The sequence below is a fragment of the Amblyomma maculatum genome, chromosome 10 (genome assembly GCF_055883805.1).
Source record: "Amblyomma maculatum isolate TAMU_Amacu chromosome 10, ASM5588380v1, whole genome shotgun sequence".
In the NCBI taxonomy this organism is placed as follows: Eukaryota; Metazoa; Arthropoda; class Arachnida; order Ixodida; family Ixodidae; genus Amblyomma; species Amblyomma maculatum.
The window spans coordinates 27,862,095-27,933,751 of record NC_139353.1 but is presented as its reverse complement, the minus strand read 5'-3'; the positions used below and the strand labels follow the sequence as shown (position 1 = coordinate 27,933,751).

Here is a 71,657-nt window from a genome sequence, read left to right as displayed (position 1 = left end):
ACACGTGGTGACCCCCGTCCGTTACACTGCTTATTCCAGTTCATTCTACCACGACAATCCGACAAATGCTTTAGCATACCCAACCTCCTTGTCTTATCACTTTTCTTTATCAACAAAAGTGCCGTTTTGCAGTGCGCTCTTCGAGCACAGCAGCTGCAACGACAGCGCCGTGCAATCTGCCCGGCTCTGTTTGCCATCCTTCCTCCACGGCTAGGAAGCCCTACCAGCAAGCTCAGACTGCCGTTCTTGCCATCTAGTTGTTGCCCTACAGTAGCGACACAAAGTTGATCCGCAAATTAAATTATTGCCTGAGAGTGACTGAAACGCGTCGGTTACAGATTTCAGTAGAGCGCAGGTAGAAAAAAAGGGAAAGGCAGGCCTATTCTCTATTCTCTTGTGCTCTATTCCCGTCTTTTTTTTTCTACCTGCGTGGTCACTGAAGTCAGGTTTAACCAACTAGCCCAACAAGAATCAGTCTTGGGCTACAGATTTTCGCACCATTTCTGAACTCTCGTCGAGTTGAACAGATTAACTCTCTCTCATTCGTCTCCCGATTCCTCCCGACCACTTGCGAAAACTCAGGAGTTCAATGCATAGTACCCGCGGAGATGTTCGCTTGAGGGACTCAAACGGGACTTAGGGTTGTCTTTTATAAAACGCATGCTGCCCCAACATAGCTAGAAGTCTTCTTAGCAAGGTTCGGGCTGTGCTCCGGCGCATTTGAGACGCCAGCGGGCAGCTGTCGATGACGTCTTCGCCGGCGGCGCCGACGGCTCGTTCGGGTGTTTCGGGAGAAAGTGAGGGTCGACCCAAGATTCGCTCTCGAACACTCTCGGATGAGGTTGCCCAGGCCTCGTTTTCTTGTTCTATTTATACCGTTTATACCCCCTTCAGCGCCGAGAGCGGGGGGAGGGGTACTCCCGGAAAGCTTGGGACGTTGCTTCCTTACGTAATCTTTAATTCATTGTATACTTCCTGCTTCCCGTTGTTGTTGTTGATGATGCTGATGATGGTGTGGCTTTTCCCTTTGAAGCGGGCGTTCTCAGTTCTTGCGTCCTAGCGTCCTGCGTTAATCCTGCGTCCTGTTTTGGCCCCCTCTGTCGGGCTGAGAAGAAAGCGCGTTTCTTTATTTTCTTCCACAACTCCCAGGTGGCATGTGCCACGTTACACTATGTACAGTAATAAAACTTTTTTTTTTTCCAGGGACCGTCCATAGTTGAACGTCGTTAGGGTGCGGTCTGTCTGCTTGGCACCAGATCGATCGAGTAGCGAATCGCATCTCCTCGGTTGCTTGTTTTTCGAGTCGACCCTGGTCTTCTTCCCTCTTCTCTGGGCCCTTTTGTAGCTGCCCGTGTTCGTTTTCGCACTCCTCTGGCCGGGGACATCAATACGCACCACCACCACGTGCAAGGACGGGCTTGGTGGACCAGGTTTATTAGAGACCTGAAGACCGGGTCACACACTAAGAAATGACGGTGGACCTCCTCAAAAACGAAGGATGAAGATGAAGCAGAACGTACACCCGTATGAAAGAGCGCTCACAATATTTACACCAAGCGCATCGGCTCATCATTTTTGTCATTATTTCATGTTGCTCATGGCGGCAACTCTAGCCGGCCGCAGAAAAATACGGCTTTTAACCACTGAAGCGTTTAGGAGAAAATAAACAAGAACTTGTGGAGTCAGTCTAGAAAAATTGGGAAGCAACCTTCTTGCGGCACGAATATATGCTGCACAGGATGCTTCGCACCTTTCAGAAAAACCGGCAAAACACATCTACTGGCCTCAGACCAATTTATTGCGTCTCCCACTGCGATCAGGACGTCTCTACATACAGAGCTGCACAGGGCAACGATTTCTCAATTGTGGTTATCCAATACAATCAGGAACAAGGGCTGCCCGCTAAAGCAGCTCGCTTTCAGCAAAGCACCCAGAATTCTAGGGACTGATATCACATGCAGCGATCTTACACTGCACTTCATAATCTCTTGAAACGTTCACCAACCACCGCACACTCCCTTAAGAGGACAAGAATCGTCTTGGCGAAACAGTGCACCAACTCGTTCTTCAACACTGCGGTTTACACAAACATACTGCATACCCTCATCTTGAACAATATAGGTACGGGGAAACAGTCAGCCTTAAACACATCCTATGGGACTACCTATAGGACTCTCATCGAAGCTGCCCTACTTGAATCCCGGGAGGAAGTGTTGTGCGACGTGAATCCGAATGTGCAATTAGGCGTTGTAAACCGCACTGAAGAAGTCACCCCCATTCGCCAGCTGATCGTCACTTCGCTCTTACACTTACAAGGCCCTGTAACTCTCTTTTAGACCATAAATTTTTCTCTCTCCTTCTCTCGCCCACGTGGGTCATTAGTACACGGCTGTTCTGTACATATCTTCCATCAGCTTTTTTAGGTCACTTGACATACCGACGGGCTAGGCTCTAAAATTGACAATGTTTATTTCATCTCTTACATAAATTCACCATTTATCCAGCCAGAATAAAGGCTGTAAATACTATACTAGAGCTAGTTATTCGCTGGTAAATCATCTTGGGGGCAAAAACATTTCGAACGGATACAGTTTGCGCGAAGTTCAGTACACGTTACTTGTTTCACCCGCCTCTACATACTTCTTTTCGTGATGGTGAATTTCGTTTTGCACAAAAAGGTGCCTCAAATTCCAGATTCCAATGCTGATAGTAGGACGACGTACCTCCACCAACCCAACTCCACATCACTCCTGCCTTTCAGGCCTACTTCCAGCTCGTTCGCGAAGTGCCTGTTGAGACCTTGCAAAAGGAGATACAATACTGAACAGCTCCTACTTTGAAGTAGAAAGAGGTCCAAATTTATTTTTTCTCCCTTTCTCTTGCATCCTGGAAATCAGGTCAGCTTTAAGAATACAGAAACGCGCATCTAGGTTTGGCTGATCAATTACATGCGCAGACCTCCGGTGACTTCCAGAACAGCGCCCGTGATGAATGAGCTGGCGCTAGGCAAACAGAGGAACTTGACGGCTTCGGCAATCTCCCGAGGCTCGGCAGACCTCTTGAGGGGCGTCATTGAAATGAGCCCCGCCTTCTGCTCACTGCTGGTATCTTGCGTCATTGGTGTCTCCGTGTAGCCCGGGAGCACGACGTTGCAGCGGATACTGTGGTCAGCAAACTCTTGCGCAGCCGTTTTGGTGAGGGCTACAACTCCGGCCTTCGAAGCACCGTACGCGCCGCAGGCGAACCAGCCGCCTTTGCCCGCTATGCTGGCTATGTTCACGATGGCGGCGCCCCCTTCGGGTAGTGTTTTCCCCGAACGCTTCATCTCGCGCCCGGCGGCTCGAGTCACAAGGAAGGCCCCCTGCAACAGAAAATTTGGTTTGGTTTGGTTTGTGGGGTTTAACGTCCCAAAGCAACTCAGGCTATGAGGGACGCCGTAGTGGAGGACTCCGGAAATTTCAACCACCTGGAGTTCGTTAACGTGCACTGACATCGCACAGCACACGGGCGCCTTGCTTTTCGCCTCCATGAAAAAGCGGCCGCCGAGGCTGGGATTCGATCCCGCGCCCTTGGCAACAGTAGTCGAGCGCCGTAATCACTGCTCCACCCCGGCGGGAGCAACAGAAAGTGGGCTAACGTGTGAGTATGCTGGGATCATTTAGCATAGTGGTCGTGTCGTTTCTTGCTCCATAAGTATCTTGTTCGCTCTCCTGCCGTTCTGTGGTGGGACATTTATTGGCGTGTCAGCAAATGACGCCTGCCAGACCTTTATAGCTTTAGGATCGGACTTTTCTGCAGCGGAAAGCTGTCAGTGCCTCAGTTAAGAAAAAATTCTGATTCCCTCATCAACTCTCACAGTATGCAGCAGGTCTAGACTCGCCATAGTTTAAATCACACTGTCGTTGCAGCCATGAGAAACATATATGTGCTTATCAGCATATTAATAGTTGCAGGTATACAGGGAACTCTTGTGAACGCTGATAGCGTGTAAAAGGCCACTTGGATAAGCGGGACGAGGGGGCAGGGGGGGGGGGGGGGGGGGGAATGTAAAAGGAACACAGGACAGAAGGGCTGCAAAACTGCATTTGCAGAGGTAGGACACTAGCAACACAGATGTGCACAACCACGTTAGTAAATGATAGGGTGGTGACACGATAAAGATAATAGAAATCTTTCGAATACAGAATTATGGCTGATTTTAGCATAACTCTTGAGAACTGCCAAACACTATGGTTACATACGGGCAGGAACGCCTCCTCAAGTATTTATCACCCTCCTAAAGTACGCTCTCTTTCTTGATGATTATCTGCAATCTATTACAGAAAACAAACTTTTTGTCAAATACTGAGTGGTGAGAATAATATAGATTTTTATCTCATTTTACGCGCAAACGCGAGTTGTAATACAAGTTGCAAAACAGCGGATTTGCTAATGCTATCAATAAACCCATATGTTCTCGGGAAGCGACGACAATTGATGTCTTAATTAGCAACTCTTCGCTTGACTGTCAGGAGGCATTAATGCGCGGAAAAGTAATCACTTGCCCATATTCCTGTTTATACATGGCGTTAACCCTTCAAAATGACGCGTTTTTCCTGCGGCAAACAATCGCCTTATTTATAAATCGGGACACATTAGTCTTCTTTCGGACAGCACAAGCGGCAGTACACTGGAATGTTGGGGCCAGCAAAAACGATCAGGATAACACTTATAATGCATTCAGTACTACATTTACGTTTACAAGCATTGTTTTCCACTTGAGATTCTAAAATACTTTTAAGGCTCGTAAACCCTAAATAACACTGGAATGCTCCGTAGTGATAAAAAATGCACATATACAGTCGCTTTATCCAAACCAGATTCCGGAATGTCTGTGTGACTTCTAAGACGTATCATAATAGAGTCACCTCTTTTATTTGCCAAGCAAAGTAAGAGTGTATATAATAATTACTTTTTCCAGCCGTATTTAAATGGGATGATCTTGCGTGGAAAGCTTTAAATGAAATTTTGAATCGGGTTGACATGCTGTCAAAATGCTGGATGCCTTAGTGACAACCTCTGTCTTCGTGGAGAAAAAAGTTAGCTGGCAAATTTAACGAATGCTTCATGCATCTAGTATACATGTCGACCATGGCCCCAGCCACAACTTCCAGGTCCCTTACACTGCGTGTTTTGTTTCCTGTAAACCAAGTTAATATAGTATAAATCAACATTATTCAAACAGCTGCACATCTGCTTCGCATTTGATTAAGTGCACAAATCGGCTGTAATTTGCGTTTTCGTTTCGCGTACATAATATAAACTCAACAATAATTAAGAAAGCCGCAATGAAGGGTTGGATTTTCACTGAATTATACAGCACATATCCGCGCTTAACGCTTGCAGGAATCCGCCCGTGAAGCATTTGTCTTTTTCGTTTAAATCCGATGAAATACGTTTGGCGCTGGAAACAACTGAACAACTGGAAACAACTGCTGTCAGTCTTACCCTCAGATTGACACTTATGACTTCATCGAACAACTCATCCGTGGTGTCCTCGAGAAGAGACCAACCAAAAATCCCGGCGCAGTTCACAAGAATGCTGAGTGGTAGCGTGCACTTGTTCCTAATGCTGTCGAAAAGTCTCTCCACGGAAGAAGAGTCTCGGACATCTACATACTCGGCCAGGTGCTTTGCGTCCCCTGTACGACAAAAACGCATTGACACAGCCACTCTAAATAACGATCAGAAATAAATGTCGTGTGTGGAAATATAATATATGCAACAGAACAAATTTATACCGGGTATTTCAAAATTTTCAAAAACAAATTTAAAAAATATAGGACAGACTGACTCCTACTGATTGCCTCGCTCAACGCCTCAAGAACATCTGAGTACATTCTAAGTAGATCCAGCATTCTGCGACTAACTAGCGTCATCTATGCTGAAGTTATCACTGATGATTTACGTGACTGCGTACATAATACACCGTTCCCGTGTAACACTAGCTCTGAGCATTTCACTGACCTGGTAGCGATTCGGCCACTTTGCGCGCATCCTCCACATGCCTGTTGGCGACGACCACGGTGGCTCCATCGGCAGCTAGAGCGTGACACACGGCTTCGCCGATGCCGCTCGAGCCTCCGGTCACAAGAGCCAGTCGACCACTCAGAGCCATATATCTGCCTACTTCTAGGTCCCTTCACTCTTTGCCCGGAATACGGAGTGTCTACCGCTGAGTCTTCAGAGGGAAATTATGCAGGAGAGTGCGGTGTGCACGAACCTGTCTACCCAAGTTGTCAAGAAGGTGAAATTTGCGCACAAGCCCACATGTGCCGAAATAGTAAGAGGGGGAATGACCTCTTCGTGATCAAGGCTATCAGCCGGATGGGCGAGGATATGCTAGAGTGTTTTCCCTGTTATCTGCAAACTGAAATGGACTGAAATAGAAAAGCGAGGAGTTGGTGCATAGATAAAAAATGCCGTGTACACATGTCAGGCGAGCATGCAAGAGCCGTCCAGGAAATAAGCTCTTCGAAATCATCGATCATCTCTATGTAATGCGTAACTGTACAGGGAAGCTTGAGATCGCATAGTACATCTCCAGTTGGCGTTACTGATAAGTGCTTAACAGTGTTACTAGGGTCAGTACTGCCCCTGGGGTGGCCGTCGCATCATTCGTGATCCAGATTCTTCTAGCCCTGTAGCATTGTGCCACGCATTGTTATTCAGCTATCTGCATGCGGCATGGTAGACGTTATTAAATATAGCCATATGAGACACCCAGTTTGTGAATATGCTTAGATGTTCATATCTTAGCCTTTACGGCCCTGGTGGTGTCAATTGACACCGCAACACAAATGTTACACTAGCGCGTCAGCAACAGTAGAAAAGCTGCTGATAATTATTACAATAATTCCTTCAGGATTCCTTTTTCTATTTGTGCTACTCTTGTCGCATTTATACGAAGCTGTCTGGTACGACGAGGATGCAGATGCAACAGGGTGAGCCATTGTTAATGAAGCTGCAGTATAGCAAAGTAGTAAATTTATATCTCATTAACAATTATTTATTTTGCACCACTATTTTTAAATATTTCTGAGCTTGTATCCAGATTTTAAATATTATTGAATGTGTATAGGTCTTGCTAGAACATATTTTGGACATGTGCGCTTTTGGCATCATCAAGGCTCAACGGTTGTCAGTGGGGGTCATTGAGTGACGCTAAGGATTATTTCTGGAGGGCGCTTCTTTGGTTTTTCTGCAGATATATCAATATTAATAAGGCTGTTTGAGTGCTGACATCAATTATAAGTTGCGGCAATCAGGCAATATAGCATGCTTGCTTTTGAAAAAATATTTAAAATTTTCTATTACAGACCACAAATTCTTGAATCTAGCCATTCTTGAATATTGGGGAACAGCAAGAGGAAAAATTAAAAGTTAGAAGAAATTCACCTTTGAACTTAAGCTTTCACTGAACAGTTTTTTCACTCTCTTCTTCCCGTGGACACCGCCAGGGAGCGTGAGGAAGCTAGTGTGGTACGTGGACCACAGATAGTGCATCACCTACGGGCAGAACGTGTGCCTGCCCTCTATGCTGGGAACAATACACGGTTTTGTTTTGTTCGGAGACTTACTTGCAATGTAGTATTGCTATTTTTCTTAATAACGCGAATACAATATGCTCGTAAATGCGTTTTCTTTTCCCAACAGGTAGCGGCACTGCCATGAGCTATGGATGAAACGGGATTTTTTGTAGGCTGTGTAAAACTGAATTTCTTAAAATAGCAAACTACAGAATACAAAAGTAAACAAATTTCTTTATGACAGCTCCACATTCCAAAATTCAACACATTTTCATTCTCTTCTTTGATGTTACAGCGGTTCGGGTTAGACGGAAACGCCTATCAAATTTCGCATTTTGCACCCATGGAGCCCCGATGTCCTATTTTGACACTATGTCTCTAAACCTATAATACTTGCACTGCGAGCTATACACTTTTACTGCGTATTTATTGGACCGTTTAGATAAATATAACACACAGAAAAAACATTTCAAAATAACAAATCATGGGCCGAAAGGGTTAAAAAGCAGAGAAACAATATGATTAAATCTTCTTTGTGAGAAAAAAAAAAAAAAAACTAATGAAGAGGCAAACACAGGAATGTTTTGTGAGATAGACGAACACGGATATTAATATGGTGACAATTAGTAAAATCAGGACTAAGTGAATACTATACAGTCAAGAATTCGAACTTTACTTGAGAATTAAAATGTTTACAATGACATGAGTAGAAGGCGGAAAAACAGTTAAAGGGCGAACCAGCCAGAATTCATGCAAACGTTTAAGACAAACTGAATTGTCACTTGCAAGAAAATGACCGGGAAGAAACCATCAGCTGTCTGATGCGTTTTCGATATACGCAGGGAGGGTCAGTAATATGAAGTCACGAATTCAGCGCAAAAATAAAGAGAAATGAACGAAGAAGGACACATAAGACAGGCAATCGCCTTATGTGTCTTTCTTCGTCCATCGCTCTTTATTTTTGCGCTAAATTCTTCACTTAACGGATCACCAACTAGCCCGGCAGCATGCTCTCCTCATCTCATGGTCATAATAATAATAATAATAATAATAATAATAATAATAATAATAATAATAATAATAATAATAATAATAATAATAATAATAATAATAATAATAATAATAATAATAATAATAATAATAATAATAATAATAATAATAATAATAATAATCAGACTGACTATATCCACTGCAGGGCGAATATCTCTACCATATTCTTCCAATTAACCAGGTCGTGTGCTAGCTGCATCTATTTGACCCCTGCGAACTTCTTAACCTCATCCGCCCACCTAACTTTCTGCCACCCCCTCTATACGCTTTCCTTCCCTTGGAATCCAGTTTGCTACCCTAAGCCACCATCGGCTATCCTGTCTTCGCGCTACATCTCCTGCCCATGCCCATTTCTTCTTCTTGATTTCCACTAGAATGTCAGCAACTCGAGGTATTTCTCTGACCTAGTCTGCACACTTCTTTTCTCTAAACGTTTCATCTACCATTTTTCGTTCCTCCACGTTTCAGCCCCATAGGTGAGTCAATAACATGGTCAATAACATCTGAAGAGGTGAATGTCACAAGGCCCACACGAGCACACAGGAAAAAAAAAAAAAAAACACGGAAGAGGTGCCTCCTGAGATGGGTTAGGGCTTGCGTGAGCTGCTGTCACGTGGGAAGCAATCTCTCTATTGAGCTCGAACCCTTTTCCGTGTCACATTGCCCTGTTCGCACCCCAGTGTATTTTGTCTTACGCGTATAGAAGCACTGACCCGCATTCTTTTGTGATCATATCGCTGCGCTGTCGCAAGCCTCGACCCCATGGTTTGCGTCACAACGGCTTCCAAAGTTGTATCATTGCAAAGTACTATTCGTTGACCCGCAAAATAAACCAGTGTTCTTACGCAGACTGTAGATGTGTCCTTTATCCAGCGAGATCATGGTTCGTGGATCCGTTCTCTGGAAGGCGGCGACTTGAAATCACGGGTTAAAATATTTAATAACGGCAACACACACTTCCATAACGCCACTGTTTACGCATACGATGGCATTCAGAAACCTCATGCTCCAGTATGAACTACCAGTGTTCCAGATCAGAGCCAGTTTGTGGAGACATACAGGGTCTGTCATCAAAGTGATAAGACTAGTCGTGTCTTTGCCCCCATATGAGCGCAATTAGAAAACAGTTTTTGGTGGTTGGTGCGGAATCCTTCAGCTTCACAATGCAGCTTCACAATGCCAACTGCCCTCGTCACATGTGACGAGGGCAGTTGGCTTCGATCAGACAAAGCAAGTGTGCACAGCCTTGAGCGTGTACCGGCGTGTTTCGCAGCTATGTCTAGGAAAGTGGCTAGGAAATACCCCAGAAACGGTCCGAACGCCCGCCGACGGCGCCTATGGACGCCGATAATGACTTAGACAATTCGACGACAGAATAAATGTTAGATTTATGATGGTTTCAATCTGAGCGTGCATATTCCAGCTTAGGGGTAACAAACGTCAGAAACGTTATCGCTTCAACACAGGCAGGAGCGAGGCTCAAGATTCTGTGGAGGGAACCAGTCAGGACATCCGCGACTACATTAATTTTTGGTAACCCCAAATGCAGATTTTAGTGTCCTCATGACAGATTTCAGGTGCCCTGAAGGAACTTAAATTTATTTTAGACGAAGAAGGTAGACGAACTTAAATTTATTTTCAACGAATCTGCATAAAAGACACGCAGATAATAGCGTCATAGTGTGATAGCGTGTCATAAGCAGCTTGCTGGGTTTGCTGACTCTTAGAAGGAACAACGGCAAAGGAAATGCACCTGTCCTGCCCAGATCTCGTAACTTCTGGACTGCAGCCTCATGTCCCACACAGACCCTGTTTAGCACGTCCACAGCGTGCTCGGTGAGATGTGATCGACGGGAACAGTACTGAAAGGCTCCGCGAGGGTGTTGAAAGAGAAATAAAATTTATTCTTCTCGTGGTTCTCTTGAACCACAGTCGCCGATTAATTAATCCCCGAGAATACGCAGATGCACGCGTCTGTCTGTGGTGCCATTCACAAGTAAAGTCCTCCAGTCACTTCCAGCACAGCCCCCGTGACAAAAGAACTAGCGCTGGGCAAGCATAGGAATTTGATCGTTTCGGCGACCTCCCGCGGCTCAGCGCACCTCTTGAGCGGCGTTATAGAGACCAGCATAGCCCTGTACTCCTCGCTCGCAATACGCGCCATCGGTGTATCGGTGTAGCCCGGCAGTACAACGTTACAGCGGATGCCGTATTCTGCCAATTCCAGCGCCGCTGTCTTGGTGAGGGCCACAACTCCGGCCTTGGAAGCAGCATACGCGCCACAGTTTCCGCAGCAGCCCTTGGCCGTGATGCTGCTAATGTTCACGATGGCTGCGCCTCCTTCCGGCAGAGAGTCCTTGGAACGTATCATCTCGCGACTGGCGGCCCGCGTCACAAGGAAAGTGCCCTGCAGAGAGAAATTGGTCGACGTTTAGCTTTATGCCTGCTTGAATTATTTACCTGAACATGAAGATCGCACCACATCTCATTCTCAATGTTCATCCCAGCTGTTTCACCCGCATTAGAAGCATGCTGTGGCAGGGCAATTGCAAGACTTGAAAGCTTCAAGGTTAGGCAATATTTTTGCTCCGAACTGTACGCACTTCAAGAGCCTCACCCACACTGAATTATTATAGCTACCAGCACTTTAATAGCAGAGCACCTTAGTAACCCCGGCAAGAGTAATGTTAAGCCAATGTGGGTTATACGTGTGGGCTTCCTTTTTTGTAGTATCTGCTACATGGAGCGTAGGGTAACAATTACCCGGAGCGGCCGCGTATCAGGCTAACCATTCGCCTTAGAACAGATATTGACCTTGTTGTCATGAGTGTGCTCAGAACGTCCCAGGTTCTTGCGAATAGCGATCGTTATAAGGTCACAATACTTATGGCTACTTTACAACATTACACCTCAAACTGTTCATGTTACGGATGAGCCATACTCCATAATGCACACAGAAAGCAACACTCTTGGACAATATTGTGTAAATCTGATTTAAACTCAGGAGCCAAAATGGAACACCACCCCGAAAACGTCGGCCTATATGAAAATTGAGCCTCTCTGGTGATAGTGTCAAACGTCAACTGTTCCTTCATTAATCGCTACCTTGTAGTTTGAGCGGAAGTGGTTATGCCTTGTAACTTGATTGAAGATAAAGCGCACGGGAAGACACACACAAGAGAAGAAGACACAGAGGACACGTGTCTTCTTCTCTTGTGTGTGTCTTCCCGTGCGCGTTATCTTCAGTCGAGTTACAATGCACCATCTAGCCCAACTTCAAGTTTAGTGGTTACACCTGTTCCATAAATATGGTACCTGTTTCACCTTCTATACGTTTGATGCGTAGAGGTCCAGAATAATGACTCTCGAGAATGTTGTCCCAGACGGCACTGTATAATACAACATAGCGAACTTTATCATGTGGAGAAAGAATGGTTCTTCGACAATGTTGTATGGGTACATATCATGAGTTACGAAGCGAGTTATCATTTTGGTCATCTGTTGGGCTTTCTGGGCCGATGCCTTTATTTTCGGCTTGAAGCTATCAGCTATGGATAGTTGTTGACCACTCGCCTTGCTTTTACCCTTGACTTCGGATGACCTTTCACGTGCGTGCCGTTTCTCTTAGCATGTCCTTGTGCAATTCCAGATGTCTCTTTAAATGCGCTAATAGAGTTGTTGTACCTGTCGGGGCCTTTAGGTTAAGAAGTCGGATTGCTGACCGCATACACGCCCCTCATTATGCTCTGGAGTGGTCCAATGAGGCTTCGACTCATCTCGACAACGCGCGCTTCAAATCATTCATTGAAAATATTGCTAATTGAAAATATAACTTGATGTAAGCTAATTGAAAATATAACTTGATGTAAGCCCGCCCCTCATGTAATGCCTCTCGCGGGCCTTTAAGGTACTAATAAAAGAATAAAAGAAAGACTGTTCAAATGCCATCGCGGCAGAGACAGAGTCACCCACTAAACGCAATCGACCGCACCGGCGAGATTAGTTTTGTACGCCTTTGTTCTCGGCTTTCCTGGCTTGCTTTGGATTGGATTGGAAGAAGTACTATGAATCCGGAACCTAAACGTTCGAATACGCCTTTTCCCTGCTGCGTGTGGATATTAGTTCGCGCCGAATATTTCAAACTTTCCAAATAACAAAATTCGAATCGAATAGAGCATTTTTAGTTAAACTATTCGAAAATATCGAAAATCCGCAGAAACCTACCCTTAAGCCTCAGTAAGCCTTTCGAGTGGGTAAAGCCAGCCCCATCAACCAGTTATTGTTGTCGTGTGCGAGCAGCAAGCTTCATGTATCTAGCGTCAAAAACACCTAATTACAAATTATTGCCGATCAAACTGCTTCCAGTCTTACTTTCAGGTTGACCCTCATGATATCGTCGAACAGCTCATCCGTAGTTTCGGTGAGAAGCGATGGACAAAAAAGCGCTGCGCTGTTGACAACGATGCTAAGTGGAAGCGTGGACTTTGTCCTGATGTTGTCGAAGAGTTTCTCCACGGAAGAAGAGTCCCCGACGTCCACGTGCTCCGCCAGGTGCCTGCCACAGCCTGCAGCGCAGAATGCAAGACACCATCAATGTCACGAGGGTGTGCAGCCATTGAAAACAAAGACAAGGAAAAAGTAAACGTATGGCATCTTGTGGGTGCGGGGCTCTGCTATCTGGGGATTACATCTTGTGTTAACCTAACCAAATATTTGTTGTCATAGAGAGAGGCAGCCTTTGCCATAAAAGGAGACAAGTCTGGTAGAGGGATAGAATTAATATTTATTAATTAACCTCAAGCCGATGATTTGGGGTCTATATCGCGATATAGGCACTAATTGGCTTGAGGCGACGACCCTGAACCAGGGCGAATCAATAAATCTTACTATCGCGCTACTGGATAGGAACAATGAGCTGTGTCCAGAGTAACAAACCAGCAGAAGGAGCGGCCCAGATCACCCAAGAATAGAGTATCTGGGATTGTAGGAACTTGAGTTGTAGGTAAGATGTGTGAATGATAACACTTCAAGGGATCATGCACTCTCACATTCATGTCATGCGCACGACATGAGTAAGCGCCAAGGTAGAAGTGCGTTGTATGACATTTATATACCCATGTAATGAAACGGACAATGATAGTTTTGTCTAGATACTAGATTGGATGATGTCAAAGACCATCTTAGTCATTGTATTACAAATGTTCGTTTGATCGATTGATGTTGCTGCCCTTATAGTGGGAAATGAAGCGGCAAACTCTTCACTTTGGCTTGCAGCACTTACCAGCAATGAGTTTGCAATTACAGCTTGCAAAAATTAATCCTCAACTAAAGCCGAAAAGAAGCTACCATTGGGGCTTACCTTCTACCGTTCTGACATTCTATAGGCCTCAGCCATAGTTACCAGCGAGAAATCAGAGCCCAAAAACTTGGTATCCCGGCACTGTTTAATGGGCGGCGACGCAGCACTAGTATGGAAGCGCTATTGCCTGATCGGGGTTGCAGATTTTAGAAAAGCAAGAAGCCCATGTGACTGCACGTAACTTTAGCACTGGCTTTGTGCATATATTCAATGCCGCCAACTTTTTGCTAACAGGTATACCATATTCATTTAAGTACGTGCATGTATCTGTAGGCACACAGTTCGCTAACAATTGATCATGTTTTTGGCCATCAAAGCTACGTGAGCCTGATTGTATGACTCAGGGCTTGTTTTTCTTGTGCTGTTATTGAGATAACCTCCTGACATGTTATATTCATGCATGTATCCGGCAACGCATATTCAAGCTAGGTTCAATGTTCTCGTTTTAGCTAGCATGCACCTTCTCAATGTTATCTGGGTGCTTCATACGAAATAGCCGCTCACCAGTAAGTCATGTTACTCAGAATGCCGACGACTTACTGACCTGGTAGCGATTCGACGACTTTACGGGCAGCTTCTATGTTCCTGTTTGCGACGACCACGGTAGCGCCTTCAGCGGCTAAGGCATGACACACCGCTTCGCCGATTCCACTCGAACCTCCAGTCACAAGAGCCAGTCGCCCGCTCAGAGCCATGGCTGCAGAAGCCTAGGTCCACTCACTGTCTCTCTGCCTGCCTGCGGGCCGTTCGCAGCGTTTACAGCCAAGTGTTTCGAATAATTTTATAGAGGTATGTAGCGCCCTCCAGTTTCTGCGCCCAGGGGATTGTGTGAGATAATCCGCAGTCTACGTATGTCGACGTAGCCAGGTTGCACTCCTCAAGAACAGCCATTCCAACAAGGCAAAATGATCCTGAGCATGTTTTTGTTTCCGTTCGTGCGTACGTGTCAGCGTTTCTGCATAACTGAGCACAAGTAAGAAGGCTAGAAGATATTGTTATGACGACATTTCTGACCCCCTGAGTCAGCATCTGATAACGGGCTAAGAGATAAGCCATGCTCGGGTCTTCAGCATTCGTGAGCTCAGTGCAACTACCGACACAGTAAATGCTCGGTTTTGTTTTGGATGCACATATGCACGGGGAAATTTGGTATCGCTACTCTTAGCAGCAAACCCAAAATACAAAAAAAACACCTCGTGACCAACTTGAAACGTGAAAACGTTTACATGTATGCCTCTGTGTAAAGTGCAATATTTTAATGAGCTTCAAGCTTAAAGCAATATAGGAAGCTAGTATCGGCAGGCTTTAAGATACTTGAGGGAAAAAATTGATGTTGAAGGAGCTGTACTGCTCAGTTAAAACCCCGAATTGAAATTAAAACTTTTTCAACAGCGGCAACAGTCGCACAACTTTACTGGTGATGTAAGCTTCTAATTTATAACAGAAATTAGTAGAAGAGTTACTTCCTTCGGCTATCTTCCATGGAAACCTTGAGAGTTTTATTAACAATAATTGTCTAATGTTTGCTCCATTGGGGCAAGAAAAACGCAGTACCATTAAGACAAAAAGAAGAGTTACGGCCGCTTTGAAATTTAACGCGTGACCTTAGCTGACCCTACCTGACCTTACATTAACTGGACGCTCAGCAGATTTGACGGTATTGATTTCGATAGTGAATAGGAATTTACTAAGAAGCAAAACCATGACAACTATTTATTCGCGAAGTTTTTTTATTATCGTAGAAGAACTGCAACTCGCACCTCTTGCTCGGCACCTAAGAAACTGAGCCCGAAGAAATATTTTATTTCCTTTTCGACACCGACCCAGATGACGGTACTGAATCGCGCGCAACATGCTCTTCTATGAAAGCAACCAAAACATATGATATAGAGAAGGAATAACATTGATCGCGCTAGCTGATGCGCGTTCCAGTACCATAGCGCCGAGACTGTCCTTGCCCAAGTGACGTCCTGTTCGGATGGGAGACCCGAACAACCCCATTTCTAAATTCAGCACGTCCACAATCATTGCGTTGAAAATAATTGTATCGCAAAGTACATGCTACCTTTATAAATATAACTATGTGCACATGCATTTTCTGTGGCAAAAAGTGAAGGAGAAACCTTTTTCCTTTCAAGACCCTATGGTCCTTCATCGTACTTCGAGGGCTTCACTATGTGGCTGAAGAAAAACCGAAAACTTTCGACGAAGAGTCTGGGAAACTGTGGCTAGTTTCGGTTTCATCTACTTCAGCGCAGTTGGCGACTGAACGAAATTGATGTTTATAAACGATTGACTGCGTGTGCACGCATGCGCCGCGAAAAGATGCGGTGGTGGCCAAGTTGTCTCAGGCTCTAGGGAGGCACTTCTTTTTCGCCAGTGGTGGTTCGAATTGCGCATGAAGACGAAGTCGTTTACGACGCTTCGATAGGCTGTCGCCACGCAGCTATGAAATAAATTGGTGCTAGCATCTTAAATATGGTACAATAGGCATCTATGTAAGCTTCTTACCCTTAAATGTTCTAGTGCACGTTGTAATTTCCTTGTATTATAATTTCAACACTGACATTCTGTATTGTTTTTCGAGCTGTATAGAATTGATTGTATAGACCTCTCCTTCTTGGGAATGGTAAGCCTGCAGTATGGCTTAAACAATTATAACACCTGAACTTTGCTAAAGGCTCCATGAGGTCAGATTTTCGAAATTCCCCGTTTAGGTTATACCACTATTATATCGTCTCGGTTTGAGATAATAAATCAGCGTCAGGAGGCGCTTCGTGTTTTCGGCTTTGGTGCTTATATCCCTTGTCGGTGATATTCGTTGCGCCTGCTGTGCTTGCCCGGATTTTGTTTTCGTTGTGATCTTTGCTGTGGCAGGCAAGCACGTCGAGACTAGGCTCAACGCCCCGCCCTGCATGCGAATTATGCGTTTGACTGATATGCGAACCCGGGGGAAACTCACGAATTTAGAAGTTAAAGCTTCCGAATTCATTTCGGGACTATCATGAAGGGGGCAGCAGAAGCATTGGCGATTCTTTCCAGCTAAGGGAAACACCAAAGTGGCCGATGTAATGTTCCAGCGGCATTCTAGTTTGCCGAAAATGTAATTTCACTGACTGTGCGCCGAGCTAGACAACGACTGAAGTCTAAAAACACTGTGGCGGTCTTACTCGCTCAGAAGTGAAGAGCAAGCCATTCGCATTCTCGGGTTCTCTAGGATAGATAGATTGCCGGGAAGCGTTGAAACAGGCAGTTGCATTGGGCGCCACCAGTCCACTGTGATCCGTTGTGTACGTGACGGCACGCCAAGGTTATATGATGAGGTTGTAAACAAGCGCTGGTTCGCTCAGTTCACGAACTGCCAGCCGAACGTGCTCTTATTAAGTTTCCTTAAGAACATCCCCCATAGAAACACAGCATTTGAAGGATGCGTCGGCGGCACATGCATTTATAATTGAAACACTTACACGGTGAATGAATTAACTTGATTACCTAAAACTCACAGCTTTAGGGAAGACCACGGAAAGAGAAGCGATCGTATTAATTAGCTGGCGTAACTGTTTTAACGGTGCGGAACAGATTTATTAATCAATTTATCGCAATGCCAAACTCTTGGCAAATAAAAACATACCCCATTTACCCCCGATTAAAATCTCTAGTGGCTGGCCTTAAAGCCGAAAACTCCTCAGCTAGGAAGGTGACTGAAGGCAAATAGACACTGCTATGTTTAACTCAGCATTGCTTGCTAGCTTTGTTACGGACATGCGGAGAGTGACAACCATTCTCCGCTTCTCTACCACCCTCCCTTTCAGCTCACGCGCGCAATCTGCCAGCTTACGTGGCTCCATCCTCCGCGTTATTTTTTTTTTTTTTGTGTGTGTGTGAAATAAATGTACATATATCAATTTTCTGCTTGGATTCTAAACCACATTAAGCGCACATCTTGCAGAAAATACAGAATGCTTATAAAATACGATTAAGTGCTTTAAAAATGCGCAAAACATTTCTTCCACAATTATCTAACACATGTAACGCACTCGTAGGACCGATAAGCAAATGAAATAATGCACCAAAGGTGTGATCGCATGAATTGTTTTCTGTCGACTGCCCACAAAGCCCGTGAAACGACGCTCGAGGTAACTGCAGATAAGCCATTGAATCTGGAAGCCGTGCCAAGGGTGAATTTTCTTTTTATGTGCCAGTAGTTTATCCATCCGGAAGCTTTTCCAAAGTGTGGGCAGATCCTGAGTTTCGCTAAACTTGGGCCATTCTGCAAAACACCCCTGAACTTCAGTTCGAGATTGTGGTGGTGGCAACAGTACGACACCTGCTCGAATATAAGGCTGCCTTATGCCACCTGTAAATTGTGAGACTGAATAAAGTCTAGATGTCTTGTTAAATCTTCAAATCTTCTCTGTCCGCCTCAAAGCTGTGATGCGCGAATACAGCGGTCTTTCTCCAATCTAACATCAGTATTAATCTAAGAGCACAAAGTCCCCTTCTTAAGAAAACCGGTGGTGTCACGAGATTCCCATTCATTGAGAAGACCGTGACATCAGCAGAAGCAATTTCTTTCAAAAGAAATCGGGGGTCAAGAACGGAATCTAACCGCTGTCCTTCGCCCCGCCGGGGTGGCGCAGTGGTAAGACGCCCGACTACTGTGCCGGAGTTCCCGGGATCGAATCCCGGCCTCGGCGGCTGCGTTTCGATGGAGGCGAAACGAAGAGGCGTCGTGTGCTGTGCGATGTCAGCGCACGTTAAAGATCCCCAGGTGGTCGAAATTACTCCGTAGCCCTCCACTACGGCTCCTCTTTCTCTCTGTCCACTTTCATTCCCACCTTCCTCCCTTCCCTTACGGCGCGGTTCGGGTGTCCACAGAGCAAGTGTGACAGTTACTGCGCCTTTCCCTTCCTGTGAACCAATTTAACCGCTGTCCTTTCCGACGCTAGACAGGCTCGTGACTTCTACATCCTTGAAAAACATTCGTTCAGAACTTTAGTTTAAAACCACATGTGACGACGACCCCATACCGACTAATAGACAAGAGAACATTAAAAAAGCACCTAGTTATTAGCGTGACCAATTCCTCACATCCTCTGAAATGAAATTTTATCGAGTTGTACTGTTAATAAAAAACTGAGGACCATTATATCACAGCCTTTATGTTTGCAAAATTCGATAGTTCGACATTTCTTACGTTTTTCGTCACTTGTTCGGCAGCAAAAGACGTATTTTTGCATAACAATTTCGATAAGAAGTTTAAAAAATATACAGCCGATTTGCGTAGTTAATCAAATGCAAATTAGGTGTGCAGCACAGCTTACCCCTTCTATACTTTTCTGTGCAATTTGCAGTTCGTTTTGGCTTTCCGTTCATTTAAAATGTTATAATAATGTTGGTTGCACACTCTGTGAATTGTTTATTTTTTGCATATTAGTGAAAATGAATGAACATAGTTATTTTTATTTTTTACATTACAGTGCAGATGAACGACCACAGTTATGTGATCTGGGCCGCGGCGTCCGCAGCTGTCCCGTGCCTCCGCATCTGTGGCCGCTCCTCCTTCTCACCTGGAACGAGGGAGCACGTGTAAAATTGTGGATTATAAATTGGTTCACAGAAAAGGAAACACAAGGGAGGGGGGGGGGGGGGGGCTAGCCTGCCATCAAATTTTTATCTGTTTGTAGGCCGTCTTGCACCCGTTACCGTTTTGGTGGAGGACGACGGCTGTTGCTGCGTGCGTCTTTCTCCCTCTTTCTTTTTCTTCTCTATTTTCTCTTCTGTCCGCCCGAGGCAGCGGATGTGGCTCAGCTACAGAGCCAGTATCAGGCCCGTGCATTTTCTTTTCCTTCTTCCTTTAGTCGCAACAACAACAAGGAGAGGCAGAATATCATTGACATTCCTCTGGGGTACCTGAACCGTGCCGTAAAGGAAAGGAGGAAGGTAGTAATGAAAGCAGGAAGAGCTAAATAACTGATGTACTGAACGATGGCTTGAGGACAGCATGCGAACGCCTCTCTGCGTATTCGCCGGGTGTCGGGTTTGATCAACTTTGCAGCCCTTCGCTGCAGCGTCTCTTTCTCTCTTTCCGCTTTCACTCCCATCTTCCTCCTTTCTCTTACTGTGCGGCTCGAGTGTGCACAGAAAAGTACGACAGATATTGCGCCTTTCATTTTCTATAAGCTAATTTAAAAGTTTACGTTCGTCTCACGAGGTTCAGTTAACGAGGAGGCAGAGCGGCCACAGATGCAGCCAGTGGATGAGCAGGGGGTCACAGTTGCGGACTCCACGGCCGTCGCTGAGAGATGTCAGCCTCACTTTCGTTGGGCGTCTGAAAGAGGCGTGCACCTCCATGTCCATCGCTCTTGTTCGTTCACCTTCTCGCTACTCTTGCCCCGACTGAAAAACTTTCATGACGTAAGAAATGGGCAGGGGATGGTTGAAGAAGACTTCGATCCTTGAACAAAATACGCAGGGTGAGCTCGAAGAAAATAGTAGGGGAAAGCCGGGCGGCCGTATTGTTGCAAAGTTGACGCCGCTTCCGTGGCGCGCGTGTTTCGCGTCTGGCGCATGCGTAGCCCGGTTTCAGTGTACGCTTGTACGAACAGGCGCACAAGGACACACGTCGCCAGCATTTTTTTTTTCACTTAAAGTTCACTCCGAGAGAGACAGACAGAAAGAAAGTGAGCGGCTTCGGACTGACATCGGCGAAATCTGTGAGTGCGGCTAGCAGTGGTACGCACTAAAAGAATTTTGGTTTCCGCCGCTCTGATTAAAACTCGGTTTTCGCCTACGACGTCTTAGGCGGGAAATGACGCAAGCCATGACGTGAGCTTGGACACCGTGATTGCTGGTTGCGTCAGCCGGAGTGATCTAGTGACCGCAGCCGTCGCTTAGACCTTTTACACTAACCATGGATCCCGTTACTGAGCTCGACAACGAAGTTGTTGCGGAGAACGCTGACGCATTTCAGCGACCCCAGCCCCACAAAGCATACGATGCTTTCGAAGGCTGAGACGGTTGGATAAGAGTACAAGCGCCGACAAGGAGGCAGTTTCGGTAACAAGAGCTATTCTATAGAACGGCAGCTGTTATATCGCCGATCCACCGTACAGTATGGCATAGCCGTTTCATGCATAGATTCGGCAATTGTTTAAGTCGTGCGAGCATGCCATCAAGAATAGCTTCTACGAGCCTGTGGGCAAATTGAGTGCAGCAAGCTTCCCTAGCTGACGACATGATCCTGCTCGCGTGTAATAAAGTCCTGAAATAAAGTAAAGGCCTCTAACAAACAACAAATAGAAAAAAAATATTGCAATTGTACCATATGTTCATCAAATGTCCAACCGCCTACAGCGAGTTGGATGTAGGTAAGCTGTAGAGCTTATGTTTTCAGCGCCTATCAAGCTAGGCAGCATTTGTGCTAGGGTAGGCCGTAAAACAAATAACAAGAGACTGCGGGCAGGCAGGGCAGGATGCCCGGTAAAGCATTCCTTCTTTTTCTATGCACAGATGGCGTTGTATACAGAGTGCCATTCACATGCGGCAAAAATTACATTGGCCAAGCGGGAAGATGTCTGAACGTAAGGCTACATGAACATGAAAACTCGTTAGACAAACCCCCGTCATCGAACCTGGCACTACACCACAAAGAATCTAATAGCCATAAGCCCCCTTTGGACCCTCCTTGCAAGCCCCTGTTCAATGAAGCTTCAGTTTCGTACAAGCACCGAGAAAACTTAACAAGATAATTAAAACAAGCGATGATCATCATTAGAGAGATTTAGCTTACCGTGATCCGCGATCCGCCACCGTGACCCTCTACCGCGCGTGGGCGGGCGCACAAGCTGATTGGTCGCGACGCGGCAGGTCTATGTGCCAACATCAAGCATGTGGCGCCATCTATCGGCGTCAAAGGGATCTGGGCATGCGCAGTGGAACGCGCGGTGGCGGATCACGCTAGCGGATCGCGGATCACGGTAAGCTAAATCTCTCTATTATGGATCCGGAGTGGTCAAGGAAAGCGACGTGTTTAATGTGAAAAAGCGCCTGATAGTGTGTTCATCCGCGTTATTTTTTACTGACACGAGGGACGGCTGAAATTCATCACGCCACAGCAGCGTGCGCAGTCCCTTCTGAAACTATAAAGACTGCCAGCGATATGTACACAACCGGCCACCTACAAATTTTAAATTGCGGCAGTGCTCCCGGCCGCAATATTTGTAACATTTCACTCTCAGAAATTAGTTAACACCTAACTAATCAATAAGGTTTCCCTTATTTCATATACACAATATCATTTACAACACTAAGGCCCAAAAGATATTCTTAAACAAAAAAAAAACTATATGAAATATTACTGCCACGCTCCCTCTCTGTTCAAGCTACCACCTACCAAAACACTCTTCCTCTTTCCACTGCCTAATGTATAGTCACCGGCCTGATAACCCCCTAAATAAACTTCTCTCGCTTTCTCTATCCCTCTTTATGAAAGAGCACTAAACAAGGGCTGAGGGGGATTCTCAGTCTGCAAGCCCAGCCAACGTTTCGATAAGCGGACTTGTCGAAAAGTTGGCTCGGCTTGTGAACTGCGGCTCCCCCTCAGCCCTTGTTCCGTGCTCTTTCACACTATGTGTGTGTATTCATCTTCTATCTCTTGTTCTACCCTGGATCCTCTCCCTGGGCTGAGGCAAACAACCTCTTTTCACTCTGATTATTCTCAAACTCAAAGGGTGGCGACAGACGAGCGTCAAACATGGAGACTTTGAACTTCTTTTTTTTTTACGATCATGAAACTACCAGCCGTATTGAGCAAGCTTTTTGAGAAGGAACCTAGGAGCACAAAAGGCAGAAAAAATGTGCATAGACAACGCTAGGCCATACATGCACCTCAGCACACAGTAGAGGCCATCTGAAGCATTTTGAGACATCATTCAACGATATAAACCCTGTTAATAAAAACTAAACTAGCGAGTATCGAGAATTGTTAACAAAAGAAACAACAAGGCGCAGGCAGATTGTGCGCGCATTGATTTGCTTTTTGCTAAAACGTTGACGTCGACGAATTAATGGTTCAGAAGTAGAGATCATCGTAATTAAAATTATTTTGTGCCAAAAGAAATATACAAAATGCTTTGACAAGGGTCTAGCAAGAAGCAGAGGTGGAACTGGAATAGCTGTGAAAAATATTGAATGTGTAGGCTACCCGAGCAGACGGAGGTCTACATACATAATTCCACGCCATTCGAGCTTGATATGCAGATAAAGCGGCACCTGGGTAGATGTCGGGGCTATCTGATTAGGCATCCTCAAGCAGACACACAACAATGAGCTTGTGGAGGGGAACATTGTCGCGAATTATGAGGGGACAAAATCGTTGAGAATCGATCGGTGTATCTCATGGGGGTAGAGACTGAGTGAGTAGGGGAATTTGTTCATGTTGCTGGAAGTCCCAATTGGCAGAAGGCGCCGGCCTTGTAGGATATTTCCCAAGGGAATGTGCTGCCAGAACACGTCGAAAACGTCACTCAATGACATTTCACCTGCATAACTATAATGCGTTCTCACTTAATCACGTAAAGATAATTAAATGTCCCTGCCGATTGTTTTGTCCTACCAGGCCATGATAAAGGCAGTGTGCCTTTCTCGTGGCCTCTCTCTCTCTCTCTCTCTCTCTCTCTCTCTCTCTCTCTCTCTCTCTCTCTCTCTCTCTCTCTCTCTCTCTCTCTCTCTCTCTCTCTCTCTCTCAATTGATTCCTGAACACTCGTTTGAAAACGAGTCGGTCTCGCATTCCTTCTTTCATGCGGCTGTATGTACAACATTCGCTTTCGTGTAATCGGGTTAGGTTTTCGCTCACTGTTACGGCTACATTGTGCTTGCATCGTCGATTCAGTGTTCAAAGCCCACACTAAGACAAAGCTGTGTTGAACCTAGAAGTTATCAAGTGAAAGCCATGCATGCTATCGCGATGAAGACGAATCGCAACATCGAAAGCGTATTTTGAACCTCTTGGTCGATTAGCTTAGCGAGGGCCAAAACATGCCGAGATTAACCACGAATCATCAGATCAGCTGTTCTTCGCATTACAACATCATGGTCGGGATTTCAAAGCCAGCAGTTATAAAAGCTTGGAGCCGCCGGGACGCCTCAACGTGCGGCAAAGAAGGCGATTTTCCTCCTCACCGCCTCCTTCTTGTCCTTACATCTAGGGACAGAGACAATACGCCGAGGAAAGTCCCCGTCACTGTAGCAATGCTGAGCATGCGCAGAGGATGGTGGGGTGAGATCAAATGAGAAAAATACTCCTCCGGCATTTAGCGCTATCGAAGTAAAAATTCAGTATATGACGAAAGAGAAAAGAAGCTGCGAGATTTCATAGGCTATAGAAAAACCGTAGGCAATTACAACCAGGAATCCAAGGAAAAAGCGTAATATTTCAAAAAAGCCGCAACATTTATGGCACTGCCTTTATCGCATTATCAAAATTAAAATTGTATCAATAAATTTCTTTAATCCAACACGAAGTAGAAAAGTTAAATATCGAATGTTTTTAACGCAGGTCGTATGCTGGACAGTGCACACCTTAATGACTAGTTTTGAAAAAATTTGCTTTCCGGAAAAAAAGGCCTTTCTAACGCTTTGCCGCAGGCTGTACAGTGCAACAAGGCAAAGATACAGTGTGCGCGCTGCGTACGTGCACAAATGCGCGCGAGAACACAGCGATCAAATCAGTGAATGCGTTCATAGGGGCAAGCCAAGCTCCCGTTTCAAGCGGTCGAGGGCAAACGTCCTGCTGTTTATTTTTTATTTATAGATGAGGCTTGCAGTCAGCACCAGCAGCGCCGCTAGGCGGAGGTTTCCGAACCTATTGCGCTGGTTATTGGATCAGGTCTCACGTTTGTATGCCTTTCAAGGCAAGTGTGCTTCCTAAAACCTACCGGGGACGCATTTGGACCCCAGACCTCGAACACAGCGCCGAATATTGTACACAGTGAGCTGGCGGGCGGTAAATGTCAAAGAAACCGCAAACCTATAATGATAATAACTTGTCTTGTGAACGATGAAATATATTTGATGTTAGTTAACACTTTGATTCTATCTCAGTAAACCAGATTTTTCTCTGCTTATTTACATCCGTTCGCAGCAGTGTCTATGCGTTCAAAAAATGCCCCTAAGGTCTAAGCCATCCCACGCTTTGCTCTGACGTTGTCTAGGCCAGATTTACACTGCTTCTGCTGTAGGGCGTGTACCCCGTCTGAGCGATAGCAGCCCTGCCAAGGCCTCCGTTGCTGCCTTTATACATTTGTACAAACGGAGACCCCGATCTTTATAGCCGTAAGAGAATAAAATAAAAAGTATAGCAGTGAACGAATGCCGCACACCCCATAACACGCGCTAGGCGTATGAAGCGAAGGCTGCACTACCACGCTACGAAATTCAGTTGAAAGGACTCATTACTTTACGTATCGCTCGCGTGGGGGTAAACCACGTACCCGCGGTACGTGACGGGCTCATCAACGAACTATTCTGGTTTCGCTTGTCGAGATTCCAAAGTAGGGTAGCGCATGCGAAAGTTGCCTAGCTGGTAGACGCTCACGGCAACCTAGTTTCTATAGTGTAGTTTTAACTATATCGTCCTCCTCCTGCAGAACGGCGCTGCGTGCGTTCAAAGCTATCGAAAGGGGAGAGACGGTTCGGCATCGATCTTTCCCATCTGTCGATAAAAGAAAATACTGCCGGTTTGTCGACTACGTCAGCCGCCGATCGAATGCCAATGTGAGAAGGACACACAGTAGTGCATCGAGACTGTTCTGCTAGCGTCGAATGTTTTCCTCAGTACAGAGTACGTTCATGAAAGGACAGATGATAAAGTGAAACGATCCATCGAAGAAGACGTCATGTCAGCGCTGACAAGCCTGCAAGAAGGCACGGACTAGAAAGATGTGCGCCGATTCTACAGTTCGTCTGGTGCTTCTCACAGCATCGCTGTTAGGTAAGTGGACTGTATAAATAATTTCCTTTGTTTTACTGGTAGAGTGGCGAGGGACTTCATATTTATGAACGGCAGAGGGGAGAAGGATTTCGGGCTTTTAGAGGAGGATGTTTGGAAGAGAAAGGCTAGAGGGCAACTGTGCCGCGAATGTAACGCTTGAGAGCGACACCTTTGTACTGTAAGCATCACGGAAATGAACCGGTGGCTGCTACGTGCACAATTTTTATTTATTTTGCATTTCGAGATTTCATGACAATTATTGAGTTCGTACTAAAACAACAAATTTGTCATGAACACTTCCTTTTGGGCGAGTTGGTTCATTTTTGGAAAACTTTGAAAGAGCGCAAACACACACGACCACTAAGGACAAGAGACGGCGCTTGTGTCTCGTCTCTTGTCCTTAGTGGTCCTGTGTGTTTGCGCTCTTTCAAAGTTTTTCAAAAACAAATTTGTCCTTAACACCTTTCCCTCAGTCTGGCGCTCAAGAGATTGCATGTTTTGAGGAAAATCAACTTGTAGAAAGTAAAAGTCGCAATGTTTCACTGAAATAAGGAAGTAACAATTTTGCCTGTGTAGTGAAACGTTTTATGTCAGAAGTGATACCGTCAAAGACACGTTGGAGGAAAACTGTTCTGTATAAGTGACCCTGCGTCCCTTCGGGTAAAATCTCTCAATTTACAATACACTTCATTGCGATTAAAAACCAAATTATTACTGTTTGATTAATGAGCCCCAAATAAAATTTCGATTTAAAAGGAATTTAATGACTACGTCGTCCTTAGTAAACATTCACTGTTGCATGTCGATCACGGCATGCATGCGAGGATGAAGAATTCCCAATCCTTGGATAACATATAAAGTTGAATCGCACTTTCAATATCAGAGCATATAAAATTGCAGGGCTCAGTGTCATTTCGCCTATAGGGAACCATCATCAGTGCAGGTAATTAGTGACAACTGATATCGACAACAGAAACCTGGTAATAGTTTCTGCGCCAAGCCTGCTTTTCCAGGAGATACCTTGCCATTCGCAATAATAGAACTCTCCCCTGTATTAACCAATTCCTCGATAGGCGGCAAAGGAGATCCTCATACCAAATGGTCGTCATTGCTGACTGTATGAAACGGTTTGATGTCGTTTACTATACCGCTATGCAAAAACACTACTCTACAGCGCTTGGACACTCCTTATCGCAAATGTCCCGTAAACTTGCAACTAAAGAAACTCAACCAAAGAAACTAAAGAAACAATTTACTTGGAAGCACCAGTGCTGTTGATCTTTAGCAGCCCGACTAATGTTGGCACAAATCGGCTTTAAAATCGACTGTAGGTACAGAAATGTGCAACAGCTAAGGCTTTTCATTTTCATGTCTAATGCATTATAACTAACACACTTTCACACGTTGCATATTATCTCTTTAGTTCTTCTGTGAAGTGCCTCGTAGTGTAAAATGAACCACAGCCAAATTTGGAAGACTATAGTCTTCCAAATTTCGCTTGCAAGTAGCAGTCCGGAAAGTTTCTTCCAATGCGCCATTTGTTTTGCGCTCAGAAGCATTTTGGAATTCAGCCTTAACTTGCCTAACAGGTTGTATAAATCTAGTTTGTGTGTCTTGCGGTTACTAGACTGGATGGGCGCCGTCCAAACCGTTCTTGAATACAGCCAAAACTGAGAAAAGAAATGGATTAATACAAACACGTGCTCGATGTAGGCTGAGTTGATGACCCGAGAGCATATTATTGTTACCCTGGACTGCATAGTCAGGGCTGCATCAAGGAATGTCACGGCGCAGCATTTACGATCACCTTTTTGATATTGCTTACAGGCACCTGTACAGCGCACCTGAGAGCCGGTTGCAAGGTTGAGACACTGCGCGCGTGCGGAGAGGATTATGTGCCGTACCTGAAGGTTCCGCGCGTACCAGAGTCGGAGAAGCAGCTGGGACGACAATGCACGTGAGTATCAAACAAAAGGTACAACAAAGAAAACTTCCTTAACCAAATGATAGAAAGTATCGATGCCCTCACGGTATGGGAGCTCCCACATCGTCGTAATCATCGTCATGACCATGGTCCTTGTAACTTCAACCGCAGATCAAACGTTGTTCTTTCACTGATGTGCAATTGGCCTGGGCCTGAGTTAGCTATGCCCATGTGATCTCGGTAAATGTGTGCGCCTAATCACAGCATCCTGCTCTAAAACAACCTCGGAAGCAGCTTAGTTGCTTTTAAATTCCAGGCGTCCACTTCATTTACCTATGCCTACTTACCGTAATTTTTTTCCTCCTTATTTTAATGTAGACACCATTAATTTATTCGTTTCTTTAAAACTGGCGCTGCCGCCTTCTATATAATAAAAATTATATCGGTCATTTTCCTTTAGGACAATAGCCGTCCTGTTCTGAACCTAATTGGACACTTTTTTGAACGCTCACTACCTAAACCTCACGGTGATTACTAGAAATATCTGCCTAATGGAGCTATCATGTTCCTTCCAACACGATGATTGCTTTTCGGGCTGATCCAACCATTTTCGAAGAACCTGTAACGTGACACTAGAGTGCTTCCGAGTGTGGAGCCATAGCACATACCTATAAAAGATCACCATTGGTGTATCGGACGGCATACTGACGCTATCATTCTGTGTCGTCGCAGCATCAACTGGGCATGATGATGATGATGATGATGGGTGTGGTTACGTCATGATGCTTTCGTGGGGCTGCTGTCGGCTTGCACATCGATCAGTAAATTTTGGTGTTTCGATTGTGCGAGAACATTTATTTTCTTTTACTTCAGCCTCTGACTGCAACACTGAAAGCCTTTCTGGCATGAGTGTCGCGGTAAAAGAAAAAATGCACACGAAACGAATTAACCAAACCCCTCGTTTAAAGTGAACGCAACTATTTAAAGATCCCGTACACAGCACAGTGAGCTCTGTAGGAATTAATGCCGGAGTACGGGCCATCGAACATATGACATCGGTCCACAAACACTACTTGTACTAGGAGTCGATTGCACGTGCACTTTGCTTTATCGTACAGCCTGTTCTTAGAGCGTAGAATAAACTAATTTTTCTGTGTATTACCATAAACTCCTCTCAAAGAAGCACTACACAAGAGGTTCAGTCACACTAGTGATGAACCGCAGTAGACACGTGTTTACAGTCCGAAAGGTGACAATGAGCTATATAACCAGTACGTGATAGTGAAGATGTGGGAAAAGCTTGTGAACATTCTGCAGGTTAATTGGTGCGTAGTTGACTGACGTTCAGCGCTGAAAGGCAAGGACAACAACAACAGCAAAAATAAAGATGGACACTTAAGCTCCGACTTTAAAGACATGACGAGCTAGCGTAGGCGACTGCCCTACGTATAAAGACACGCTTTAACCAAATCGTACTGACGTGCAAGCCTAGGTGTGGTGAGGCTGACTTATCATCCAAGAGCAGTGGAAGATTGATTCCTATTCCACATTCCTACAGTGCCGACGCCAACACCGATGCCGACGCTGAATTTTCTGAGTAGCAGGGCTTTTAATAGCTTTTTAACACTTTGTCCTATTTGCTTGGTTTCTGTTGCCCGAGCTCTTTTAGAACACAAAGTTAGTGGACACGCCTATTGCCCTATGCACCACGGCAGCAGTCAAATGATAAAAATAAGACGATTCAGGCCTTTGATGGAAACCTTAAAAAGAATGAGAGTTTCACTGATATATCTATTCCTGTTATATACGTCATGGTGCACTGCGTAGTGATGAATGAAAGAAAAAGTACCAAGACTTGAAAGTCCTCCTGCGTGCTGGCGTAGTTGAGCAGTGGTCTCGGGTGCGCGCTGAGCGATGCGCGGGCACTATATTAACTAAGAACGCGGCAGGGTGTGGTGGATGCATCAAAATCGTGCTATTGTTGTGTTTTCAGGACGATCAAGCAACAAGTTTCTTGCGCTCTTGAGTTTCACAACAACTGCACGCGTGGTCTCTCCAAACCTGCTGCGCTGGTGATCATCGGAGCTTTGAGAGAGAGCATCGAAGCTGTCTGCACTACAGGTTCCGGACCGAACAAAGGTACTCTCGTTATTTTAAGCGAAGGCCTCACTTGCCTCATGCGTGGCGCGTACAGAAGTTGACCACGAAGTGGCGACATATATATAACGTGACGCATTATCAAAATTCTGACATGACGGATTGTTGTGCAGCGTTTAGGCTGGTGTTAAACCATTTCGATTCGCAATTAGCATCCATCTTGTAGTCAGGTTGGAAGCTTGTTTGTGGTAAGGATTCGAACCTACGACACATGCCTTGCTTCCGCACGACTTAAAAGGTTTAAATGGAGTTATATCCCCTGCTAATTCAGTTTCACTAATCATTACGCTTGTTTTAAAAAATGCCGGTTTGAATTGTGAGCCTCCTACGGTTCACTACGGTAAAGGATTATAGCCTTAGCCATACGATGGAGTGTTGAACACGGCTTTGCTGGTCCTTGCTAGTTGCACTGTATGCCATTGTGGAACCCGTTCTTGTGTCTTTGAAATGCACGAGGTTTATCTGCATTTCGTGTTTCATAATGATAGCTCCTTTTATAGCAGTTTCAGACTTGGTTTAGGTAAAGCGAGGCAAGAAAAGTAAGCAGCTTGCCTGTGGGAAGTGGTGAATGAAAATAAGTTCTTCGTCTTCGAAAAACACGCACTCTTCACGTGTGTTTATCAAGCATAACTTTTTCGTGGCCGAAATATCACAGCCCGAAATACGAGTGTTTTATGAGTTGCATAAAACAGAGCCTAAAATAAAGTCGCTCCCTTTTCCTGTTTCCTGTTTGTCCAAAATTGATTCAACGCACGTATAAAACGTGCGGAAACATTGCTGCATCTACAACCACTCTTTCACGGCAAAATAAACACTATTATTATTATTATTATTATTATTATTATTATTATTATTATTATTATTATTATTATTATTATTATTATTATTATTATTATTATTATTATTATTATTATTATTATTATTATTATTATTATTATTATTATTATTATTATTATTATTGATTGATTGATTGATTATCATTATTATTATTCGTGCCTACGGGGATAGTGTGCACACTTACTGGGACTGTCCATGCGCCACTCGGCAATCGTACCAACCCAAAAGACAATTACCACCTTCAACCTTCCATGCGTACCGGATTCCTGGGAGAACTGGAAAGCTGCTTCCCACTAAACTCCGAGTAGTGTTATGCCACCTCTTGGTTGACCCCATAACCATCGTGCTGGGTAACCACCCCACCGCGCCGAGCTTCAGCATCAACCCGCATCCTGAATATGGGATCCAAGTATGCCTTACACAGCCCAGACCATATTACAGTTTTAGCCCTCGATCTAAAGAAAACGTGCTTCTAAGAGCGCATAAACCAACGCTACCGAGGCCTAGATGTCGACAACTCGACTTGAAAGTCATGACTTATAAAGCCGCGTTCTGTGTACATTTTGGTACGATTAGCTTTAATCATAACAGCTGTGTGTGACACCATAGCACTAGCAAACCGACCAGCTAATTGATAAAGTTTCTAGATCTATAAAAATGTGCGCATCTTCCAACGGCCGCATGTCGTTGGGATGTTTTAAATTCATGCGAGCTCTCGTTTAAAGCTCACTGTAGTAACTTCAAAGACAAAAAAAAAATGTTGTTTACCAAAGCGAAATAAGTAAGTTGCCGCGGTAGAAGGAAGACCTTAAAGAAGACCTTGAGGATACTTGAAGTCGTTACAAATGTCTGTTTTTTTTTTCACCCACAGCGGTGGCTCAGCGGCTACGACATCAACTATTTGAAGTCAATATTTCGACACTTGTTACGACTCGATTCCAGGAGTCGCATTTCGATAAACGAAAGCACGAAAACCGGTATCGGTCAATGTCAGTGTGCGTTAACTGACGGCACGTGCTCCGAATGTGTTTGCAGCCTTGTTGCTATAGTGTGCTAGCATATTATACTGTGGCGAAGCAAGCAAACGACCGCTTACAGTGTTAGTACATTAAGTAATTAGGCATATCTGGTCTCTGTTGTGGTTTCCACTTCGCTTCTTCCTTTAATTTAAATTCAAGTTTCCAGGTCTTCCATTATGCAGAAATACGTTCCTATATTGGCATACGTGAATGTAAATTCGCGACTAATCAGTAGTCCCCACGAGGTGTGCAAGCATATTGAGAAAACGCATACAGAAACCGTCGGAAAGGCGCGCAGCATTCATTCATTCATTGATAATTGTTTATTCATACGGATGACCTGAGGCCTAGAGGGGAAGGGGTGCAGCAAACGTGGATCACATACGCTTTGCTGGATTTTCGACAGGTGGCGAAGCTGATTGCGTGCGCACGGAGTATCGTACTAACGTTAAAATTCTCTATACTAACACTATGCTGGTTAGTATTGCAGAGTAATCTTCATGTAACATTCATGCGTAATCATGTGTAATCATGTGTAATCTTCATGTAAATGGAGCGTGTCGGCTCTATAGCTTTTGCCGCATCGCCGCAGAAGGTTGCCAGTTGTGTATAATCTGCACCCGCGTTATTTACGACCTCATGTGCCACCAAATCATACTGGTTTTTCTGTGATGGTTTCTTTCCACTAACAGTTTTTTTTTACTTTATTCCTGTTGCCGACAGCGTACCTGAGAGTCGTCAAATGCATGAACACCGTTGGTGACAAGCTCCACACCTGCTTCACGAGTCTCAAGAGTGCCGTCCAGAGAGCAGTGTCCAAGGCACCCGTCAAGCAAGCCGTCTCATACACTTGCTGGTCAGTGCGCTGCCTCCCAATCGGCATGGTGCCAGCGGCTTTCATCAACCGTTCCTACGCTGTATGCTGCGCGATGAAAGCAACACATTTTTTTTATCTTCAGCTAGTGTAGCATGCCGGGGGGGGGGGAATCAACCAGATCTCGTGAGGCTGCATGGCTGACTGATTAGAGGACGAAAATAACACGAAACAATGTGCCTTTCATATACACAGTCTGTTTATTCGTAAAGACCGTGGCATTAGTTTATACATGTAGAAAAAGAGAAACATTGCGTTGTATACAGGGAATTGAAAGGGAAGGAAAAGCAATTGCCTTCATTCTAGTTCTTTAATCACCTGAGCATATATTCTGGCGTCGAATATCCGCATTTGAAATCAAAAGGACTCGTCTGGCAAGAATGGCACCTGTGAGAATGACGTTAATAGACAGTAACGCTCAGAACGCAGTTACGTGCTCTAGGCTTCTGTACGTTGATATGGATGCATTACAATCGGCTCGTGGTAATACTTGAATAACTGCATTATACCTGTCAGCTTCGGCTTCAAAATTTATAAAATCCACTATGGTGGGGAAAGGGAGGGAGTAGGTAAAAAACACTTTTTACTGCGAAAACAATACTACTCGCACTTTCAAGCCTTCGCGTGACCCGGCCGCAGTTACGTCTTAGCCACGTGACGCTGTGACGTCACACCCCACGTGACACACGGGCTGGCAGAAGCTGCCAACTTGGGTCTCTCGTTTCACATGGGACGGTTATGTCAGAATCAGCCTGCTAGGACCCTGGTATTCACGTTACCCCTATAGGCCACTAAGGCACGTTCATATGGGTTGGTTAAAGCGGGGCTTTATATGTGGGCTGAGGAAGAAGAAAACGAGAAGAAGAACGCTCAGTCACCCGAAATTAATGCTTTCGCTCAATATTTGGTTCAGCAGCGTTGAACCCTTGTAATTTTTTTCTTCAAACATTCAAGTGTCTTATTTTTGCAAAACCTGTTGGAAAATATATGTCGACGCAAGTTGCTTTGCGCCGATATATATCAAGCACGAACGCTGAATTTAATTTGTGGTTTTAAGAAAATGAGAGGCAGCTTGTTTCTATATTGCCATCTTTGCCTGTTTCTGAAACCTCCCCCTATAGGATTCTTTGGGGTGCGTTTCACTCTCCTGTCCTTTCAAATCAGTGGACACTGATGTTCCTGCAAACCGATATGTCACTTTTGATGTCAGCTTTGCCGCCACGTAACAGTGCAATAGTCCGCGTGATAAGTGCACGTAGTGCATAAAATGAACTTATTACTTTTTTTGACGACACGAAGCGCCGCAGTTCTGATGTGTAAGATTTTAAGGATATTTAGGAGCGCTGTCGAGGCTTCGAGAATGCGAAATCACTGAGAATAAGCTTTGGCAAGGCATACAGCAGCCGCACTGTGTCGGACATGATAGTTAGTCAGAAAAACAAATATTCGAAGCAAACACGAAAAGCCGAATCCACGAGCAGCCGTTGCAGTGGAGTTAGTAGTAGAAATACTACAAGCAAGTATTACAAGAAGTTATTACAAACAGTAAAGTTAGCAGAAGAGGTATGCAGAGTGGGTCGGATCGGTGTTGTTTGATACCAAGCAATAACCACCACCGATTACATAACAAGTCTAAGTGGAATGACCGATATATTCCGTAGCTGAAGCAGTGCTTTCTTGGCCACCAGTGAAATTTGTCACCGACAGTAGTGTCGGCATAACGATTTCCTCTTTACAGCTCCTACCACAACGTTGTGGACTGCATCGCCAAAACGCTAGCGCCTTGCGAGAGCGTCGCAGCCAAGGCCTTCCTGCTCAGCGTCACAGAAAAGGTATTGGGCAAGACACTCCATACGGTCTGCGGCCAAGACGAGAAAAGATCCAGCCACTGCAAAACCTTGCCCGTACTGCCGCAGCTTGGTCCCAAAGAACCGAAGCTCGACAGCCTAATCGAGCTCCTGATACAAGCAGCCGCCACCGTCGGTCGCAAGAGTTAACGGTTTATATAGTTAAGCAGACAGCAAGCACTGTGGACCTTAAATGCGTTCTCTGTGTTGAGCTTATAACCTTTCGGACCTCGGATAAGTGACAATATGCACTTACATGCATATGCCTTACGTGCACTTACGTGCATATGACCTTACGCGCATATGCACGTAAGGTCACTTACGCACTTACTTAAGGTGGTCGATTACTCAAGGTCACTTACTTAAGGTGGTCATATGCACTTACGTGTATATGACCACCATCATGTCGATTGCAAGAAGCGTCATGGGGACCAAAAGGCGCTATGGTGGCAATGACATAGCGAGAAATTTCAACGTCTAACTCCAAAATGGTGAATGGGAATGCACAATATCTAGATTCGGTCCTTTGTCTCAACTCTGATCCTTCCTTCAGTATCCGCTCGTATCCTCCGAGATCGTCGCAGCCGGCGCCGTGGCAAATGACATTACGGCTGCCAATGCTGTCTTGAGCGGCAGCTTAGATAGTGACATATATTATTGTGTGGTTTGGAGACCTCTTCTACAAACCAGTTGCTTTCACGTCTCTGTTACGCTAATATGTCATCATGGTGTGCTGGGCAGGCTAAAAGGAATGTCAAAGAAGTTACTTTAGCGCTACATATGGGTGAGTGCTACTATCATCGCTATCAACCCTGCAACTTGTTTGGGTCTTACGGCGGTGAAGCACACTGCTACAAGATACTTCAGTTTGTTACAGAATAAAGGTTGAAGGAGACAGGGCTCAAGTCTCCATATTTTTTCTTGGAGAGTCTAAAAATAATTTCTTTATGAGTGCATATTTCCTATATTCATTTGTTTCACTTACACCCGTTTGTTCTAATCAGCGCTGTCAGTATTTGAGTACAACATGCCTGTTAACAAACTACTTCAGTACTTATGTGCATTTTAGTACGCACAGATGTCGACAAACCAATCTCTGCAATTATAGCACTGCTGTCTCTTTGCATTATGCATAGCGGTGATGCGAAGTGTGTGAAACAAATCCTCATAGACAACTCCAATACTATGTTTGTCACCGTCCTGTTTATTACAACTAGCACTCAGTCAGTTGTATTTCAAGCGCATTGGTGCAGTATTATTGGGTTCGATCTCTTGACAGTTCAGTATTGTGTTCCGAGGTTATTCGCTGCACTTATTTTGTTTCTCTTTTGAGTGCTTTGCACAATAAATTTGTGTTTTAATCGGTGCTTTTGCTGCTACTCGCCTGTTTAGGCAATGAATCACGAGCCTCAGCAATGAAATTTAGAAATAATTCGTCCTTGGACTTATATAAAGTAACTCAAAAAGGTTCGAGAATGCTAATATAACGATTTAAATCTGTAGCTCGGCGCCCAGAAACTGCATTCGCTAACTCAACGTAGGGATATCGGCTACCCGGCTCGTCGCAAGCAGAAAAATGATGTAGCTTTGGCGTTTGTTCCGTATCCTGAAAACTTTTGTGAACACAAGTATACAAAGATATTTATGTTCATTGAGAATTATAAAGCATCGATTACTGCGTAATCATTCTTGACGGGTCATTATTGCATAAATATGGTTCTAAAATAAACAAATGAGCAAACGCGTCGCACGCCACGTTTACAGCTCTTTATGACAACGTATGAAATAGCAGATAGCTAGCACTGCCGATGACAACAGTGGAACAAAATAGGAGCGCGTTTGTTTGCGATCTGCAAATTTAAACGCCATTAAGAATGGTCCTCCCTCAGCCCCCTTCAAGGAAGTGACGAATGTAATATGCAGACACATGACCGAATAAGCCAAGACGCAAGCGCCTTGATGGGCATCCAAATTCAGGCCTCTCGAACAACCTTATTGGCAAATACAAGTGTCGCGTATGTTCCCAGCAGCACCTGCCAGCTAGATGTCTGGATCATTGGACATTCGCTGAATCATTAAACGAGAAAAATTGCGCCAGAATATGAAAAAATTGTCAGAGAATTTTTGGATAAAATTATGTGAAATAGGCATTAAACAGACTTTATTCTTCTGTCCCTTACTTATCTGAAGTTCACAGAAAGGAGACACATATTTGTAAGCAATGATCTCTCTGTTTATTCATCAGCTGCGCGATTGCAATGCATACAGCGATACTTGCTGGCACCTTGGAAAAGCGTTGCGGTGAAGCTGTACAGCGTTTTTTAGCAGCTGCTCCAAATGCAAGACAAGACTTTGCTCGGCGTAGTAAACGCCAGATAAGTTATTTCGCATTATAAGACATTTGGCTGGGATTTTGTTGATTCTGTTAACAATGTGAAGTTAAGATAAATGATCGGAGTCGGCTGTCAATTATTTGTTATCAGAAGAGCGTGTCACTTTCCCCAATAGCTTAAAGGAAGACCTTAATCTAGAGCGACTATAAATAGTTAATTATGCAGATGTGGTGCCCTAGTTAATGGCCCCACGAAAGAGGAGGTGATTTTCATTACAAAATAAGCTACGCTAGCCAGGAATAATTAATAATTTTTTTTTTACGTCTTTCTGGTAACTAGAAGGAGGAAACTTGCTGTATGTGAAATACTGAGGAACGCCGAGGCATCTTAATTCAATCTTTGTGCCTGGTGCATGCCAGTTTATTCGACAGGTTAATCACCATAGCCACAAATATTTGCAACACGACGGGATTGGTCACTGCCGCTTACACACGCCTCGCTGATATGCCTAAGCAAATACTTACATCGCAATATATGGATGGGACACATAACTACTTTCCTCAAGTCGACGAGTATATCACGTATGGGTCCGAGCTATCCCAACTACTTGGAACGCAGAAAGCAACGTCACTGGTGTGTTTGTGTGAAGAAGAACTTTCAAGTTCGGTGCGATGAAGTTCACAGTGCGGGGTATCGTGTTGTGCGCGGTGGCTGTTGGGTCAGGTGAGTATCTGCATTGTTTGCTTGTCAATTGGGACAACCAGGGTAAATCTGCAGCAAAAACAAAACAGTATAAACGCCAAAAAGCTGAAAGTACTCTATCAAAGGCTACCTTCGGCAACGCAGCTCCGACAAGTACCATAAAAGGCACACCCTCTCATGTTTGATGCAGGCGGCAAGAATCAATCCCACAAGGGTTAAATTTTCAGAGCTTGTTCAAGGGGTTCTAAGAGTAAAGTTTCAGTTGCCCTCATTCTTCGGTATGCAATATGCCTACATGAAAAACGGCAATAATTACTCCGAGCACAGAGCCACTTGGGTGGTTTTCTAACTTCCACCTGTTTTATACTACTCTACAGCCTTTTGCTACAATTAGCCAGACCGCGAGGTTTGCTTCACAGCAGTATGTGGTGCCTTCACGGCTCCTCTAAAAGCCAAAATATCTTAAAAAACGGTACGGAAAGTTTATAAATATTATTTTATGTCTGAGAACGAATTAGTGGAAAAACGGAACAAACACTCAGCACGCGGGCAAACAATTTTTCTCACGATTGTACATGATCCGACGCCAGCTTGATTTTTTTCCCAGGATGACGCCGTTAATAAAACTTTGGTATTTTTACGGCACTTATCACAGTGATTGATTCTAAGTTTGCCACCACTTAATAGGCCAACTGGAGAGTGTTGTATCATTAAGGACATAATTTGTTGTCATTCGAAGGGATTTGCAACAAATACCTTATAGTGCTAGCACTGTCTTCACCGATATTTAACAGATGACATAATTAGTGGTGTGGGCGACCAAGCGAAGTGAAACATTCCATGTTAATCTTCAAATAATAATTGTGTTTATAGAAATTATGTGCATCGCGGTGCAAAACGCTAGGGCAGCTGTTGTTATTCGGTAACACGGAACCAAGCTGAAGCATTCAGTGTAAAACTTGCCTATGTAGTTATCGGACAACACAATCATTATATGTAAATCAGTGTGCTTTACAAGCACTTTTACGTCGTTTCCATGTCGTTCCGGCATAGTTTTCGCATGATATACACTGATGTCCGTGCTGCAATACAAAACCTGTTGAATTCATTTTCCCCTGTGGGCTTTTTTATCATCGTCCGTGTAGTGTCATCGTAACACCAGGACGACGGACAAAAGGGAAGAAAACACACACCACAACACAAGCGCTCATCGTGTTTCTTAAAGCTTTCACATTACCCGTACAAATTTGAAACGAATTCCGGAATCTTTCACTTGAAGCATGTCTCTAGGGGTGAGTTACCGACAACAAAGAAACGCCCCGGACTTACGTATGAAGGTGAAGTGCTTATGGCAACTAGTGAACCAAGCCATTAGCACTGTGCTTCAACATTTAGGGAGTGAGTTGTGATTCATTTTCCATTTCAAATAAAAAAAATTTTTCTTGCTCCTAAATGATTATGAATTGTACTAGCTGGTCTTTTCGGAGGAGTTGGCTCCGAAGTCTGGCTGCACTCGAGACGAGCTCAATGTATGTGGCTCTGACTACCTCGTCTACAGCAATGTAACCACCATCCCGGAGGACGGCGAAGAATTCGAAGATTACTGCAAGTAAGTAAAATACGAAGCTTGGGGTATTTGTAACTCCAAACATATCTGCAAAGTTTGTTCCCGCTGTTTTTTTTTTTTTTTTTTTTGTAAAATTAGACTGCAACGTTGAGGCCTTCACCGAAAGGTACCCTCTAGCCGAAATTTATTCACACACACTTAGATAATCTGTACATATGTTTTTTCTCACAAACTCGACACGAATTGAATCTGCCAGTAGGATACGCAATGCCACTAAACCTTCCCGGGTTACCTTAATATCATAAAAGATTGTGTTGCTAACAGGCAGTTTAGATTGGTGGGCATACCAGTCTCCGCGGCAGAGGCATCTCGATTGTGGCAGAAGCCGCACTGCCCCAGTCGGAATGCACCTTGCAAGCAGTGCATACCTCTTCGACTCCGCATCTGACTCTTTTTTTTTTTTTTTTGCACCTATGCGACAACTAAATGTTGTTATCTACGTCGCCATGTCACACTAAGCATTTAGCTTTCCACACAGCATTCAAGCACGTTATTTGTTTCATAAATAGGCTGCACCACAACTTATTCTCAGCTCCATGCGTAGCCTAGGAAGGCTTTACAAAGTCCATAGACGCGTGGAGAAACTGACCACGAACGATGGCTGGCAACTAATGGAGATGAAAACAGTTTGATTTATACTGATGAAATGGGCTAATAGAAACATGCTTTGGCAAAGCGAAATACTTGCGAGTCTATTTGGTGGCTCCGTCAAAACGTCTGTTTGACAACGTCTTAGAGATATGGATCCCGTTTTTGGAATGTCACGGATCATGCAATGCGATATACATGATTTACTTCGCTGCTATTTATTGAGAACTTTGAATTCCATCGTATCTATGTTGAACCGTCAATGCACCACAATATCTTCGTATTCAATGTAAATAGTTTGGTACTCATAGGTGCCCTCGTCATCTAAAGGGTGCCATCTCTCTTCACGTATGAGCCCTGCCTATAGGCCATGGTAAGTTTAAATTGAAAATCGCTACTTTCTGATGGCGTGACGCCATGTCTCTAGTTCATCTCTATTTTGCTGTATTAGCTATGGCGTGAGAGCTAACTAGGAACAAAGTATCTCTATGTGTACTTGTTTGTCCCTAGGTATAAGAATTTCTTCCTATAATTAAGAGCTTGCTTCCAAATCTAGAAAAATTTATGTCTAAGCTTGACGTCACATAAAGGGCGACGTCACATCCGTTCCCACATTTTGTTCATAGCTTCCGTTCAGAGGTTCCTGTGACGGCGCTCATGGGGCAAAAAGACTTTTGCCTTAAAACTAATTTTAAATTACCCATCTGTACAGAAAAATACTTGCACCTTGACCTTGACACAGTGGCATTATGGAGGCAACTTTAGAGAGAAACAGCGTGCCGAATCTGTTAACCTCTGACGATTATGTTTAATAATCTGTGTTTGAAGAATTGTTTTATATGTGAGCTGTTATGTGGTACGTCGCGTGGCTGATGTCCGCTCAAGGTCGCCAGTAAAAGCAAACAAGAATGAAAGATCAGAGAGGAGGTCTGGCAGGAGATAAGAATGAGCAGAAAAGGAGGGGCAGAAAGTGCAGCGGCGCTCTCGGGCGCTCGAGAGATATTATTGCTGACAAGAGGGCCGCCAGCTGTTATTTCCCTCGCTGTAATAGTCCTCGCTTTGAGTGAATTCATCCCTTTATCACCTAGTCCAATGACTAGCCAGGAAACGTTAAGTACTCATCCACAGAAAACTCAGCAAAGATTCCCTCGGCTGGCGTCCGAAGGAATCTTTGCTGAGCTCGAAGCGGCCGGCCGATGTCTATTATAGCCAACATTTTAAATATTTTGAAATATCTTACTGGATATATGAGAACATTTCGATGGGCTTTTTGTTTGTTTAGGCGAAGGATACTGTTGTGTATTGACGTGCACCGCCGAGTGAAATAGCAGTAAAGGCAGATGTCTGTAGGGCTTTGCGACGTCCATCAGGGCTTTCATCGCACGCAAGACGCTTCCACACTCGTACGGAATTTTACGAAACCGTGCAAGCCTGCTTGTAACATAAGCTTGAAAGTGTTTGTAACTGGTTCACAGTGGAAACATTCAAACGATTCTAAATATTATAATAAAATATTCTAAACCAATGTTATAAAATAATTTCGCCAAAAAATTATTCGTCCCGGCGGACATGACTTGTTATGAATAGCATGCAGATTAGCCGGCCTGTTACCAAAGTTTGCATTCTAACATTTTTTCGGAACATCCTCAAAGTGAATTCCATAAATCAGTTCACAGTCACATACAAAACGACGTCATATCAGGCATACTTAAAAGCCCATGACGGACAAAAATAGAGAGAGAGAGAAAGAGAGAGAAGGCATAGAGGTTAACCAGGAAAGCTTCCGGTTTGCTACCCTGCACTGGGGAAGGGGAATGAGGAGTTTAAAGGAGAAAGATAGACGAGAATGATAGGAAAGGTAAGGCGGCGAGGAGCACAGTCACAGTTTCTCAATCAAGTTTGTGTCTCTCATAAAACACATAAGTGCTTTGAATGCTTTGCCGTTAGACGCCTTCTGTGGCCATGGGCCGAGGATTTTCTCCTCTGTGAAAGGACGGCGGTCAAGATGGTCCAGAGCCGAACGCAGCGCATAGCTTTCGCTTGAAAAAGCAGGGCACTCACAAAGGAGATGCTGTGTGGTCTCTTCGCAGCCGCATCTTTCATAGTTAGGGCTATCCGCCATTCTCATCACATGAGCGTATTTTTTGGTGAATGCAACACCGAGCCACATACGGCACATCAGTGTTGTTTCGCGCCGCCCTTTGTTAGGGGGAACACGAAGGCGCAGCCCAGGGTCTAGTTCCCTGAAGCGTCGATTAGAAAATTCTCCTTTGGTCCAGGCTGAAAGCGTTAGCTCCGCCGCTAAGGAACGAAGTCGACAAGGTGCGTCAACTCTAGATATAGGAATGTTCACTGTAGTTCCGTCGTTGTGTGCAGAACGGGCAACTTGGTCTGCCTGGTGGTTTCCCTCAATACCGCAATGTCCAGGTAGCCACTGGAAAATTATATCATGACCTTTTGATGTAGCGTCGTGGTATGACGGACAGCAAACGTTATGTCCTCAGGTGACTTGTTGCAATTATTAATACGATGCTCGATTCCAGCATCTCCCGCTGTTTTACTTGTCATGCATATTCTTCTGTTCCGTCACCCTCGGAATCAACAGTGACATAACTTCAGACCACCGTCTTCTTTTTAACACCCATCAAAGCGAAAAAAAAAAAGCGCACGGGGTGGTTATAATAGGGCAGGAATTTCGATTTTGGCGCCGTAATGCCCTGCGACATTTCACCAGCAGACAATGCTATTGTAGTCGACCCCTTACTGTTTCGTGCAGGGAAAAGTACCGGATTTCACCCGACCTCGTTTCTTTAAAAATAACCTTGACAGACTGGTACAGAAGCCTTGAGGCTCGGTGTCACGGCAAAAAATATAGTTTGTCAAAACATTCATTCTCTGAGGATAGCCCCGTCTAGTGACACAAGTTTTAGGGCGCTGTTCGATCCTGGCCACGGCGGCCGCGTCTCGAAGGAAACAGAACACAAAGCATGGTGTGCTACGGTATGCTATGCGATGCCTGTACACGTTAAGGAAAGCAAGGTGGTCGAAATCGACCTGAAGCCCTCCACTACGGCATTTGGGGACGTTAAACTAATTCTGGGACGTTAAACCAAACCAAACCTACCCTCAGATTGGGGTCGCCATTGTAATGGTTGTTTTATATTATGTCATCATCCTCTTTATTAGCCGAACATACCCACTGCAGGGCAAAGGCCCCTCCAATACTACTCTAATTAGCCCAGTCTTGTGCTACCTGCATCCACTTCATCCCAGCGAACATTTTAACCTCATCCTCCCACCTAATTTTCTGCCGCCCCCTGAAACACTTTCCTTCCCTTGAAATCCAATTTGTTACCCTAAGCGACCATCGGTTATGCTCTCTTCGCACTACATACCCTGCCCATGCCTATTTCTTCGAGCTTTTTTTTTTTTCGCCACCCAGTCGTTCGCAACGCTTCCATCGTGGGAGATACCGCTACCGTGTTAGCTGCGTTATGAAAAATACTTTCCTTTAACAGTGGAAGTGCAGCACTGTGTTCCGAGTTAATCAGCTGTATCTATTTAAAGGGTACATGCAACCGTCATCCAACATATTGCAGTTTCGTAGTCTGGGAGACACAATTGGACCTTATTATTTTATTTCTGAAATTTGAGCACCCTAGACGCATTCATTATTTCAAAATAAGTGGCTGAAGTTGCCGCCACGAAGCTCCTCGCACCGACTGCGACCGCCATGTTGAAATGCTTAGTGACGTCACAGAGCGACACCACCCATCGCATCGTCTCCTGCAATGCAAGCGCCGATAAGCGGCCGATACACTGTGTTCGCGCTAGCTAACATGACTCCCAATAAGTATACTCAGCATCTTTCTGAAAACAGAACACAGACTGTAGTGATGCGCTATTTAGTTTATGCCCAGGCATCCACCTTTGGCGCAACTGCCGCCATCGTCCGATGGCAGCACTACCCCCACCGTCGTAAAAGTCGCCGCGCCGGTCGCCCCGGCAGTGTCTTCCGCGCAAGCCATCCGCGCCAATGTCAGAAAAGCATGCTAATTTTTTTCCCTTGTAATAATCATAGATCCTCGAAAAGGGAATTTCAAAAATGGAAGCTTGTGAAATGCCGACCCATACAGTGGGAGGTGTTGCTCACAACCGGTTTTGCTCACGCTAGCTCCGCTGCTAAGGCGTAGCCGAAAATAATCATTTCCTTTACTACGAAAAAGTGAGGTTGAGAAATGACTCGCTAATCTATTACAAAATGCCATCCGCTGTGGCTTCGATGCGAAGTAATTTAGTCCTAGTGACGATTAGGAGAAGCGGAATTAAACCCACAGCGCCGTCGTCCTTCGCGCTCGCGGGCGACGTTGCTGTCAGCTTGCGGCATCCTGTGCTGTAAGCCTCATGAGCATATTGTCTACTTTCATGATGCGGCTAAGGCCAGACTTGGGCGTGACAACAAGCAGCATAAACGATGCTGCTAAGACGGGATGGCCGGGATATTGGGTGCCTTGATGTACTGCGCCGCGCCCTATACATTACGCTGCTGCGCTGCCGGGCGGTACCCGAAGATTATACAAAAGCGCTGCAGGACGGCGCTATATACATTGCATGTTTTATGTGTTGCTTTTGTGACGTTTTTCAGTGTGCAATGTGTACGCTATTCGAGCGGGTCAGCTCGTGCGTATTTCGTACTCGGGAGCCTACGTGCACCTGAATCCCGCCCACAGATGCCGCTATTCCCCAGGTTAAAAGCGCTAACAGATATCCACGAAAAGCTTATAGTTTGCGATAACCTCGGTAAGCAGCATGACTACTGTTTAGCCGAAATTACCGCGGCTTCGCGCAACCGCAGTTGACGCTGCTCGTGAACAGAAGATGCAGCAGCCGAAGAGAAGTTGGCCTATATCGTCACCGGCTGCGCTGGTTGCCAGATCAGCAACCTGTACACGAAGAAGCGAAAATACTAGTTTTAAAATATCTGCAGCTCCGATGCCGCTGAAACTTTCAGGTTTATATGCTTGGCACTTCAGGAATAAGATGCAATAAATCGCTTATTTTCCATTATTGGTGTCATGACTCCTTTAAATGTTTTCCACAATAAACTCGTGTTTTAACCGTTCACTTTGACATATATATTACCGCCACTTAAGACCATGACTCTCGAGCCGTAATAATCGAAATTTTGAACGTAAATTTATACAAAATACCCAAAAAGCTTCCGGAACACTGAAATCACAGTATATCTTGACATCTTGGCACTCTGTGACTACAGTCGCCAACTCAAGGGAGTTTTATGGGATACCATACTCGTACCGCCCAAACTGTCCGTCAGTGCATAGCTGCGTGTCTGCAAACAGCAGATACACGCAGCAGAGAGGTAAGCTGTGTGCGTATTCCGTTTTCGATGTTATGAAAACATTTTTGGGCGCCCTCTCAAGCATATAATGATCTTATGTTATGGAACTTTCTGGTCATAGACAAACACTGTTTCCGCAGTCAGGTTTTAACAAAATTTATTGCCTTAGCGCATCCGAGCTAGGCATATGTAAAGAAGCATTGTGAAATCATTCAGTTAATGAAAAACAGCTCCTGCGGAAACAATGTTAGTGTATGAGAGTTATACAGTAATACTTCATTCTTGGTGTACGATCACTGTGTGAATACTGTTTTAAAATTAACCCATGGACAAACTTATCGCACGGCACGTTTATAGCTTTCTTTACGATTAGGATAACAAACTGTGCAACAAAAAAAAAAGAAGCGCGTTTGTTTGCGATCTGCACATTGAAACGACGCCATTAACAATCGCTGCCCACCTCGAGGAAGCGACGAAAGTAATTTATTTTTTTTATTTATTTAGAACATACTGCAGGCCTACAGTAGGCCCAAGCAGGAGGGGCGAATACACAATATATGCAAAAAGAACAGGATTAGCAAAATTGAAAAATGTTAAATACAAGTTGTAACACAAAATACAACAATAAATACAAGGCTCAGATGCAAAATACAAAAAGTAAACGTAGAAATAAATGGCTCTCAAATTAAAGGCTATGAAGAAAACATTGAGTCAAAAGAATCAGCTCTGGTTAAAAGATCTAATAAACAGATACCTGACCGATAAAGGTAATACCTCAGGTAATAAAGGTGATACCTGATAAAGGTATCTGATACCTGATAAAGGTATAAAGATACCTGACCGGACTAAGCGCCTTGATGAACAACCATATTCAAACCACTCAAACAGCCTTAACGACATAAATGTAGCGTATGTCCTCAGTAGCACCTGCCCGCTAGCTGTTGGGATCATGGACATTCGCTGAATCATTAAAGGAGAAGAAATTGTGCGAGAACATGAGCTAGAAAAGTAAGGAAATATTGGGATTAAACGCGATTGTGCTGCGAAAGCGCTGTTGTACAAGATTTACTCTTCTGTCGCCTACTTCGGTGAAGATGACTGAAATGTGACATACTTTTTTCACCAATGAAATCTTTTCTATTGATTGGCTGCGAATTTATATCGTCATACAACGCGACTTACCGATGCCACGGCAATTTGCTAACGAACTGAGATGCAGTTGCTGTGCATAAAAATGCTTTGTTATGCATCTAATATGCAGTTCTAGTACATGGAAACGCATATAAGGCTCATGGAGCATATAAGGCTCCTGAATTTAATAAGGGGCTTAGATATTCTCTTGACAAAACAAAAACAAAAAGCATTAAAAAAAGTACGACAGACTCCTTGTGTGAGCCTCCTCTCTTCTTTGGCCTCCGTCTTTGGAGTGCTTTTTTTTTCTTCAAACCAACCTACCAGCTGACCCAAATTGCAACTCTACTGCTTTAGATATGCAGTCGTTGTGCATAGCAATGCACTGATATGCAGCTCAACAACGTTTCTTAGCAGCGCAGCTGCTCCACAAGCAAGAAAATATTTTTGCTCGGGTCAGTAGCCTCCGTTAGTGCTTTAGCCCTACGAGATATTTATGTTAATTTTTCGCTTCGGTTATGATCTTTAATAGGACGTAGTTGAGAATGCCGAAACTAGCTTCCAATTGCTAGGTATAATGCACAAAAAATTCACCAATAGCTTAAAAGAAGACCCTTAAGTATTAGTTCTATAAGTACAGAATTACGCACTGCTTTCCTAGCAAATAACCGCACGAAAGGCGATGGGGTTTTCCATACTCGAGAAGATACGCTAATGCCAGGAATAATTACGAGAGTTTTACTTCTCTTTTTCGCCTTGCTTTTCACTAGAAGTAGGCAACTTTTCGTATTCGAAGCACCATGAGGAAGGCATGGGCCTTGTGATTCAATCTTGGTGCCTGGTGCATGCCGGGTTCCTCGACAAGGTAATCACCATTGCCACAAATATTTACAACACGACGTGATGGAACTTCTCTGCTTACACATGAGTCGCTGTTTTTTCTACGCACACACCTACATCGCAATATATGGATAGAAAAAAAAATTATTTTCCTCAAGCCGACGAAAACACCACGTAAAAGTATGAGCCCTCCCGTCCATTTGCAACGCAGAAAGCCACCCGGTGTGCTTGAGTCAGGAAGGATTTTCCCGCTCAGCGCGATGAAGTTAGCAGTGCTGGGTGTTGTGTTGTGCGCGATCACCGTTGCGACTGGTGAGTACCTGAATCTTTGGCTTGTAAACTGAGACGACCGGCGTATATCCGCTGCAAAAGAATGTATGAGCATAATAAATCAAAAAAAAAAAGTAAACTCCATTGAAGTCTCTGCTGTAACGCAGCTCAGATTGTGACTAAAGCTGCCGTGTTTAATCAATTTTTACTTTTAATTTCTAAGGAAGTTAGCGGGCCGGATGAAACTTCAACACAGTTTCTAAAGTGATATGCGGAATGGGTGTCATTTTTCTTGACAAAGGTCTCTTCGAGAAACTCGTTGTCGTAAGACTGGCGTTGCGCAGCCGTAACACCTGTTTTTAAAGGCGGCAATCGATTACTTACAAATATATATTGCCGAGTTTCCTTGATAAGTATGAGCTAATAATTGTAAGAACGTATCATTATGCAAACACATACGAATTTTTCTTGAGGATAACGAGTTTCTTTATCAGCATCAGCAATGCGTCTTGAAAGGACTGCCTGCTATAGCACAATTTATAGAAACGATACATGATTTTACTTCAGCCATAAGTGCCCAATAAAAATAGATATCGTTTCTCAGGTCTCGCAAAAACATCCGATAAGGTTCGCGAAGTAAATTACTTTTCAAATTACTTAAATCAGGCATTAGCTAAACAATTCTGATGTGAGTCGAAGCCTGTCTAAACAATCGCAATCAATTCGTGCGTGTTGGTGTCTGTTCCTCTTCGTCTACTTTAGAAGTGTTTTCTGACATTCCTCAAGGTCCGGCCTTAGCCCTATTATTATTACCTGTTTACTATATAGATATTAACGAGCTTATTGAGTCTCATGCAGAAATGAGGCTTTTTGCAGATGACTGCGTAATTTATTCTCAAATAACTGAACTTGGTAATCAGATCAGAATAAACCGATTCTACCATTTTTTGCATCCTGGTGCCAAAATGGGACATGAAAATTTATCACACTGAATAATCTTAATTTACGCACATCACTAAAGAGAATAGTGCGTGGTTATCTTTTTATAACGGCGTTAAAGATAGCTTTTAAATGTTGATACTTTCAAGTATTTAGGAGTCACAATTACGCATATTGGGAAGTGGCGTAAACATATTACGATGTGCGCTCTACAGCTTTCCAACAACTTTACTTCATTAGAAAAAAGTACAATATGAAACAAAAAAGGTCAATTTAAATGCCTAAAAAGCCTTCATTTGCCCATCCAAGGAATGCGCCCGCGTTGTCTGGAACCCCCAACAAAAAGTTTTAAATGGTACTGGAACGCACTTAGAAAATGGCCGCATGTTTTATTTCGTCAAAACACAGAAGAAAGGGCTAAATGACGGAAATGCTAAATTCATGCGAACCCGAGTTTTCTTAAATTCGAGAGCGAAAATCTGCATTAAAGCTTTTATTTCAGTTACTTCAAAGGGATTTAAAGATAACAAATTTGATATGTTCATCGTCAAGGACAGAGAGCGCGAGAACGCACCAGACTAAATCAGTCAAGCCTTACGACACACATACTGATGTTTTCCTCTACTTTTTTGTTACTGACGCGATTGAAACTTGGAATGCTTTGCCTGCTGAAGTTGTCGAGCAAGCAAATCTGCACAAATTCAAACGTTTCATTGATTTTTGTGTCAAGTGCGTTCAACCTAACCTTGCGAGATGGTTTTGTTTGGTTTGTTGGGCTTAACGTCCCAAAGCGACTAAGGCTATGAGAGACGGCATAGTCGAGGGCGGAGGAAATTTCGGCAGTCCGAGGTTCGTTAACGTGCACTCATGTCGCATAGAACAAAGGCGTTTAGCTTTCCGCCTATGTCGAAAAGCGGCAGCCGCAGCCAGGACTCCGTCCCGCGTCCTTGGTCCCTGCAGTCGAGCGCCTTAGCCACTGCAGCCCCGTGGCGGAGCCATTACGGAATTTTTTGTCTGTTGTGCATTGTATTGTATAACCCTCAATATAACAACAATCAAGCTATGGTTACCAGTATCAATAAAAAAAAGTGGCGCACACTTTAATGTTTGATGTAGTACGCAATAATTAAACCCAGAAGGGTCAAACTTTCCGACATTGTTCAAAATTAGTTCAAAAAGCAATTAACTTTTCGGGTTTCCTTTCTACTTCGGCAGACACTATGTTGGCATCCAGATCGGCGTTAATTATTCCAAGCACAGAGCAGTTTAAGATTGTTTTGTAGAATGCCGCTAGTTTATAAACCTGTCCAGCTTTTGATGAAATCAGCCACGCCTCGGGATTTTGTTCGTATACGTGTATAGTGATGGTGCCCTCACGGCACCCTCCAAGAGCCAAAACGCCTCGAAAGGGCCGACAAGGGCTCTTTTTACTTCACATAGATTTGTCAAAAATTGTGCGTACAATCTAGAAAGTAAAGTCAATATATTTTTTTTTATATAATTTGGAATGAATGAGTGAAAACACGGGGCGAGAACTCAGCACGTGGAGCTCCAGTTTTTATCCATATTGGACAAGAACGGACCGCAGCTTACCTTTTTCGCAGGATGACACCGGCTGCAACATAAGCGTGTCTGAACGGCACGTATGACAGCGTTGAATTCCTCAGTTTGCCACCCTTCAAAAAGCTTGCCAGAGAGTGTTGCACCATTAAAAAAACTAATTTGTTGCTTTGTTCATGAACAAGGTACGGCAGATGTGACGGAAATGACACAGCTAAACTTGACTTTCACCGAGGAAATCCCGAATACCGTGCTTATCATGACCATTTTACCCAAGAAAACTAAAGGCTATTTGGCAGGGCTTTGGCAGGGCTTTGGCAGGGCAGGACTTATATGACCCTGGTAAGACCGGCACTTGAATATGGGAACATTGTGTGGGACCCCTACCCCTTATCTAACAAAACAAAAAATTGAAACTTGCTTCCCGTTTTATCTACAATAAATACGGCAGAAATACCGACCGAATTATGCAAATCAGCCTACCTCGAAAAACTAGAATGCCGCGCTAAGATAGAAAGGTTGAGGTATCTCTTTCTTATAATCCATGGTCACTTTAAGATTAACACATCACACTATTTTGCAATACACCCCAATGAGCCACCAAGACATCGCCGTAGTATGTATATTCCCGTGCCACTTTCTCATAATGATTGTTTTAAATACAGCTTTTTTCCTCGAGGGGTTAAAGAGTGGAACATGCTGCCTGACTTCATTGTAAAAAGTAATACTCTAGATGTCTTTCTTGAAAGCCTGAAAACGTACTTTGAACAAAACGCGCCTATATAAATGAATGAATGAATGAAAATGAAGAAGGAAAGGGGCCGGAAATTCGTGTCTTGTCGATTGGAAGATGACAAATTAACGCGAGACGAACGCCCGAAGGCAAAGCTTACCGCACCACCTGCTCTGAGGCCAATTTGGCGTTTTGTCGCTAAACCGTCGCAAACGAATGGAGTCAGCCTCTCTTTGCCTGCTACTAGCATATCATGCTACTTCTCGCTTGGGCAGCGTACCCCGTTTATCCAAGATGCATCTCAATTTCAGAAGTGTAAAAATCTACTTTCATGATATCTGCGTATAAACTGTTTTCAATAGAACATCACTTTTCATTCATCTGCATTACGGAAACGTAGTTATCTCCTGACGATGAAAACAGATTTAGCTTCATTTCTACCCTTCAGTATACTTCTATCGCTCATCGAAACCGCACGGTGGCGCCGCCATTTCCATCTCGCAAAATGTTGATATTGACATTGCCGACTGTGTATCTGTGTGGATAGAGGTAAGCGAATCTTCCTTGCCTACTAGTCAAAATATGCTTCCTTTTGGATGCTTATGTCGATCTTCATCGTCATCAGTCAGCGACTTTTGATCATCACTTCACATAATTGTATATAAGGTAGCATCGAAGGAGAGAAAAGCAGTCATAATGGGCGACATTAACATTAATTATTTAGACGGAAATAATCCTATAATCCTGGCATTGTTAACTACTCCAACTGCTTCCTCGGTTTACGATAAAAGTCTTTAATTACGCTGCTAATTAGATGCGTTCTTAGAGGGCAGAAGTACGCTCATTTACCACATTTTTCTCTACCTTTATTTATCGTAAAGACTGCCGGGTCCTTGAAGTTGATATAACAGACTACTACTCATTTTTCTTTCGCTTCTACTTCAGCTTCCCCAATCATAAAAAGAAAAATAATTTAGGACCGTGGTTATTATATATGAATTTATTTCCAAAGTTTTATACTTGACTGGTCGAATTTAAAGTAACCAACAGATGAGATGGAGCAGTGGCTTTCGAAACATCTTCAACCATCGTACATCAATGCCTAACACTTCTGAAATCTTTAGGTGTCGTAAACAATAGTGCGCTTTATATAATCCTTGGATAACCACCGGCCTCCAAACCCAATGCGTAAGAAAGATAACCTTTACAAGAATGGTAAACAGCGGCCCTCCGAACGCAGGGTGAAATCCCGTTGCGCCACTTACATTAACATACCCAGCAATGTACTCTAAGAAGCTAAAATAATATGAATAAAAATTAACCAGCTTATAAATGAGCACAAGGAAGAATGGAAAGTATTCAATACTTGTTAACAGAGAAACACGTGATTTGACCACTTAAAGAATTATCATGTCGTCACGCACCATTCACGAACATTTATTTGTTATTAAAAGTTTCAAGATTTCTAATGCAGTCATCTCGCTGCCAATCGATGGTAGTCTTTCGCCTTTTCCTCGTTCCCCAGAGTCATTTTCGGTGCCTCGCGACACCATCCAAGGAATTCAAGCTCGTACTCTTGAACAAAAGACAACAAATGCAGGGCTTGACTACCTTCAACTACCAGTATTAAAAAAGGATTGCCCATGTTATTGGCGACAGTCTTTTTATATTATTAACCTCGTATTTGAAACGGGACTATTTCCTCGGCAGCTCAGTAGAAATAAATTTTTCTAGCTTTTAAGAGGGTCACCATTATTCCATCTCGAATTACCGCCCCATTATCATTTTACCATATTTTAGCGAAGTAATGGAGAAATGCATCGAGGCTCACTTTAATAATTGCTTTTCAAAGTTCAGTGCATCGTCACCTCACCAATTCGCTTTCCGGTCGGGATATTCAACTAACCTTACACTGGTCGCCTTCTCTGATAAAATTAAATTAGCCATTGATGACGGATGGTTTGGCTGCGCAGTATTTGTCGACTTAACCAATACTACTATATTAGCCACTGATAAATTAATTCACTCATTAACATCAATGCTCAGTACTGATCACAATATTGTTTTACACTGGTGTCGTCGTTACTATACTTACAAATTAACCCTACTAAGACACCACTGATGTTATTTAGCTCCAGTCACAAGACTCCCGTACACATCTCATCACTATCTTCTAATTCCTATTTCATTAAAGTTTCTGAACATAGCACTTTTTTGGATTTACTCTGAATGCCAGCCTTGAATAAAATAAACACATCTCTAGCTTCAACAGAAAGGTGGCTTCGGCATGAAAGCATTACAAAGAGTGCGTATCTTTCTCACCCGTGGCAATTCAATATCTGTTAGTAAGCATTCATTCATAGTGTCCTTAATTACTGAATCGCATCATGGGGAAACACTTAGCCATCGCTTTTAAATCAACTACAGCATTTTCAAAAGCAGGCTATCCGTACAATACCTTCCAGTTCACACCGCAGCAATATGCTATAACTTCTTCACGATAGCAACATTTTATCAGTCGCCTCATCAATTACCTCCAGATTCGCAATCCTACTCTATAAAACTGCACAGTACCCAACCCTCAAATGTAATCAATAGGAAGGCCACCATCAATACTAACAAACGAGGACTGCCAACGACAATGTTTTGTCATAAACTGTTGGAACCGAATACGGCAAGCACAAGGCTTTTTGCATCTTTGCATATTTTCAAAAACCTGCCTCCTCATGTTAAATAATCTCCATCACTGCTCTATTTCAAACAACAACTGTTAATCGTATCATCGCAATTGTGCAATACAACGATCAAACATGTTTTCCACTTTGCATTGTGCTTTGTTCATATCTCGCACATGAGTTATTTCATGCGTATCAAATTGTATAAAACTTTTAAGAATTTTATCTTAACAGCAGCAACCGCGTATAAACTTTTCTGCCGTTTACTTTCGTTTTGTTACTTGCCGTATTGTCTTAGCTGGTTTTGTATTCTTTTGACTGAGTTTGCTGTTCCAATATTATTGTGCACAAATTTATACATCCTTCTATAGGAGGTCCCGATTCAGCCTTGAGCTCTTGGACTTCCTGCTGTGCGATTTATGTAATACGCGTTTTTCTGGTTTATCATTCTTTTTTTCCCCGCCGTGGTGGTGCCGTGGTTAGGGCACTCGACTACTGTGCCCAAGGATGCGGGATCGAATCCCGGCCGCTGCAGCCGCTTTTCTGTGGAGGCGAAAAGCAAGGCGCCCGTGTGCTGTGCGATGTCAGTGCACGTTAAAGAACACCAGGTGGTCGAAATTTCCAGAGCCCTCCATTATGACGTCTGTCATAACCTGACTCGCTTGAGACGTTAAACCCCACGAACCAAACCAAACCAGCCATTTTTCTTCTTTGTATGACTAGTACAAGATAACATTTTAGTGCTATCATCGTCTTCGCCGTAACAAAACGGTACCGCCCCCTCGTAACCAAGCTGGGCCAAACCTTCGATGTTGGTCTCCAAAGGCCAATGGTTTTTATGGACATTGCATGAATCGAACTCTAATGAGTTAGGCCAGCTGTTGTTACTTAGTACAACGGAATCAAGCTGAGGCCTTCTGAGTGAAATGCACCTATTTATCGGAGAAATAATTTTGCATAATATGTCAACTATGTCGAAATCCGACTGCTTTCAAAGCATGTTTTGCACCGTTATCATCTCGCTTCCGCGGAGATTCCGCGTGATATCCTTTTGATGCTTGTGCAGGTATGCCAAGTCCGAACCTATTTCGATTTTTTCCAGTGCGCGCTGTGCGCTGTGCGATTTTTTCCAGTGCGCGATTTTTTCCAGTACACATAGAGCCGTCATGTTTCATAAAGTTATCACGTTACCTGTACAAAATTAAAACGAATTCTTGGAAGTTTTACGTGAAGCATGTAGTCAATGAGAACGAAGAAACACTTCTGACAGACCCATGAATCTGACTAAAGTGTTAATAGCAATTAGTGCACACCGCAGAAGCACAACTTATTATGATGACTGGTCTTTTACTGAGTAATTAGGATTGTGCTTCAAGCCCCGAAAGTACATCGTGAATTCTTCTATCTACAGTACAACATTCCCTGCTTCTTCTATACAAGCATTGCTCTCCTAGTCTTTTCAGAGGAGTTGGCGCTGAAGCCTGGCTGCACTCGGGACCAGCTCAATGCATGCGGCTCTGACTTTCTCGTCTACAGCAACGTAACCAAGCTCCCGGAGGGCGGCAAAGAGTTTGACGATTACTGCAAGTAAGTAAAAGACGAAGCTGTGGGTATTTTAGTACCGCTGATGAAAGTTTGTTACAGCTAATTATCACTACCACCATCATCACTTCGACTATACGCACTGCAGGGCAAATGTCTCTCTCATTATTTCGCAATTTGCAATTATTTTGCAATTGCCCTGTGCTAGCTGCATCCACCTGACCCCCTGCAACAAACTTTTTAGCCTCACCCACCCTTTCTGCAGTCTGTTGAAAACAAGGAACAGAAACGATGCGCGCTCTCAGGCTTTTAGATGATCCACTGCAGATGACATAATTGCCTGGTAATTCTGGTTGGGAAAATTACCTCCACCGTCACGTTTCCTAGACGAACAAACTGGAACGTCTGCACAGTTAGCACGCACACACTCGCATCATGCGGCACGGTGCTTCCTAGATGATCCGGCAGGTTGTATAGTTGCTCATACGAAGGGCTCGTTGTCACATCTAAAAACCACTACACGGCCTGCAAAACCAACAGACGGTGTTGAGCCACGTTGTCCACAAGCAAATCCCATGCCCTGTGTAAAGTGATGCGTGACACTGATGAAGTTGGCATGTCTAACGACCGTCATTTGCGCTTTTGGTGGCAACAGTCACGGGACAAGTCATTCTGTCAGGATGACCAACTACTTTATTAAGGAGAAAGCCTATCTTGGGCCCATGAGTGGTGTAGACGGGAAGTGTCGGCCAAAAATGTGTCCGCATGAAGTGCCCCTTAAAGTGGCATCGCCAAAATCGAGCCACCATCCTTCCGTACCACAGCAGAGCGTGCAAACGAATATGTCACGCTGACTGCACGACAACGCGTTTGTTATTCCCATTGACTAGCATAAAGACGCCGCAGGACGCTGAAGAAAAGGGCAAGAGGGACAGTAAATATAAAGCAAAATAAAATCAACAAGAAATGATCAAACCTATTATAAGTTCTGGCGGGCAACGAAAACATTCCCGAACCTGCGCATGCTGAATTAAAAACAAGACAGGAACCTCCCGTTAGACAGAACAGTTGCGCCATCTAGTGCCGTTGCCAAAATACACCCCGGCACAGCAGTCTCGTGCGGCAGGGAAGCACCAATGAACCTTCAGTTTTAAATTCCCTTGATTTAAAGCGGACAGCGCGTGTCGGAAATGGAAAAGGCACGGCAAAGAAACGAACATGTCGTGACGTAATCGACAGCATAAAGAAAAATGATTTCACGTTACTGAACCTAAGCAGATTTGAGTGCAGATCTTTAACACAGGAAGAAAGAGATGCCTTCGCATTTTCACCTCTTAATGAGTCTTAAGAGCAATCAAGTAGCATGTTTTCTGTTTTTAGACCTTATAGGCCCTATTTACGCTATATGCACCGTGCACAAACAAAACTAAGCTTTTATCCTCAATCATTTTAGGTATCTGGCGGAACAGATCTCGTGTTCCGAGGAATTTGTCCAACGGTGTCTTGACGGCATCCCACGCGTCGCCGTCGTCATTGGTCTGCAGGCCATGGACGAGCTGTACGAGGCCACCTGCACAGAAGGCAACGAACAGAACGAAAGTACGTCAAGGTTTTTCGTGTTTTAAACACGACAGTTCGTTTTCATTTCATCACCGCAATGAAAAACAAATTATCGGGCATAAATCTTTGTTTGAAAGTAATAAAACCTCAAGGAGATATCAGAATCCATAAAAGAGCAGAATAGTTGTCGGTGCCCAACACAAACATCGCTTTAAATCGAAACCACACATTTGCACGTGCTCTTGTCTCGGAGCAAGGAAACTTGCTCCGGATTCCCGATTGGAACCCATGTGCTCTTAGTGTGCTTCCACTAGCCGATAGTATATATCTTCGCGCGACTGAACGGACAGCGGTGCCACAGAGAGAAATGCGGCGTATAACATCATTGACTTGCGCCCTCAAAAAAAAACTGGGTGACTCGGCGGCGGAGGCGGCGGTGAGTGCGCATGGTGGTCGACGAAATACTGCCGCGTATGAGCTACAACGCGCAAACGCGTGCCCAAGCGCACTCCGCGGTGGCGCCGATCGTGAAATTTTTTCCGGATTATGGGAGAGAGTGGACTATTACTGCGTGCGCCCATCCCGACACCTTGCCCGTTCTCATGCTCGTGATAATTCCTTCTGAGTTAGTGACATCAGATTCAAAAATGGTAACGGCAGCCGTCTCCCGAAGCCCGAACTTACACATCAGCCCCCAATTAACATTTTACGAATGCTAGGTCTAAATCATGACTTACCTAAGAAGCATCAATGCTTTTATTTGTTTATCGTTTAAGTCTCAATATAGATAGATGGATTTATTGATAGGAAAAGGCAGAGAGGTTGGCCCGAATAATTCAAATCTGGCCTGCTACTCTGCACTGGGGAAGGGGAAGGAGAGAAGAAAGAAGGTCATGATGGGTGACGATGTGGGAGAAGGCATATGAAATATATATACAGACACAGCAGCTTGCTTTACAAACGTGAATCAAGTCCACTGGCGCTCAAATAACGGCAAAGAGCGCGCACTGCCTGGATGCCCTTCCCTTGTCCTGCCAAGCGCCCAGCAGCAGTTCCTCCGACAGAGGCCTCTTGTCTAAATGCTTCAAGGAAGCAGCTAGCACATTTCTTTCGTTCGCATACTCTGGGCACACCAATAATACATGGTCCACAGTCTCTGGGATGCCACAAGTTAAACATTCCGGTGAGTCCATCTGTCCAATTAAATGTAAGTACTTGCGCGTGAAAGCCACGTTTAAACGAAGTCGATGTATCAAGCATGCCTGATGACGCGGAATATCACGCGAAACAGTAAATTTAAATGTTCGATCAAGCTTTCTTAGACGCATGTGTCGGGCGTCTGGTTGAGCCCAGTAAGTCGCTGTAGCAATATTCATACAGCTCTTTAGAAGACACGTCGTATCCGCTCTTGAAAAAGGCACAGCTGTTTGGAAGCCATTGATGAGAGCGCTTTTCGCTTCAACATCGGCCTGCTCATTCCCATGGAGGCCGCAGTGGGCAGGAATCCATTGAAACATTATCATGTGGCCTTGCAGCTGGGCAGATGTGATGAGCTCCGTAATGTTTAGTGCCAGGGACTGATAGGCAGTGTGGCGTAAGAAGTTTTCCAAAATTTGTAATGCAGTCTTCGAGTCCGTGAATATACACCATTTTTGAGGTGGTTCCCCACATATATAGCGAATAGATTCCCGAATGGCTACAAGTTCGGCAGCGGTTGATGTAGAGTTATGTCCCAAAAGGAAATGCAGAGTCGTTTTCTCAAGATGCTCAATTAACCAAACGTAGCAAAGATGCTTACATTATACTCACAGTGATTATACTAAGGACAAAAATCGAAATGCGGGCATATATATTTTTTTTTCTTGCAGTTTACCACAAAAGTATTGCATGCTTGAACAAGGCGGGCACTGATCTCAACCAGTGTCACAAGACCATGCGTGACGACATGGAGAAAGGAATCGTTGTTGCACCGAAAGATAAGACGTCCGGCTACGCCTGTTGGTAAGCACTTCCAATCGTCGAAAGCACGGCTGCTAGTCAACCCTTGCGGTTGTTGCTCCTGTCCTATCCGAGTTGAAGGTCCGCCATAATCCCATATCGCGTGGTGCGGAAACGGCTGCAACACAGTAATATGTGACTTATTACAGAGAATATATATTAAGATATTGTAAACAATTCAAGCGAAGTAAGATACTTGTAGAAAAAATATTTCTAAATGCAGATCATAGGTACAATCTTACCACAGTCAGGTATTAGTCAACAAATAGCCACGTGCCAAAAACTTACAGAACAAACACCAGATTAGCTAGCGATTACCAACACTGATAAATCGTGAGCGGCTTTATATCGAATAAAAAAATCATTAGGAAAAAGCCAATCATGAAGTAAAAGAAAAGTAAAAAGCAGTGGTCAAGATATGAAAATGATGATCTCTATTTAAGAACAATTTATAGTTAGACCCAACGTGGCAGGTTTAAGAGATCGAGGAACAAATATCGAAAGGGCGTAGGTTTTTACCACAATAATGTGAAAGGCCCCGTTGTTTATGCAACCTGACAGTGCAAGCGAAAAATACCAACAATGCTCCTGGCAGGTTGTAGATGCCAGGTGGCATGATGGCACCATCTATCGACGGTTTGAGCGACATCCCGAGGCCACATGAAATGGCTCAGTTCTTTGAAGTTGAAGGGTGAGAAGAGAGTCAAACACTCCCGGACCATTGGAACCAGACGATGACAAACTACCCTTAGACCACGCAGGAACGTTTGTGCATCTTGGTTAAAGCGGCACACATATAGTCTGACTGCAGACCTTACGCAAAGTTACTGCCATCTAGCGACCGCCGCGCGCGTTTCCGCTATGTTTGAGAGTAGTTGAATTGAGGAACGGCAAGCGGCATGATAGAGGGTTGCGTGGGCGCTGGGTTAATGTTCGTTTTCGACGATAATGCCGACATACTGTTGCGTTCCTTGCTTTACTCAAAACTAAAATAAAGATGTTGAAGAAAAGATGCAGCAAGTTAGACCCCTTGAGTTTGCTTTTTTCTTGTGGCCGTGTGTTAATCGACTCTCGGGTGCTTCTCGTGCCGTAGGCACACTTTCGATCAACGGCGCACTTGAATTATGAATAGGTATCTTATTTAGCCTGCTTTGAAAGATTGCGAACTCGTCCTCAATGCCAAGGCAGGCAAAATATACAGCCCACGGTGTGTTATATTTGTCTGAGACAGACTCGCATCACCTTTTCGCGGAAAGGATCTGCAAGAGTATGTTGCTCCTGATTTTCTTGTTGCACTAACTCATCCCATATTTTACGGCTTCATGCATACAAGTTGTCGAGAGGTGTTCTACGTCAGGTATACGTCCAGGTATCCAGATAAAAGGCGTTGCGGCAATTCAAAGGCGCCAGACTGTTATCTTAAATTCCAACGCGAAATTCTAATGTCTTTACGCCTTCAATTCATCGATTAATCGAATGTAGTCCACTGCATCTAAGCTTCAGTTGCTGAGATGCGTATCTAGACCACGACTTGCAGAAGGTAAGACGCAAAGTATACGTGGCAGCAACTGCCTGTACCATTTAGCTGCTCTCGCCTAGCACGAGTTAGAAAGATTGTGGTTGCTGCAGTGACGGTGAACACCGCGCTGTCTACTTTTTTTATTAATGCGAGATTTTTTTCTGCGAGTTATGTGAAGGGCATCGAAAATGAGTCCCGCCTTAGTTTGGACATCGCTGGTTTTGTTTTCTCCCATCCATATCACTGAAAAGTGCCGTTTTTTTTAGTTTAAGCTTCATGGCGCGCAAGCAAATTAGCGTTATGAGGTAAGGATTGAAACTGTCAACCATTTAGCACTATACATAGACCAATATCGTTTTCAGCGAGCCTTACCGCGCTTAGCAGCAGACTTGAGGTTTGCGACTGTGGCTATCGATGCAGGAGAAACAAGGATGAGCGCACGCATGTATTCCAACTTTATTTTGCCTTAAGACACCCAGACCTATAAATGCAGGCCTGACATTTTCTGTATGCCCATGATGCTGAGCACTACTTCCCTGAATTGCTACTGGCAAATACTGATTGTTCTTTGGCAATATGTGACAAAAAGTTATGCATCACAACTATACAATGATGCCATTTGTGTTCTTTCAAGGGTAAATTTACTGCGTTCCCCATAAATTCGGACTTCGCAAAATATATTCGGCAACTATAAAAAAACCGCCATTCAGCATTCGCTATGTTTTCAGAAAATAATTCCTTGAAGAATGCCGCTATAGTGTCAAATACTGAAGGAGAATGCAGTGCTATCAAGTTCTGCATTCAAAATCTTCAGAAGCAAAGAAAGCCACTATTACCTCGTTCACCACCCCCCCCCCCCCCTCCCGATATATAGAAAAGCAAAACTAACTTTTTCTAATGTCAAAAACTGATACAGGCTCTGAATCGGCTCCAATAGTTGATGTCTGTCTCACTCTGGGCCCATCCCTGACATGGACAACGGAAAAAAATATTAAAATATTTCAATTCCGTCAAGAATTATAGAAAGAAAAAAGAAGAAAAGCAGCAATGTAGGGAAGAATCGCTTTGCTGCCCAAACTGCGCATTCCACAAAACATTGCTCGAATATGCGTTCATGAAGAAGCTTGAAATTGAGTGTGGGTACAAGGCTAGACCCCTGCGATGTGACTACTCAGGCAGGAGTACTTGCTAATTTATCGATTTCCAAGAAATGGAACCACGATATGACGGCGACAGGAGCTACATATCTGAGGAGAATCAGCGCGCGTGGAATCCCACCAGTTAACGTCCTGACAGAGGATGGGAACAGCAGTGCGCGCGCTGTATTGGGAATTGTAAAGATCCTTTGAAGCGCACTGTTTATTAGGCACCGGTCGTGTATTTAAAAAAAAAAAGTAACAATACCGAGCTCCTTCGAGCATGCCTGTTCGTACAACGTACGGTGGAGCGGCAGTAATCAAGGCCAAGCGCCGGGCGCAGTAACAGGTTGAGCCTAGCCCGCACTGGACTTGAAAGCATTCTGCGGCGGCCGACGCAGTGTAATGACATCGCAGACTTGTTTTACACCTGGAAGCAATATCAAGCTCTTTCATGGCTACGTATTTGAGCAGTGTGTTAAGAAATGCACCGGAGCAGCAACGAAGGTTTCGCCGTTTGTAGCTACGCTGATGCCGTCGTTCGCAAGACGTTTTGGCAATGCAGTATCGCTCTACGAAGTGAAATTGGAATGTAGCAAGCGTGGACAAGCAAATCGTCCATTGCGTCATTGTTTGCTTTAAATTCGAGCAAATAGCACGGAAACCACAGCACAAAACAGACACAGCTAGTGCGACGGCAGAAACCATAACAGCGCCGTCGACTCCCTCAACCCTTCAACATGGCGTCGCGTAGTGCGGTTCGCTGAAAGTCCGATAGATGGGAGCAATTTTTCATAAGATCTATATAGACACACGTTACAGGAACAATGGTTAAACGATTAACAGTGTCCATGAACGCGAAATAGGATCCGCGTGAGGCGGCGACAGATGGGAGGGATTAAAGCTGTCTCGTGATGCCTTTTCTCCATGCCGTTCTGATTTATTTTGCAGCGCCTTCCACACTGTCGAGGACTGCTTCGACGAGGCACTGGAGGGATGCTCGGACACGCCAGCAAAGCAGTTCATGCACGAAATCATGGAGAAAGTATTTGGCGAGCCGTTGAGCCTGGTTTGTGGACAGTACGTGCGCGGTTCTGAAGCCTGCAGGGAGCTTCCTAAACTCTCTTTTCCGACTGACGACAAGAACTTTGGCAAGAGGACTCTGATGGAACTCGCCATAGACCACGCGGGCAGTTTTTTCAATAAGCATTAGATATATAGTTTCAGTATCGCAATATGTTGGGCCGGATCATGCATTTACGCAGAGAAAAAGAATTACCGACGATTACGTTACTTCCTAATGCGAAATTTGAACGCAGCACATCAGTTGTTTCAGCTGTTTCAGAGGAGGCCAACGACCAACATAATTGTACTGCAACGATGCAAGGTAATTGATATAATATTGTTACATTGATCACCGGGCAATATTGTCACGCTTGTCAGCATTTTAATAATTCGTAAAAGCCTTGTAAAGATTGTTATTACACGTAAGCGTTCGGCATCTATCGTCGGCATGAGGGAATCTTGTTCGCACTCCTTCGCTCTTCCGGATATGCATCTCTATTGAAAACGCCAGAATAAGCGGCTCTTAAACAAGTAACTTTGACTGCATATTATTGATAAGTATTCTAAACCTGAACAGCTTTTTTAGAAACTCTCTTTATTTATATGTATAGCACGCTTCACAAAGGTTAACTATAACTTTCCAACGGAAAGCAACTGGGTAATTAGTGCCCCCACGCATGGACAACATTTTCATGAGCAGCAAAATTACCGAAACTGCAATACTAAAGCTCCGATATATATATAATTTAATACGTTAGGGACTGTGAAATAACTTGCGGCTCCCAAGGTGATCTCATGAACAGATTTACAGCAGAACGGGTCGCTAAACATCCCAGGTAAAAAAAAAAAAAAAAGAAAAAAGAAGGACGTGGTACCACGTTCGCTGTTTGTGAGACATTCATTTTCGCGAGACAGTTTTAGAGTAGAGTAGAGTTACAGTAGAGCGGGTAATATCTTTGAAGCTATTTGGTGTCGGTCTGCCGTTTCCTCGGTATTGAGACGTTCACATACATAATGTGGCGGCGATCCGTTCCTGCCATTGTTCTTTAGGAACTGCAATATGCCTTACTCAGCAGGAATCTTGCAAGCTTCCACAAGCATCCTTTCCATCCTGCCGCCTACCTATTGAGAGGTAACGGAAATGTAGTCCATTGACTGACGCACAGACAGAACACTGTTTACATATGCTTAACATTATTCTGACCTCAATAATATCGCTTCTCACATACGGCTATTTGCATACGACTGCGTCACCTACCGTCTCATCCACAAAAGTTCTATCACATATTTGAAAACGAAGATTGATGAGACTTCAAGTTGGAGCCTTGTGCGACAAAAGGTTGTGTCCTTAAAAGTAATAAAACTTCATTAACACGTTTATCTACGCCAGCACTATCAACCTACCCGGTATGTAATCTAGGGCTCCTAAATTTAATGTGTCTAGTCATATAAATGCCCTGGCATCACCTCATGTAACAAATTCTGATGGGGCTGGGACAGGTAGGTCATCGCCGCTTGCGGCGGGGGCTTGCCTGCCACCGAATTTTTATCTGTTGTAGGCCGTCATGGCACACACCACCGCTTCGGTGGTGGACGACGCCTGTTGTTGCGGCACGCGTCTTTCTCCCCCTCTTCCTTTTCTTTCTTCTCTATTTTATCTTCCGTCTGTACGAGGCAGCGGAGGTGGCTCAGCTACAGAGCCAGTAGCAGGCCCGTGCATTTTCTTTTCCTTCTTCCTACAGCAGCAACAACAACAATACTAGGTTCGCACATGTAACGAACATTGCTAACGAACCTAATCGCACTCTTTGTTGCCGCCGTATACGAAATGGCGTCTCGCCCATGCCACGATTAAAGCGTTCACTTATTTCACATTTGTTCGACCTAAGCCAGAATACTTCTTTGTCTGAGATCCTGATCATTCTAACCTAAATCTGCAGCATACTAGAACCTGTCCAAAATCGCGCGTTCAGGTATTTTTTCAGACTTCTCTTATCCTTTCAGCTCAACTGCTCTTAAACATCAACCTCAACTTACTGATTAATTGAGACGTCGCATGCTTAGGATTTGCCTCCTTTCATAAAGTCTATCACGCATCACTTGATGTTTCAGTGATCTTGGCAGCTCATCAATTATCAGGCCTTATCAGCAATCCGAAAGCCGGACTACAGCTCTCCTTCATTCGTTCTTCGTCAAAACTGCTCGGGACGGGAACAGTTTGCCAATCAACTTCTTGCACCTCTCAAATCATTGCAATTGAAGCTAGCATTCAATCCTCTTCCCAAATGAACCACCTGACCATCCCTCAGGTACTACCATATTCTGTAGAATTCGAGATATTGATAATTAAAACTGAAAACTTCTCAACCTCAGCACGTGTAGCTTGTTTGAGCGGAGACGCAGGAGGTTAACGCCGAACGGGCAGGCTACGAGGACAAAATGAACGTGTATGCACCGCGTACAGATAAGGTTTCATTGCATAAGTAGTCTAGCGTTGCATATGATGATGACAATGCTAAAAATATGAGCATTAAGGTTTCATTGCGCAAACAGTCCAGTGTTGCATATGATGATGGCGGCACTGCTGGTAAAATGAGAATTGGGGCGAGTCTGCATTCCATGTGTGACGCGCGACATTTCTAGGGTGCACCCAAAACCGAAAATTCGAGCTTGATATACTCTACTGCACGATACATATCGGATCTAAGCAGATCACAAGTGCAAGTTGTTGTTTTCGTGCACTTGTAGGTTTGTCATTGACTAAAGCTCTATGACTTGCTTCATATGTGTGTCATGTTTTGGTTAATAAAATGTCTTTTCTTCAGCCTTAGTACATTACAGTGATGGTGGACTCCTTTTCAAAACCTCCATAGGGTCGCGAGGATGTCAAACGAAGACATCAGTTTCGGAGCTCACAAATATACCATTAACTCACACTTCGCTATTTTCTAGTTACGTTTTCTTGGCTCTCTGCGGCCCTAATGTCGTCCGAGCTATAGCCATGTATGGGCTGAATGGACCTGGCTGAAAACAAAACAAAAAATAAAACTGCCATATCTAATTTCAAACTACTTTGTACTGCTAAAGGTACCCAGTTTTCAACCAAGTGTTATTCCTGTAAACTTTCAAATGGGAAAGTAAACAGTTTTTTTGGCAGGATAATAAAACATTGTACATAAGTGGATGGAGTCAAACTCAATAAGAAATAAAGCGCTCACTAAAACGCCATCGCTCAAAAGGAATTACAATCCTCCCAGTCGTGACAACAGTGACAGCAAACTTTTAGCCAGCACTGGACCTTCAATGCCAAGACGAGCCATTCGTCTCCTAATTGCGCCAGCTTTAACAGGCGTTCATAAGGACCACTTTATGAGATGGAAGGTATAAATCGGCTACCTCCTAAGCCTATCGATGACTGCAACCCAGAACATCGACTCCAACATATCCTACTCACTACTCCGAGGGACCACTCATATCTAATATGAAATTTAAAACTGTACCAAAGAAAGAACTTAGAGAATCTATGAATGAATTCAAGGTGTAGCTCGATTCGCCAGAAGCCGTACTTTCCAATGAGTTTTTTCCAAGACAAGCGAAACAGTTCCTCACTCGCCAATAAAGCCGTCTACTCCAGCGGGTACGAGCTCTTGGCACTTGGCTTTAAGATGCAAGCCGAGCAGCCGCTGCGTTTCCTGTACATAGAAGGCAGCATTATCCACTGGTTTTTGCCAGGATCGTACCGCTCCACCGTCCGCGTCCTCTCTTTAACTGCAATAGAGAAGAAGTTCGTGGTAAGAGCATCTTTCATAGTCGATGCCTAAAACAGCAGAAGAAGCATTTTGCAGCACGACCAAAAACTCCGATGTTTGTAAAGGCCAGTTCACACATGCAACTCGCGGAGATATTGCAACCGTTTTGGTCGAAAGGCGACTGTCGGAAGTGGTCGCCATTATAGTCGAAAAGTGACAGTTGCAGGCCGTTCGAGCACTGCTCGATTTTCCAGCCTTGAGACTACTGGTCGCAAACATGTCACTAATCAAAGGTTCAGTTGGAGTTAACGGAAGTTACTTTTACCCCAACGTCACCAGAACAGAATCACAGAAAAATTGTGCACAGTTCCGGAAAGCTTATAAATTAGCACTCGGATTACCAAGTCATGCATCCAATGAGGCTTTCATGGCAATGGGCATCTCGGCCACCTACGAAGAACACAAAGAAGCAATCCTGGTCTGCTAAGAACGCAAACTAGAACAAAGTCGGACTGGTAGACACCTACTGAACATCATGGACGCCCCATCGACGAGAAAACTAACCCCCGAAAAGAAACACTCACTCCCGAAAGCAGAGCTGAATACCAGGTCCGTCCAATTCCCAAAAACATGGACCCCCTACACAACAGCGAAAGACGAAAAGCAAGAAGTCTCCACATACAAAACAACGTCGTCAGAAACAATAGCGACATACTCTATGTAGACGTCAGTCCATATCTGGGAAGAAAAGCGGCGGTAGCCTCCACAGTTGACCACGCCGGGAGAGGTGAAAGAAAGTAACAAAATACCCATAAAGAAAGGTGTTAGGCAAGGAGACACAATCTCCCCAGTACTATTCACAGCTTGTTTAGAGGAAGTATTCAGAGACTTGGAATGGCAGCAGTTAGGAATAAGGGTAGATGAAGAATTCCTCAGTAATCTGTGATTTGCTGATGACATTGCCTTACTAAGCAACTCGGGGGATGAACTGCAAATAATGATTGGTGACCTAGACAGAAAAAGTAGAAAGGTAGGCTTGAAAATCAATATGCAGAAGACTAAGGTAATGTTCAACAGCCTCGGGAAGGAACAGCAGTTTACATTGGGTAGCGAAGTACTGGAAGTATAATAGGCGAATATGTCTACTTAGGACAGGTAGTAACCGCAGATCCGGACCATGAAAAGGAAATAACAAGAAGAATAAGATTGGGATGGAGCGCATTTGGCAAGAATTCGCAGGTTATGACTAGCAGCTTACTGGTATCGTTCAAGATCGCCAAGTATACAATAAAAAATAATACAAAATACAATACAAATACAATACAACAAACTACAATCAAAAATACAATACAACAATACAAAAGTATACAAAGATCAGTATCGCAAAGTATGTAACAGTTGCATCTTACTTGCACTCACCTATGGGGCTGAAACGTGGAGGCTAACCAGGAGGGTTCTACTTAAGTTGAGGATAACGCAGAGGGCTATGGAACGAAAACTAGTAGGGGTAACATTAAGAGACTAGCTCATAGATCAAGACCAATAACTACATAGAAGTTGCAGAGGAAGTTGCAATCGCCCTGGCAGTTAAACATGTCAACAGCCAAGGTAGAAAACACGTAATACTCAGCGATTCCCAAAAGGCTTGTCGTGCCTTCCTCCTGGGACGCGTATGCAAACAGGCACACCGAATAATGGAGCAGGAAAAAAAGGCGGGCAATATGAAGCACACAATTCTGTGGATACCGGCACACGAAGGAATCGACGACAACGAGGCTGCCGACAGGATAGCCCGAGGCCATATTTTCCGGGCACCACTGCTATCCCAGAACCTTCAACCCCTTTCACATACGGGGAACTAATACAATACTTCAGATTAGAAAGAAAACGATAACGCAGAACCACACAAAGACCTCAGCAGTAACCTGGAGGAACAGACAGGCTAGGACATTCCCAAACCTAGCAAAGTACCACAAAATCTGGCCCCAAAAATTCTCAAATAACACATGCACTGCATGCAGTGAAGTCTGGGACATCCTTCACATGATATGGAACTACAAAGAGCAATTAGAGAAATGTAGAGCTCGAGCACTCAGCCAAGCGGAGTGGGAGGCAGAGCTGGCCCACACGGGTCTCTCTGAGCAGCGCAGCCTGCTCACCAGGGTCCGGGAGGCAGCCCAAACCAATGGTATCCTGGACTGAGAAAACCACATACGCTATTCCATTAACCACTTAAAGTTTACTCTCTCTCTCTCTATGGTAGAGCGGTCGCGAAGTTCTTATCGTCACTATGGAGTAAGAAGAGAAATACTAATTTAACATCCGCGCAGGCGCCACACATGCAGTCGTTTTATGTACGTATATGCCTTAATCGCGAAATTATATAACAGGCTCCCGACTGACGGTTGTCACTTGATCGTTTCACAGTGGTGCTTCCTCAGCTTCGAACAGAACTATCACCACGTCACGTGAGAGCGCACGTATACTCCTCAGTTCTTCTCGTTCCCTATCTGGCGGTAGGTGGTAGATGGTACAACTCACCATTTAACGCGATAGCGTTTAAGGCCCCGTTCATCGAAAATTCGGCGTCGGCGACTGCGTTGGGAGCGAAAGATTACGGGCATGGCGCTGGCAGCCGGTAGCTGGCAGCTGACAGCGCCGAGTACTAACTGGACATAGGGATTCCTGACATTACTTTTGGCAGGAGCTGCCAACTCGGGCCTCTCCTTTCATATGAGAGGGTGATATCAGGATCCCCCTGCCAATACCCTTGCATTCACGTTACCCCAAGGCCACGCAGGCACGTTCATACGGCTTAGTTAAAACACGGCTTTATATGTGGGCTGGTAGCCTACGCTATCGCGTCGTACCCGTAAAGGCGATATATATATATATATATATATATATATATATATATATATATATATATATATATATATATATATATACAACGAAAAAAAAATATATATATATATATATATATATATACAACGAAAAAAAAAATATATATATATATATATATTTTTTTTATTTTCGTTGTTAAAATAGGCCGTGTCATTTCGGGAGCACATATGAAATGCACTTCTGGTACTGGTAAAAATAAAAATTGATAAATATGCGTTTGGCTACCGATTATATCATCGAGGAAAATAAATAGGTACCGTTTAAATCGATTATTATTTCCAGGTTCTAATTTATTGATTAAATTTTTTTACGAACACTACCCCTGCATTTAACCAGTGACTGCGTGTTGAACGTTGCTTTAAGGAGGTTTCCAACTATTACGTCTTTAAGATCTGCTGAACAAAATATCTAACGATATATGCATCGGAATATGGTAACAAAGGTAACAAAGACTGATTGTCTGATATATTTATTGAATGGGACTTAAGATTTGAAAGGGGTAACAGTAAACTTCGATATTGACGAAGAAAGGCATTAGGCGGTCGTCTACGGCGAAATATTGGTTGACGCTAAGATTTCCAAGAGGAAAATGGGCCGACGCCAGAAAGCTTGCGTCCATCAGAAGACAGCTTGTGCACAATGGCATACGCGGGCAGAGAGCCATTGTTTAGATAGTGATCCTCGAAATGTTCACGTGAATAGATTGATGCTATCTTTAGTATTAGAGCTCCTTATACAATTCACATTAAGGCGGCCTATGAAACGTTTTTTTCTGAGATTAAAATCTGCATAAATATTGAAGGGATTCTGAAGGAAATTAGCAGCTGATATGCCCATAAAATCGTGGTTATGCCTCTCTTATTAGCCAAATTATTTCTAAGAGCTATAAGAGCAGCTCTGTTTGTTTGTTTACTTGCTTGCTTGTTTGTTTGTGTCTTCTGTTTTCGTGCTAATCGCAGTTTCACGGGAATAATTTCTTGAGTGAACGAATTGGCACGATTTAACTCTTCCCCTGCGGCACGAAAATTGGTCACGTTTCGTTGACTTTCCTTAACGCTCCCTCATTTCAAGGACATTTATGTCGAAATCTCAAAAATTCAATACAAGGCGTCACATAAGCCAAATAATCCCACCGTTTGAAATTGTGAGTTCGGTTACAGTATTTACAAATTATTGCCAAATTTAATTTGGGATATAATTTCAGCTCAAATTTCGGCTTATATTGAAATATTGCGCTTGTATCCAAAACGAAAAAAAAAAATACCTAGAAAACTGTCGAATGTAAAAATGTCTCCCCATTCAAAAGCAAACGCTTCTGAAAAAGTAAAAGTTTTACCTCGCGTAGTTCTTCGGACAAAAAAAAAAAAGAAATTAACCAATCACTTTTGGCGACTACAAGAAGAAACCCGCTTCTCATAGTATGGACCTTCGTCTCTTTCGTCTGTGTAAGCAACATGATTGCGGGAGTGGTTACGCCCCTACAGCGGTTTTGTCGGCAGCACAGCAGGAGGGAGGTCACGGCATTTAGCGCCTCGCAAACACCTTCGCAGAAACGCTTCCTGTTTTCAGACCAGATGAAAGAACAGCTTTCTCGGTCCAGAGAGAAAAAATAACGCCCCATTCCTATTTGTTGTCCGCGCGTATCACCTACCCCTGTGGTGTTGAGACAATTGTGGGCGGACATCACGCTATTGTATATTTACTTGCTTCTTGGTTCTGTACTTTGTTGTATCCCACCCTGTTCTCTCTCCGTGTCACGCTTGCGTCTTTTATTTGCTCTCCCTGCTTCTTTGTCGCGTTGGTTCCGTGGCCACAGCTAAGGCGTCTCAGTGCTCGACATTGCAGATTCCATGACCAAGAAAAATATTTTCCTTCCTTTTTCATTAGTTAATAGTCACATACTACTACTTTCTTGCTGTAATGTCCGCCATCCAACCACCCTGCTGATAACGTGCGGGTGCTGCGTTAAAGTGAAATGAACGACGAAAAATATAGGATAGATTTTTGACAGCGGCCTTACACCGTGAGCAATGGCCCGCCGTGCGTATGGGCCATTACGACTAAGGATGTAATCATCATCATCATCATCATCATCACCCCACTTGCCACTTTTTTTATTCCGTTAAGGCATCACCACTTCCCTTTTAGATGATTTTATGTGGTGGGGAAATAATTTCTGAGTCCGCGGTCCTATACATCATCCATGTCTCGCAGACCGCTGATAAACGTCTATATAATTCCGCATATTGTTTTAAGCAAAGTGAAACTAATTCTCTAAAGCCCCTCAGTGAAAGGCGATGTCGTGGGTTTTCTGCAAGAAGCCGAAACTGAGCGCAAAAGGGGCGTCGAAGCCCAGGGCAATCAGAACTCCTGGTGGTGGCGTGTGGCAGTGCCTCAGCCTCGCAATTCTAATGTTTACACTATTCCGTAAGGCTGCAATTGATTAAGCACCTTCGTGTGCCTCATCTCTTAGTGCAAGAAAAAGGATAGTCACCACTAACCCGTGGCCGTCATCACAGAGAGTGACTATAAGCTGGCAACCGCCGCGTTTGACAAAATTGAAAAGATTTTTACTGCTGTACCAGTTACGCACCCTTTCCTCAGTTTTGCATCGCTGTGTGGTAGCAGGAGTAGTAGTAGTAGTAGTAGTAGTAGTAGTAGTAGTAGTAGTAGTAGTAGTAGTAGTTGTTGCAGTTGTAGTTGTAGTAGTAGTAGTAGTAGTGGCAGTGGTACCAGTAGTAGTAGTAGTAGTGACAGTAGTACCAGTAGTAGTAGTAGTAGTAGTAGCAGCAGTAGTAG

General features: G+C 44.1%; 4 protein-coding genes across 4 annotated transcripts; 2 read left to right on the top strand and 2 right to left on the bottom strand.

Annotated features, from left to right (window-relative positions):
• Positions 1-2,944: 2,944 nt before the first annotated feature.
• On the bottom strand, positions 2,945-6,157 carry LOC146175974 ((3R)-3-hydroxyacyl-CoA dehydrogenase-like). The gene is made up of 3 exons (XM_084580890.1): positions 6,007-6,157; positions 5,488-5,681; positions 2,945-3,361 (listed from the first exon to the last, which is right to left on the bottom strand). Exons 1-3 carry the CDS (start codon positions 6,155-6,157, stop codon positions 2,945-2,947), a joined length of 762 nt encoding a protein of 253 aa, XP_084437016.1.
• Positions 6,158-10,255: 4,098 nt separating this feature from the next.
• Positions 10,256-14,678, bottom strand: LOC146175973 ((3R)-3-hydroxyacyl-CoA dehydrogenase-like). Its single transcript, XM_084580889.1, has 3 exons — positions 14,522-14,678; positions 12,990-13,183; positions 10,256-11,025 (listed from the first exon to the last, which is right to left on the bottom strand). Exons 1-3 carry the CDS (start codon positions 14,670-14,672, stop codon positions 10,609-10,611), a joined length of 762 nt encoding a protein of 253 aa, XP_084437015.1. The 5' UTR covers positions 14,673-14,678; the 3' UTR covers positions 10,256-10,608.
• Positions 14,679-25,784: 11,106 nt separating this feature from the next.
• On the top strand, positions 25,785-35,928 carry LOC146175972 (uncharacterized). The gene is made up of 5 exons (XM_084580888.1): positions 25,785-25,970; positions 27,798-27,927; positions 29,888-30,033; positions 32,631-32,763; positions 34,520-35,928. Exons 1-5 carry the CDS (start codon positions 25,919-25,921, stop codon positions 34,776-34,778), a joined length of 720 nt encoding a protein of 239 aa, XP_084437014.1. The 5' UTR covers positions 25,785-25,918; the 3' UTR covers positions 34,779-35,928.
• Positions 35,929-37,632: 1,704 nt separating this feature from the next.
• On the top strand, positions 37,633-62,353 carry LOC146175971 (uncharacterized). Its single transcript, XM_084581230.1, has 5 exons — positions 37,633-37,684; positions 54,840-54,972; positions 56,381-56,526; positions 58,356-58,488; positions 62,092-62,353. Exons 1-5 carry the CDS (start codon positions 37,633-37,635, stop codon positions 62,351-62,353), a joined length of 726 nt encoding a protein of 241 aa, XP_084437356.1.
• The last annotated feature ends 9,304 nt before the right edge of the window (positions 62,354-71,657 follow it).

Coding starts and splice junctions, on each gene's coding strand:
- LOC146175973 (XM_084580889.1), bottom strand. CDS start 14,672: ATGGCTCTGAGCGGGCGACTGGCTCTTGTGACTGGAGGTTCGAGTGGA. Junction 13,184..14,521: donor AGTCGTCGAATCGCTACCAG/GTCAGTAAGTCG, acceptor TCTGCGCTGCAG/GCTGTGGCAGGCACCTGGCG. Junction 11,026..12,989: donor TCATGAGGGTCAACCTGAAA/GTAAGACTGGAA, acceptor TTCTCTCTGCAG/GGCACTTTCCTTGTGACGCG.
- LOC146175972 (XM_084580888.1), top strand. CDS start 25,919: ATGTGCGCCGATTCTACAGTTCGTCTGGTGCTTCTCACAGCATCGCTG. Junction 25,971..27,797: donor TCTCACAGCATCGCTGTTAG/GTAAGTGGACTG, acceptor TATTGCTTACAG/GCACCTGTACAGCGCACCTG. Junction 30,034..32,630: donor AGGTTCCGGACCGAACAAAG/GTACTCTCGTTA, acceptor TGTTGCCGACAG/CGTACCTGAGAGTCGTCAAA.
- LOC146175971 (XM_084581230.1), top strand. CDS start 37,633: ATGAAGTTCACAGTGCGGGGTATCGTGTTGTGCGCGGTGGCTGTTGGG. Junction 37,685..54,839: donor CGCGGTGGCTGTTGGGTCAG/GTGAGTATCTGC, acceptor TTGCTCTCCTAG/TCTTTTCAGAGGAGTTGGCG. Junction 58,489..62,091: donor ACGTCCGGCTACGCCTGTTG/GTAAGCACTTCC, acceptor TTTATTTTGCAG/CGCCTTCCACACTGTCGAGG.
- LOC146175974 (XM_084580890.1), bottom strand. CDS start 6,157: ATGGCTCTGAGTGGTCGACTGGCTCTTGTGACCGGAGGCTCGAGCGGC. Junction 5,682..6,006: donor AGTGGCCGAATCGCTACCAG/GTCAGTGAAATG, acceptor TTTGTCGTACAG/GGGACGCAAAGCACCTGGCC. Junction 3,362..5,487: donor TCATAAGTGTCAATCTGAGG/GTAAGACTGACA, acceptor TTTCTGTTGCAG/GGGGCCTTCCTTGTGACTCG.